The sequence below is a fragment of the Nannobrachium achirus genome (genome assembly GCF_963921795.1).
Source record: "Nannobrachium achirus genome assembly, chromosome: 9".
Taxonomy (NCBI): domain Eukaryota; kingdom Metazoa; phylum Chordata; class Actinopteri; order Myctophiformes; family Myctophidae; genus Nannobrachium; species Nannobrachium achirus.
The window spans coordinates 20,056,034-20,116,981 of NC_137818.1; the positions used below are offsets into that span (position 1 = coordinate 20,056,034).

Consider the following 60,948-nt stretch of genomic DNA (forward strand, 5'->3'; position numbering starts at 1 on the left):
GGACGGCAGAGGATAAAAATGATCGCCTCCAAAGAGTCTCTAAAGTCTCATGGCAACTGGAGGAATGGCAACACGATCCACAACAACAGCTGACACCGAGTTCAGTCCAAAAAGAGAGCTTGCATGGGAGGAGGAGGACTGTGGTGAGAAGGAGTGAGAGAGTTTAAGGCTATACAGTTTAAGTGGAGGGATGGAGGGATGGAGAGAGGAGAGCAGAGTTGGAGAGGCTTCTGAGCTCCAGCCTTTTCCCATTTGGGAACCGAAGCCACAGGAGCGCTGGTGTGCTGCCAGCTTTATTGACAAAAGGGACTTAACGGATCTGAATGTTCCCTTTCTCTCTCTCTCTCTCTCTCTGGGCCTCTGTCTGTCCCTCTCTCTTTGTCTCTGTGTCTGTCTGTCTGTCTGTCTGTCTGTCCGTCTCTATCTCTTTCTATCTCACTCTCAGTCTCTCTCATTCTGTCTCTCATTCTGTCTCTGTCTCTCTCTCTATCTCTCTCTCTTTCCCCTCCCGGTCTCCCCAGGCTGCCTCGATCTCCCACCAGGCTCTCATTCGCTCGGCCCTCTCTTGCTGTTCTGCTTTTCAACAGCTCACTGACTGAACGCTGGAAAAAAAAGAGAAAAGAAACTAAAACAGAATTGAACAATGCGCCATTCTTCTCAGCCGCCTTTCACCCAACCCGGAGCAACACGGCTCTCTGTGACGCAAAATGTGACGCTCACTGCTTACATGACACGACTGACTCTGTGTAGGTGTGTAGGGGGGTCCTTGAGGTGTTTCCAAGGGGTCCCCATCCAAAGGATCGAATTAATATGACAGTCTAGCTCGGGCACAGAACGGGAGCCTTGTCCGTCCATGCAGTGAGCTTGAGTACCCGATAACAATGAATTAACCTAGAAAGTGTCCACCTCTCTTTATAAACGTCCCACATGGAACGTCCCACAGCCAATGAGGGTGTGAATAGAACATGCGCACGTTCAACCAAACTAGTGCGTAACTCAAATATCCAGGTAACACAGTCCCATGCTACACACTTCACAGATATAGTCGCAGAACAATGTGTCACAGGGCTGAACTGCCCAACACAACAGGTCTAATGCAGATCATACTGGGGGTCTCTGAAATTATTTTTTTCCCGAACCACTGGTGTAATCTCTTCAGATTCATCCAAAGGTTAAAATGAAATGTACAGATGCTATGGTTCATTGTTAACAAGGTATCCTATAGTTTCTCGTTTCAGATACTTTTTTGATAGTTTACTCTGATGCTACAGTATCTCCTGGGTTTACCTGGGATCCTAGTTTACCGAGGCACTAAAGAACTGTTTCTCTGCATTTGATGTATGTGTTTCTCTTGCTTATCTTGCTTAAGCTGCCCTGGATGATTTGCAAAACGGACATTCTCCCTTCAGACAGCACATTCCACAAATAAGGGCCTTCGGGTTAAGAGGCAATGAGTGAGACCCTCGTCGCTATCTTTCTATCTATGGATCAAGTTCTCACCGTGTAAGCATCTGTTGTCCAGTATTCCTCTCTGATTTATTACTAATCGTGTAGTTGGAGATAATGCGGAGAGCATTCGTATACAACAAGGCTTCAGGACAGCTGGGCCCGGTAAGTCATTCGTCATGCCTATAAAAGTGTGACACAGTGTGATCTAGGGAAAGGCAAGTGTTTCTGTTTTCACTTTGTTTAGAAAACAGGTTATTCTAAAATGCCCCTTTGTGGGAAAATTTGGAGCGAGACTGATGCAACATGCTTGCAATTCAGATCGACTATGTCTTAAGGTCGGAGCAGACTCCCTGCAGTCACGTCGTCCGGCCCACAGAAAGAGGCGCCACCGCTGCTGCCACTTGGAAAAACAACGATGAGTACAAGCGAAAAATGATGAACCGTACTGCCCGTATGCGGTCCTAATTTACAGGCAGTGCACTTGCTGCGCCGGCTCGCCGGCCCACTGCTCCACGTATAGAGTTACGTTGCTCTCTGGGTCTAAATGGAGAACAGAAAGTCCCCTGCAGACGCTAGAGTTACGCAGGGAGATAGATAAACAGAGAGGTACCGGTAGACAGAGAGACAGAGACAGACAGATATGAGAGAGAGGTCAGAGAGAGAGAGTCATTAATGCTTTGCAATATGAGAATACTTGAGATGCCAATAAAGCATATTTGAATTGAATTAAGAGAGGGAGAGAGTGAAAGAGAGATGGGGGGGGGGGGGGTCAGAAAGACAGAGAGTCAGAGAGATAAAAACAAAGAGAGAGGGGCGCCCGCTGGCCTACTGTTCTGAGCGCTGCAGAGCGCATACCACTTAGCATGGATGCCTGACGGCGACGCCAGTTCGCATGTTACTCCCCGTCTCTCCCCCTATTTCTCCATTTCCTGTCAGACTACTATCCTATCAATAAAGGCATAAAAGCCCCAAAAAACAAATCAGACAGACAGACAGACAGAGAGAGAAAGAGAAGGAAGCAAACAAGAAATGGAATGTAGACTACTGAAAGAAGGAAAGGTATAATGGCTACCTTTAATGGTAGGATGGGTGGGATTGTAGGGTTTACAAGGCAGTGAAAGCACATGCACATGATCTAAATATGTAGCATGCACAACCCACCCACACATGGCATACACACACAAACACATGCATTGCACACGTTTACCCTTCACGCTCTCGCTGGGCGTGTAATCACATGTTATATCTCTCCTTTCAGTATTGTGCATGTCTCCATTCTCCATAATTGTACAGGCTTTTTTTTTCTTCTTTTCTTTTCTTTTTTGCAGACAGCACATTACTGTCTAAGAAACCGCACATCCACATTTAGGCCTATAATACTCCTGGCTGTGCATGCGTACGTGTACACAGGCCATAAAAGCTTGCATGACATGACCAAAGTGCATTGATGTCTTCATAATAAAATTCCCATTTTAATCCAATAGTTAATTTACCCATTTGAAATCAAATTAAAAGAGGAATTTCACGTGTGCTCTGTCTTTTGTGAGCTCAGTTTTTTTTATTGTTTTATTCATTGTTTGCAACCGAAGGTCGCAGTTTACTATGAGAAACGGCACATCATGTCCGTTTCCGTGTACGCTTTTTTTCTTTGCTCAAAGAATTTTTATTGGATCTTCAATTTCAAGATTTACGGTCTATGGGTTTTCCACTCTGACATCACGCTAACTCTCACTGTGATGTCAGGGGAACCAAATCCCTTTTATGCCCATATGGAGATATGGAGTTCCCTGTGATGCCAGGGGAACCAAATCCATGTTATGCCCATATGGAGATCCCTGATGTCATCGATATTAAGCCCATATCTGTGAATATAATATATGGGCACCAGGGATCTCCGTATATGGTTAACTGGTCCTATATACATCACTGACCTGATGGCCAAGACATGGCACAACCTCGCTTTTCGCCCTTAGGGGTCTTACTGGTTACTTATAATATCTGATATTCATTTGATTAGACACCTCTTATATAATCCCATTCAACTTCAAACTGGTGACTGGCTGACTGACTGACTGACTGACTGACTGACTGACTGACTGACTGAATGAATGAATTTTTCCATTAGTTATTTCATGCATGGACTTCTCGATGCAACATAACATTACTGAAAATATTAACATATTGAAATAACTCATGGAAAATGAGGTCTCCCCGTTCATTCGAAGGACAATATCAGTCACCAAAGGTAGGGACGTGTGTTTTCAATGAGGAGTTTGAAGTTCAGGGGCCTTTAATACAGTATAGGAGGGAGGGGCGTGTCAGATCATATCTAAAATATTGAATGAAGCAACTTGTCCCGAGTGCACACAAGAGTCAGAGTGGACGTGAAAACGACCCCCGGAGAAGTGTTTTCAAGTGAAATTCCCCTTTGAGTCCGGGGCTCCGTCCCCCTGTCGGAATAAGTCACTCCGAGCGCTTTCAAGTTTGAACCGTCTTGCCATCGTCTCTCGGCCTCTCATCCATCATCATAACGCATGACGCGACTAAACTGTTAGACCGGCGTATCATCACACCCGATGCAGATGTTTCATGTCACGGCGAGCAGGGGGCCACCCGCGACCCCGTTCGTCAGAGCCCTGACCCCGAGAGAGACAGAGAGAGAGAGACAGAGAGAGAGAGACAAGAGAGAGAAAGAGAGACAGAGAGAGAGAGGGAGAGAGAGGGAGAGAGAGGGAGAGAGACAGAGAAAGAGAGTGGGAGAGAGAGAAAGAGAGAGAGGCGTCACGCTTTTCTTATGCCCCCGTCCACCCAATGTTCTACCCGGCGACAGCAGCTTCCTGTGTTTGTTATTGGAAGGAGGAGGGGAGCCGTGGCTGATAAAATACCCAAAGAAAAAGAGCACCGGTGTGCAAACACACACACACGCACGCACACACACACACACACACACGCACACACACCCCCACAGAGAGAGAGAGAGGGAGAGACAGGGAGAGACGGGCAGCCAACGCATTCCTCCGGGCTGACTCGGGGAGGCCTAACATAGCAAAGTAGAGAAAAGTTGGAATTGAAAGGAGGGAGAAAAAGACGTGAAAGATGGTTGCTGTGGACAGACAGTGTTAAGACGGAGTGGAGAGAGAGCATGTCTCCTCTCTGGCCCGTGGCGTTGGGTTCCAGTGGTAAGGGTCAACTATTTGAGGTCAGGCAGAATGTGCTTACGGCAGTGCATCATCACAAGCAAGCAGCGGGGGCAGTGTGTGTGCGTGCGTGCGTGCGTGCGTGCGTGCGTGCGTGCGTGCGTGCGTGCGTGCGTGCGTGCGTGCGTGCGTGCGTGCGTGTGTGTGAGAGAGAGAGCAGAGGGCGGACCCTGTGGCCATCGGCCTCTCACACGCTCATCCTCCATCAACGTCCTTGTCAGTCCGGCGATAATGAACGTGAAGATGAACCTTTTTTTAAGCGGGGCCGAGAGCCAAATTCAGAAGCACAGAAGAAGCATTCCAAAGTGCAAACGTCCCTGTCTGTCTGCAACGTCCCTCTATGCTTCCAACGGATGCACTAGCTCGCACGTACGAGCACGCAGGCACACACGCATGCATGCATGCACGCACCCACGCTTACATGAGCAGCGAATGGGTATGCTAATCTCCAGAGACGCTCAGTTTAGATTGAACACACACAGGAGGAAAGAGAAGGAGAAAGAAAGAACAAGTTTAATTTGGACGCCAAACCCTCCAGCTACAGACCAACGCCGTAATCAGCCAAACCTCAGAGAGAGAGAGAGAGAGAGAGAGAGAGAGAGAGAGAGAGGAGAAAGAGGAGAAAGAAAAGTGAGGGATGGGGAGGCGGAGGGGTGGGGACAATGGAGAAACTAAATAGAAATTCCATGTACACAATCCTTCAAAAAAATTAAAAAGAATTGGCAAAATGAAAGAGAGAAAGTCGAGGATAAGAGAGCAGCAATGTTATCTCTAAAAAAAATCACCAAGTAGCTTTGTTTTCTGCCAGCTCCCCCAGACATGAGAGCCTTGATCTGGTCTGTGTGCTGGTTAGAACTCTGTACTAATTGAAACACACAGAGAAGTTTATGACTGAATACAGGGCACATGCAAAGCCTCTGGGCACGACAAACGATGATGGTGATGACAACGACGAAGATGATGACAATGAAAAGACAGCTGCGATGAATGATGGATGTGGGTAAACCTTATATGGGGGCACTAAGGATAAAACAAAAGATCATGGCGATTATATGGGATACGACTGCATAATTGTCTTTGTGTTCCAACTTAGCACTGCATGCAGCTATAAATAAATAAATAAATAAAAAGTTGCCCAGATGGTTGAATCATGCCAAGGGGCACTGGCTGGCTTCGACTGCTGCTGCTGCTGCTCTCTCTCTCTCTCTCTCTCTCTCTCTCTCTCTCTCTCTCTCTCTCTCTCTCTCTCTCTCTCTCTCTGTGTGTGACGAGAGGAGGAACTCAAAGAAAAGAACATTGCCATCCACCCAAGACCAAAATGTAATACAAAAAGTCTGTGAGAGGAGACAAAATCATACGTTTTGTAATCACAGCCTCGGCGATGCGTTTTAAAGCAGCCGTTTCCCAAATTTAAACACATCCTAAAGAGTGTTGATTTGTGGGGGCATCCCACTACTCTCAGTGGATAATCAGAGTGCCAAGTGTACAGGGGCGTTGCACCAAAATCTGGGCCCTGGATACAAGGATTCACTCACATTTTGTGTGTTAACCATTGAGAAATAGCAGATACCTGTATACAAGCTCACAATGCAGTGCGAGCTTGTAGATCTTCTATCTAACCCTAACAGTAACCCTAACCCCAACATGATATGTGTTTGGCCACGGTCCCCCATCTCAAAATATTTAGTACCAGGGACCCCCCAGAAGCAAAATTTCAGTTACAAATGTTCGCTTAAAAATACATAATATTCAAACATTTGCACACATTTTCATGACTTTTCAAAAATAGCAGATCTACAAGCTCGCTGTGAGCTTGTATATCTGCTATTTTTCAATAGTTAAAGCAAAAAAATAATTAAGGCCCCTCCACCTTGGGCCCTAGTAACTCAGTCCCACTTTCCCTCCTCTTGTGACGCCCCTGCAAGTGTGCGACAATCCAGCTGGGTTCCTTCCCCCATGGCGTGTCACTGCGGATGAGAGAAAAAGGGTTGAGGGGAGAAAATAACAGAGCTTTATTATCATTGTCTCCAAAGGCGGTAGTACTGTGTCTTTGCTAAAAGCTGCTTTGTTTTCAGGTGCAATCAGGGGCTTTCGAGAAATTGCACTTAAGTGATGTCTGTGATCCTGGCAGACTCTTCAAACGCAAGAAACATAAACACCTTCGGTTCACTGTGTCATCATCTGTTGCAAATAAAATGAACCTTTTTAGACATAGCTGGTAATTAAAGAAAATCAGCATCCTATAAACTGGCCCATACCACAAACCTACGGATGGGAACTTGCTTCTCTGTGGTGAATTGTATCTTCCAATGGCTCTGTCTGCCATGCTACTACTAGACCAAGAGGAAGAGAACACAGAGCGGTTTGCGCCACTGAAGTCTGGTGTAATTTATGCATCCTACATGAATTCCCATAGACATGTGCCTCTGGTAGCCATGGTGGACATTTTTTAACACACCTTTTTAACTAGAAGCTCGGTCTCTTTATAGAATGAGGTTTGATAACCTGATGAAAAATTACACAAGCTTGAAGTGAGCATTGCTATTTATGCGTCCTGCGAAGCTTGGCCAATGTGACCCTGGGCGTACAACAAACTTTGAGTGCTTTGTGCCAAGATGTATAGGCCAAATGTAGGCCAGATCAGATGTAGGAGAACATCCTTCAGAGCCCAGAAGCTTACAGCAAACTTTTAGCGCTTTGTGCCAAGATCTAGGCCAGATGTAGGACAAGCTACAGAGCCCGGACAAAGCCAGATGTTGTAGCTTAGCTCCTTCCAGGAGCACGGCTCCAGAAATATCAACAAAAAGACAACTGGGAAATTGTGAGCGTGGTTGCCGTTTTAGCATTTTCCTTCTTTCGTGTATCATCGTTCTTGATGATTGGTTGACGACGATATTATTTCACATGATTTCTTGTTACTTAGGGGAGGCCATGGGGTTGGCTGTCGTCTTCTCCCCCTTGCTGACGTCGGCTTAGGCATGAAGGGCATATGCACTAACCACTACGCCAACATTACACCCCATTTGTGAAATATAGAAGTCTATGGAGTAAGTTTTAGCCAATGAGAAAGCAGCATAAAGGTGACGTCACGAGAATGCTGCTCCCTCATTGGCTAAAACTACCTCCATAAATTCGGACCAATAACAATAGTATAGTGGGACTATAAGGGTATTTGGGATGGCAACTTTTAAATGGTTGCAGATTGAAAATCTTTTAATGGGAGCTAGGCCTACTTGATTGTTCTGTTTCAGTACTGTAGGTACAGTACTATGACATGCACCACCAGCCAGGGCTTGGAACCACTTACTGTGAGTGATGTCTGCGATGCTGGCAGACGCTTCAAAAAGCAATCGAGGCAATGATCTGTTTTAGCTTGTGTTTTAATTGGCGGTGCTTCCACGCCTTCGCCTTTTTATTTAAATCAAAGTCAGTGTAGAACACGTGCCAATTACAGACCATGGACACTACCCTCAAATGAGGTCAGTTGAGATGTCAAGGTGGATGGCAACACACGTCACTTTATTTATACCTCTCTCTTTCTTTCTCTCTCTCTCTCTCTCTCTCTCTCTCTCTCTCTCTCTCTCTCTCTCTCTCTCTCTCTCTCTCTCTCATGCTCATGCTTTATAAACCTGCTCTGACTGGAAACCCAAAACATCCAGGTTGCAGGCAGCAGTGTGTGACTGGCTTTGAGGAATCTGCCTGCAGCTGCAGCCGCCAGTCAGCATAATGTCCTGGTCGCTCAGGATCAAGCTGTCTCCTCCTACGCAGGCACATGCACCCATAGACCTCAAAAGGGGCTTGAGCCCCAGGCACGTGCACACATAGACATCAAAGGGGGATTGAGCCCTTGCCCTTTTATCTGTCTGTAAAAAAGTGCCCTTTCCAGACCATGAATGCAGTTTTCACTATGCATGGTGAAAGAAATGCAAATGCCCTCTTTCCATGCCATACCTGAGGGCAGCATTCAAGAGAATTGCCTTTTCCAGACTCTCCTGAACTTGAATGCAGCATCTTATGTTAAAAGAATTAACCACTCTGTGTAGAAATCCATGCCGTTACACTGCATCTCCAGTTTTGACTTGATTATGCTCAGTTCAGTGTGGTATCAAGCACCGAATATAGCCGACCTCCAAGCTCACAACGTGTCGCAGTGCGGCGCGTTGTGAGCTTGGAGGTCTGCTATTTTCGATATTTTCACCAAAAGGCCCTTTTAGAAATGTCAGCCCCTGCCTCTCTAACATTCTCTGCACGTCCCTGCTCCTACGAGTCTGTCTGTCACAATTAAACTACACATTATAAGCTGTACATAAAACACAATGTGCAGCAGTTTAATGAGCCACAAGTGAATAATGTCAATAAATGATCAATTTGCATTAATTAGCTCTCAACTCTCTCACTCTCTGCATAATAATGTCCTGCTCGTTCACGTTCAAGGTCTCTGAGCCTGTCTGTCACAATTAAACACACATTAAACACAACGTGAAGACAGTAATGGGTTGTATTAAGTGAATAAATGTCAATAAATGAAATTTATGGAATTTCATTTCCGTTTCAATCAATTTCAAAACTCTCTCTCTCTAGCTCTCTCTCTCTACATAGCTCTCTCTCCCTCTTTATAACTCTTGATCCCTCTCTCTCTCTCTCTCTCTCTCTCTCTCTCTCTCTCTCTCTGCATGTCCTCCTAATTCAAGTCTCTGCAGCCTGTCTATCATAATTAAACACACATTAAACACACAGTGGGCAGACAGTAATGGGTGTATTGGGTTATATTATGTCAATAAATTACATTTATGACATTTAATTTCAATTTAAAAACTCTCTCTCTCACTCTCTAGTCCTCCCTCTCCCTCTCTCTCTCTCTCTAGTCCCCCCTCTCTCTCTCTCTCTCTCTCTCTCTCTCTCTCTCTCTCTCTCTCTCTCCCTCCCTCCCTCCCTCTCTCTCTCTCTCTCTCTCTCTCTCTCTCCCCCCCCTTCATTGCTCCCTCCCTGAGCATCCTAAAAAAGAGGAGAAGGGAAGGAGGGAGGGAGGCTGGCTTCTTGTTAACTTTACGGGCTCTCGACCCCCCCATACTCACTCAGTCATTTCCTCGGTTTTGGACTACAGAGAGCACAGACAGACTGCTCTGACAGTGGCACGCAGGCACACGCACACACATACACACACACACTGGTAAGGGAGCTGCTGCTGCAGTCTGGTCTGGATGTCAGCGGAGCGGAGGGAAACACCACGACCTTTATTACCCTCGAATGTGATCCATATTATCCATACATCTGTACATTTATCACGAGGATAATCCGTGTGAAACCCTCTGGAGGAGAAAAAAAGCACACTTCACTCTGCTGTGGGGGACATTTGGAATTCTATTATTAATTATTTCTACTTGAAAGGTAGGGAAGATACAATTTTCTATTGTTATTCTTGAGCATTTTTTTGTTGACTGAAGTAGCTGTTTTTTGTTTATTTTGGATGATTTGTTGTTGATTTTGCTTATATTTGACGTTTTGAATGTTTCTATCAAGGTTATTTTTAGTCGGTTTTAGACGAAAGACTACGTTCCTAAACTCCTAGTAAAGTTGACCAGCTTGCTTCAATCACATCACCTGTGTAGATTTAACCTGTTGCATCACATGCTGATGCTGACTGCTGTCTAGTTCTAGATTTACCCCTGATCAACAGTAGATGGCGCAAGGGATCACTATCTTAACCTGGCCTTACCTTTTGTATATCCTAAATCTAAACTCTGAATGTTTAGGCCTATAGGATAGGCACTTGTGGTGTGTTCATTTATTTATTTGTTTGTTTGTTTACTTAGCCTCTTTTCATTTACTTTTGGTGAGTAATTAGGCTGGTAATAGGATAGGTGTGCACCAAGGAAGAGTGGGCACCTCTGAGTTAAAATGATCACATTTTTCCAAAATGTAAAAAAAAAAAAAAATTGTCAAATGTTTTTAAGTAAAGTAGGCCCTATACATGATTAGAACATGCTTAAACATCCGACAATCAAGGTCTACTATTTATACATTTGCTACAAATTGATAGAAAACCTGCATATCCAGTCATTTTGGGGCATAAACAGGAAGGATAAATTGAGTCTGATAATGATGTACCGTGCATGTTCACTTCACATCATGTATACTTTATACGAAATTTTGGACAAAATAGCACATTTTACATCGAGGTGCCTAGATGTGAAGTGACCTATCCTGTATCCATTAGGCTATATAGCTATAGAGAAATATGCCATGCCAGTCAACCCAGTTTGTCGTTTAGATTTAAAATCAGTGACTGTGTAATGTGTGTATATTGTTGTTCACATAATGCATTGAAATAATGATTCCATGAAGCATCTTGGCAGTCTTTCTCCCTGCTCCTCCCGCCCCTCCCTTGTTGTGTCCAGGGGCGTCACAAGGGGGGGGGGGAAGTGGGACTGAGTTACTAGGGCCCAAGGTGGAGGGGCCTTAATTGTTTTATACTTTAGCTATTGAAAAATAGAAGGTATATAAGCTCACAATGCGGCACTCTGCAGGCTTGTAGAGCTGCTATTTTTGAAAAGTCGTGAAAATGTGTGCAAATCTTTGAATATGTATTTTTAAGCGAACATTTGTAACTCAAATGTTGCTTCTGGAGGGTCCGTGGAACTAAATATTTTGAGATGGGGGTCTGTGGCCAGATACATATCATTTTGGGGGTCCTTCACAGGAAAAGGTTTGAGGACCACTGACATATAAACATGGGTTTGTCCAAAAACCTTAGAAGGATTTGAAATATTCAAAGACTTTTCATGATTTTTCAAAAATAGCAGATCTACAAGCTCGCAGCGCGGCACCGCCCGTGAGCTTGTATATCTATTTTTCAATAGTTAAAGCACAAAATAATGTGTAATAATGCATCTAAATGGGTTAAACCCCCTCCCTATGAAGAACATTCATGTACCCAGGCCAGGGCCCAGAATTTGGTGCGACACCCCTGGTTATGTGTCCACTGTCCACACAGTCAGACACTTACACATACATACAGTGAGTGAATTACACTGATTTTCTGACTGCTTTCCTCCCCCTGGCCTCATTCTGTCTAGTGTTGGTGACCTCATACAGTATCCAGCAGTGGGTAGCTTACCATGTAAGAGCCACATATAGGAATTAATTCATCCATTTTTGGACCATGCAGTGTGTTTAACTGTGAGTCATCATTTGGTGGACAGAGGACACACTGTACAGTGACCTACTGTAACTGTGTGGACTCAATGAGCTGACATGCTACCACTGTCACTCTCATTCTGTCCCCATACAGCTGCCCAACTTCTTGTCTGTCTCTGCCTGACTACTTTGTCAGACAGGCAGAGACAGCCCAGTGGTTCCCAAGCCTTTTAGTTGGAGATGGTCCGAGACCCAAAAGAGAAACGTGATGTCTCCCTCCCTGGGACCCAAACTAGAGAAAACAGTGTGTTAGCCTGTGGTACTACCAGCCAGGCAGTCTGTCTTCTCTGTGCAGTTCATCTGTACAGGTTTTCTTTACCTCTGACGGTCTTCAAATACATTTGTGGGCTACACTCGGCAAGTTAAATGAACGCAGGACTTTACTGTGTATTTTTCCTTCCACCATGCATACATTCCATCCATTTCCCCTCTGTCATCTACATGTATATGTTTTATTCATGCATCTGTGTCGTTTCTGAAAAAAAATATAATTTTGTTATCCACACACAGGGAAATCATTCTGATCCCAGACGAGATTGTGTCAAAGTCGTTCTGTCATGGTGGTGGGTGATGCAAATCAGTAGCTTTTGTGCAGTGTCTGTCATTAACAGAAAAAAAAAATATATATGGTATATATGTATGGTGCTGGAGTTTGAGATAGAGAGAGAGAGAGGGTTTCCTCACTTGGGCTATGCTGGCGTTACAACAAGTTAATTGTGATAATGTATTAATTATTAGTAATATTATTTATTTAATATGTTTATGAAGTGCTTGAGCGGCAAGAAAAACAAGCGTGTGTTGCAACCCGGAATATAAAACATTAGGGAGTGGCATTAGCACTAATTGCTCCATAACCGCTCTGTGGTGAGTGGAAGCGACGCAGCCAGCCTAGAAGTTCATGGCCTTTTACTCAACTGTTTGAATGAAGGAATTGAATGATGTTGGCCCTACGTTTGGCCAAATACTTGGTGTTACTAGTATATTGAATGAAAGGCTCGTCTTCACACAAGCACAGAACCAGGGCCAGTCATATACTGTATCTCCTGTCAACGGGTTTTCTTTGTCTTTTGTTGTTTCGTCTTCCTCTGTTCTCTCTGGTTTAAGCTCTGGGTCTGTGCAGTGTTGAGAGCAGTGGTGTATAAATAACTGAGTACATTTACCTAGTACATTAACATTTACTCAAGTTCTGTACTAAAGTACACTTTTGAAGGCTAGGTACTAGGCTGCAGTCACCCCAAAAGTACCTATGAGAGTGGACATCCAATTCCGCCAAATGCATTTCAATGGGGATGGAGCGGTTTCATGCCAGTTGAGGATTTCTGCAAAAAAACACTCCATTCTTGTTGACTTTGGTGTGACCACAGCATTCTTCAGTATTTTCACTGCACTAGAATTATTTGACAGCTTTATTTACTAGTTACTTTGTAGATTTTGACTATTATTACAAAACATGCATTAACCACTTCAGCCCTCTAGGCCTATATACATTCGGCCATTTGAAAATAGCCCATCGATGTGACGCATTGTGAGCCTGTAGATCTGCTATTTTCAAAAGATTTTGTATACACCATGAACTTGTGAAATTGGACATTCTGCACAATGAGTACTTTTATTTTTGGTACAGTACTTTGAGTATATGTTGATGCCAATACGTCTACGCTTTTACTCAAGTACATTTTGAATACCGGACTTCCACTTGCAACAGGGTACTTCCGCAACGTAAGCATTGATACTTGTACTTAAGTAGAGCATGTGAGTACTTCTTCCACCACTGGTGTCGAGAGGCCCCAGCAGCCACCACATCCAAGCTTGGCGGCAACAGCGAAAGCTGCCAAACAGTTCCTTTTTTTAGGGACAGCAGTCACCAAATTACAGCCGCGGGAGCAGTTAACTCCACCCGAAACAGTCCCTACTGGACCCGCCTAGCACCAACAGTAACAGTCAGGGAGCCTTGTGGGTATGTGTATACAGTACATGTTGGTGTGGTGCTAGTGTTATGCGGACTTGGGGTTGGGTTTTTATTTATTAGGGAAGTGAGAATTTAGGAGAATGAGCCAAGACAGAGTAGATTTGAGAAGGTTTTAATGAACTGCGTGCGCTGAGCTGTGACGAGAGAGTCCCTTGCAGCAGTTTGTGCATGGGTTTTTCCGATGAGTGCTTTTTTAGTCGGTGTTTGGGGGGCAATTCATTACATAAGCAATGCATTACATAATGTTTCTTTCATGCATAACAAAGCAATATAATGCTTTTTAATTACAGTTAGTTCAGAAATGCTGTTATTGAAGGCAGTAGTTCTCAAACCTTTTCATGTCAAGGACCCCCAAATGGATATGTATTTGGCCACATACATCCATCTGAAAACCTTTTGTGCCAGGGAAACAAAAATCTAAACTATTAACTCATTTAGTGCCCATGAAATTAACGGATTATAAAGTCCACGATGCCAGTCTCAGGTTGGCATCACCCCCGTTATCTTATTTTGAAGGCCAGAAGTCCACAGCGCAAACACTTCCGGTCTGACGTCATCGCGTCCTGCGCCGGAACCGATCGTTGTCCACGTGGAGTTGTGTAATGGCGGACCGGAGCCTTTATACATGTGTAACATAAGCGAGCATCTGCCTCCATCCTAGCTTCTAAAGTGTAGTTTTGAGATAATGGACATTAAAGATGAGATCCCCCGTCCACCTCAATGTTATGGATGGGACTATTTTGTGCTCGCGGAGCCTGATGATGTGAAATCAGTGACGGATTTCGTCTCCGGACCTCCGGCCATTCTAGTCGGTAATGTATCCGCCGTTACAGTAATATATTACTTTTCACTTCATTACTCGGGATTGGCACTCCAGGTACTCGAGTACTTTTCACGAGTCTTCGCGGGATTGGCAAAAGTTTCCAAACACTTTCAATGTTTTTCAAAAATCTTCATGCACTTCTTTTTCACTTGAGCCGAAAACAAGTGCTCCCTTACGTCTCGCCTCCTATGGAAACAATAATATCGTATCGAAGAAGCGGCCATGTTGTCGCCCTTATTGGAGGAGAAGCGGCCATGTTGTCGCCCTCATCGTATGGGGAAACAGGGATTCGGCATGACAAAAAAAAGGAAAAAAAGTAATACACTCTGTTATTTAGGACTACTGGTTTTTAAGCTTCTAATGAGTTCATGCACACTAATGACAATGCAGTTGTGTAATTTAAAATGCAATTTTTCAGCGTCGATGGAGGTGCTGGCGGAGACAACCAACAGCAGCACAATAATGCCAGTCACGATTTGACTTAATCTCTTCAACCTCGCATTGACCCCCGTGGAGTGCTGTGCTCAGTTCCAGGGCCGTGCTCCATGTGATGTTAATCAACTGTGAGTGTTGACGTGGCTGCTGCCAATAAAACCCTGCCAGCTTGTGGTGCCCAGCTGGCAGCGTGACGGAAGCCCTCAACGCCAACCTTGCCCGCCTTGCTGCTCATTCAACTGCTGATGCAAATCACAGTCCACTCTACTAGGACGACAGGTTAATGGGAGAACAGTCAAGTCATCGATAATGAATGGTTATTATACTAAAGGATAACGCCATTGATGAAGGCATTGGTTACGATGTAAATACTGTTTAGAGTCATAAACAGATATAAAATCAGATAGATTAGGTAGACAGGCAGTGCTGGAAGAAGTACTCGCATATTTTCTTTTACTCAAGTAAAAGCATCAATACCGCAACCTAGAAATAGAACAAGTAATAGTCTTGTATTCAAAATGTAGTCTACTTCAAAAGTATTGGCATCAAAATATTCTTAAAGGACAACTTTGTTTTTTTACAACAAGTGTTCATATTTTAGATAGTCATTAGAGAAAAGAAAAGATGAGTGTTAAAATGTTTTCTTTTACTTCTTTCTTTCGTTTAAGTGATTTTAATGATTTTGATTTGCATGTTTGGAGGCATGCATGCAAGTGGATTAAGTGGAGCATGCAAGTGGAGCAAAAGTAAAAGTATAGAAAATTGGAAATACTCCAGTAAAGTAAAGATACCTAATGTTTGTACTTAAGTACAATACTTGAGTGTCATGTACTTAGTTGCTTTACACCACTGACAGATAGACGGATGGATGGATGTATCCAGTGGTCACATTGAGACGGTGTTCTTACAGCTCTGTAATGTTAACATGTTTTCTGCGGCTTTTGCAGGGCTGGTGCTGCAGCCACTTGTTGAGATTCATGGCCATATCTCCTCAGTGTTATTGTGTGTGTGTGCACTGTGACAGAAAACAACAGTAGAACACATTTCCCCAGCGTTGTTGTGTGCGTGTGTGCACCATCACAGAATTACAATAGAACAGAGCTCAACTGTCCATGAAAGAAACAAAAAACAAATCTACAGCCACAGGCAGTTTCAGGGACAAGAGCACACAACAGAATCCTCCATGCAAACTTAGAAGGCCCGTGACAGGTCCATTTCGTAACAGGTCCATTTCGTAACAATTTCAGAGTCAAGGTAACACTGGGGGTTTTCGCTGTGTGCACATACTGTAGCTGATTAAAATATCAAAAGCCCAAAACGTATAGATTCGTAACCAAATCTCCGCAGATGAGAAAAGCTAATCCCCCCAGTATGACACTATAAAGGCAAGGTTATGAATCCGCAAAGCTCCAGGGTTTAAGTTGCATTTGGAACAAAGCTTTCCCCTCTTACGTGCTCGCTGGCATAGCGGCCGGGGGCGCAGTAACCACGACCATATGGCAACAACTCCCAACAAACAGCCGAAGGGGTGGAGGTGCAGAGGTGATATAGCGACTTAATTTATCCAGCGCCGAAAATAGATGATCTACAAAGGCGACAACGTGTCGCGCCCTGGCACGTTGTGGTCTTGTAGATCGGCTATTTTCGAGTAACCTCTCGCTTTGGCTGTGGTCTGGGCCTTGACCAAATATCTCTGACTGCAACCATGCATGTGGATCTCAAGGAAAACAAAGGTTATTGTTAGCGAGGCGACACGGCGGAGGATGTGTGGTGAGTCTGTCTTTGTGTCATCACAAAGTTTCGCAAAAAGGCGAAAGGTCGCCTCGTGGTTGAACCCCATAGCGACATCAACGCAACTGAGGCGTAAGGATAGAAGCTCAGGCTGACATATAAGCACCAGTTGATGGATGGTTCGTATAGGAAATGTAAAGATGATCTCTGTCTGGGAGTGTGGGAAATTTAAACAACCGTACACCAGGCGGGCATATAGGCCAAGTTAAGTCATTATGGTAGCTTTATACATGCCAGGTTCTCTTATTATCTGCCGGCATCCTTGTTTATCTTTCTCTCTCTCTCTCTGTCTCTCTCTCTGTCTCTGTCTCTGTCTCTGTCTCTGTCTCTCTCTCTCTCTCTCTCTCTCTTTCTCATTGTTGTTCTTCTGTCTCACCACTTCGTCTTCCCCTTAATCCCCTCTCCCTTCTCACTACAATTGCAATTTACAATTTGGGGGCAATTTTAAGCAGACGTTCTTATCCACAGCGACTTATACAGAATGAAGTCTCTAATCCAAAGTATTATAACACTGGAATTCACCTCTTCATTAAAAAACTAAAAACATCTGTCTGTTGTCATAGTTACCTGTTTTTACTGCCTCAGACGGAATCGGGTGCTTAGGAGTTCAAATAGTCTGAGAGAGAGAGTGTGTGTGTGTGTGTGTGTGTGTGTGTGTGTGTGTGTGTGTGTGTGTGTGTGTGTGTGTGTGTGTGTGTGTGTGTGTGTGTGTGTGTGTGTGTGTGTGTGTGTGTGTGTGTGTGTGTGTGTGTGTGTGTGAGAGTACGTGTGTGCATGTGTAATTCCCACCCAGGGAAGGAGTTCACGCACCTTTGACACACATAGATGGGGAATTCACCCAGCTCTCACCTCTCATTTGTTTTATTGAAGGAAAGCCGACATGTCGGCTATACGGGCAGGAGAGGGAGCGAGGCAGACATAGAAGTCTTTGTTTTCCTGGAGTGGTTGAAGTAACACTTCATTTGGAAGTGGGCCGCTCGCTCCTGGCCGCTGCCCGGCTGCTGATCGCATGTCTGTCCAACCGTAGCGTGACATAAGCTCGCATGGGCCTCCTTTCACCATGTCATCAGGAGGAAAGCGCTTCATCTCTCACACCCGCACTTGCTCGCATGCACGCACATACACATGCACACACAAGCATTATCTTCCTCCTCTCCCCCCCTTCTTTAATTTCCTTTCCTTTCCTTTCCTTAAAATTTACATTAGCAGACGCTGTTTATCCAGCGTTTTATTAACGACTTAACAGTAGGCAAGGTAAACACATACATCAAATGCAGAGAGACAGTGCCTCAGTAAACTAGGATCAGGTAAACCAAGTTCCTAGCATCAGTCTAGTTTGTTTTCTCAAACTTTCAAATTTCAAAGTTTCCCCTTAACTTTGACAGAAATGGAACCAATCATTTGGTTCCATTTGTACACTGTCATGTTTACAGACTTGTATGGGTCAATTTAGACTTACGTAAAGTCACCCACAGAGTCCCTGGAATCCACTTTGAGAACCACTGGTCTAAACAATATATCCTACTGTCGAAAAAGAATCAGTACATTAAAACGTTTCTCTCCTCTTCTCTCCTCTCCTCTCCTCGTCTCTCCTCCCATGTCATTCTGTACAGTATACTTATCACTTTTCCTTCGTGTTCCCCGTTCCCTAGCTGTGCTCTATATAACCACACACACACACACACACACACACACACACACACACACACACACACACACACACACACACACACACACACACACACACACACACACAGACAACGCCGCGCCTCTAACACAAACATGCGCATGGATCAGGAATAGCCATCCATCCATTATACATCTCTGGGCATTTAGGATGCATGGATGGAGAGAGGGAGGGAGGGAAGGAGGGAGGGAGGGAGGGAGGGGGTGTAAGACGCGGGCGGCTATAACAATTATGATTGGTGCCTTTGGGTTTGTTTTAGTCTCAGGCCGGATGTTTGGTGGTTCCCAGTGCGACTGGAAGGAGAAGAGTGGAATTCATATATACATGCAGCTGAGGCCGATAAGGTGGCCATTACAGCCAGAGGGGCTGATGCTTAGTGCTTGATTGTGGCATGTAGTTTAGTCTTATCGTCACGTTGAGTTTACAGTAGCCTTAGTCCTCATTCCTGGGTGATGATAGGCTGGCCTCTGCTTGTTGTTTCACCTCTTCCTTTCTCATCCATCATAACACACTCAGCCCAATGGTCAGTACGTTGGTCTGACCAATGACCAGTGGCTCCATACGGTTGGTTTTCTGTGCTTAAAATCAGGGCGTGGGTGTACCGTTTTTTAATCTTTATTACATATAGCCACTGGGGGGTGGAAACCTTATTTGTCCAAAACCGTTTATTTACTACAAACTACTAACAGTTATTTACAACTAATAGCTCTGGTTGATTTTCATTTGGTTAAATATTTTATAAAACCCACAAACCACTTTCAATCAAAGTCATCTATTGGGCATGATGACATTATAGGTGGAAATGTTCTACAAACTCACAACATTCCGCATCGAGATACGTTGATGTTATGAGGTTGTATAGATAACTATTTTCGCTACTTCTGCACGACACGTCATAATTATGATAAATTATTAAATAGGAGCTTAATTTATGAAAAAAAAAAGTTTTTGCCCAATGTGGTTGGTATATAAATCTAATATACTAACTGTATAGCTTAGTACACTAATGTCTTTATATATTATTCACTATAGATTGTTTTGGTTTGGGCAATGATTTTCTCTGTAGAAAATTAAGGAGTGCCGTGTACTGTATGTTGCATACTTGGGTTTATGACATATAAATTCCATTCTAATAGCTACTATGGCAGCTCTAACGCCTTTTACGGCAGCCCTATAGCTCGCATGACTGCAATCATATATATGTGTCTCTGTGTTTACATGTTAAAAAACACAGTTGCTTTTGTTTCGAACGCATGAGAGCAACTCGCGGAATTGGATTCGGGCAACTGAACCCATGGGTGTAGCAGTCTCAGCTTTCTATTCTTACATCTACAGCATGACAATGAGTTCAGATGTTATGTACTGTATGGTTTCTAATTTCTATGTATTTATTTTGTCACTGTTGGGCAGAAACCTTGTATCTCCAAGTTTCAATTTTTTTTTTCGTAAAGTGAATCCCTGCATCATACAAGACTGTCGCAACTAGTGAAAATGATAGATCTACCAGCACACAACGCCTCACACCGCGAGGCGTTTTGTGCTGCGAGGCGTTGTGTGCTTGTAGATCGGGTATTTTCACTATAGCCGGGGACCCAGTCACCAAAATGGGAGAGGACCTGTGATGTTCTGCCGTACTTTTTATTTCTGTTTTATCTATTAGTTTGGTCATTAAGGTCCACAGAATGAGAGGCCTGCTCTGCCGGAAACATAGCGAAAAAAAGTTATGGCCATTTGTATATTCACTGTCCCATCGACTCCACTAGAAATATTAAAAAAAGAAAATAAACCTGCTTTAAGTAGCATGTGAGGGGTCAGACTAGGGGTTCTTCATGATTCTGAATCCATTGCAAGCATTTGTTTTGCATGAAGAATATTCCTTGGGCTACTTTTCGGCCCCCCAAAACTGTGAAAAATTATGATCCACAGAGCAGGCCTCTCATTCTGTACTGTGGACCTTAATGACCAAACTAATAGATAAAACAGAAATAAAAAGTATGGCAGAAAATCACAGGTTCAACCCTATTCCTTGAGCTTTTGGGCTTGTGTGTCCCCGACTACTAGTTTTAAATCATTATGGACGTACAAGGTTTCCACCCGACAACAACGATTTATAGGAGTGATCCTGCATGCAGCTTGCCATGTTTTCCGTGTGGGTCTTTCAGTGCACAGGACATGTATATTACATGTGTGATGCAGGCTATTCGCGCCCACTGGCTGGTGGCTGCATTCTTCTGGCCAGGGCTGAAGCCAGCCGGTGTTTTCTCAGCAGTATATGGTATAATTTCCACAACTATTTTTGTGGCAGGGGAGGCAGACGGCGAGGTCTAGCGCTCATTCGTGCCGACCAGGTCCGCTGCACACATTATGCCCAGACACCGTTTCCCCATGGTGTTTATGTTCTCAACCACTCTCAACCAAGTGGCATCCCTATTTTAGAGCATGTCATTATTGTCAAAAAGTGTGATTTTCTTTTAATTTTCCCCCCAAAAAGCTCAGGACATGTCATGTTGTGGTGTGTAAACGCTTTAGATCTTCTATTTTCACACGGCACCGTCGTACAATGAAACATAACTTAGGGCGGTGGTTAAATAATGTTTTTTGTCTAGTTTGTAAGGACAGACTTTTTTTTTTTGGTCTGCAGAAGCAATGTTTGGAGTGCGATGACAGCGGAACGACGGCAGGGCATTCTCCCACACACTTTGCATGTCTGTGGACATTTGTTTGGACATGTCAGATTGTTGCACAAAATGCGTGGGGGGGGCACGCATTCTAATGTGTTTACTTACTCTACTGTACATCTGTTGAAATCTGGAATAGATTCAGGGCTTGTGTGTACAGTACAGCATGCGAGGGCTACACACAGTCAAAGTGTTCGTTTGTGTTCGTTTCATTTAACACTCTGTGGTGCTCTGCGTTCTGTTGAGGTTGGTGGAACAGGCACTGAAGCTAAGTGGGTAGAAAGGCTGTCTGAGAGGGGGTGATCCGGGTGAAGTGTCCTCAACAATGTATAATTTGACCTGGGTCCTGCTCTCTATACTGTTGTCTCTCTAGTCTACACCAAATGTCTCTGCCAACGTATTGAAACATATTCTTGGTTCAGAAACCTTGGTTCAGAAACCTTGTGGACATTCAACATAGCTGCATGGCTCTGCGTGAATAAAATGAGCCGCCGAGAACGTGCATCAGACAAGCACACGACACCGTGTGTGTCCGGGTGCGGGGCATTTTATAACGGGTTATAACGAGAGTCCCAGCAGCTCTATATGTGTTCTCATCTCAGCCATCTGAGCAGCCATCTGCTGGGTAGATGTGGAAAAGTAATTCCCCATCCTCCCCGAGGTACCCTAGCTCCCTTTGTTTCCCTTGAGATTTTAGTAAAGCTTCAGTATGTGTTGTTCCTGACAAAGCATACGTACATTTCATCCTGTTATTGTTTACGTGTTGCAGCCCCATTTTAACTTTCATTTGTCAGATGTTTCATCATCGGTGGTGTTTGGAATTGGTGTTTTATTTAAGGGATCGGGAGGGATCAGTCCCACATTGAAAAGCCGTTCTAGGTCATCCAAGCCGTTCTAGGTCACCCTTTAGTGGTTGTCTCTTTGTTCAAAGTCATGAGAACATCCGGCGCCCGAAAATATGAAGGGACATCGATAGAAAGAGTCTGCCGGATGTTTAATATAATGAGATTAAGAAGACGCATGCTGGAGTCAAACACAGAGACATGGACACACATGCAGACCCATACTCACACACACTTAATAGACGCACATGCACATGCACAGGCTTTATGCTGCATGTGAAAGGTGAGGCCTCTGTGTGTCAAAAGGGAGGCGCTCTGAGGACACGTGGATGTTACCATTGGAAGAGCAGTGTGGAATTGAAAACACAACATCCATCTGATGACCTTATGGACTGCACATACATCTCCCTGTTTGAGACGGGGAGGGTCATGGCAATTTTGCCACCCTCCCCCCTTAATTTAGGGTAGCCAGACAATTATTTGCACGCGGTGGCACCTAATCAAAATTCTACCCAATTTAGTCATTATGCCAATTAACAGCCACCGCTGTTGTACCCTACTGGCTCACCTGCCAGTGAGGAGCCCCCACCGGGAGGACGTAGCACCTCCTCCGTCCTCCGTCCTACTCCATCCCGTTCAATGTTCCCATACGACAGGTGCCGCCTCCTTGTCTTTGTCTCTCTCTGTCTCCTAGTACAGTGGGTCTCTACCTTTTCAGGCCGTGACCCCTAAAATAATCATATTTTAAATGGGGCTCCCCCACCCTACAAGCACTAAAAGCTGAGCACTATTACATTTTGTATAACACGATTCTTTGAGGCGTTGTGTTCATGTAGATGAGCTATTTTCACAATTTCTGCCTCTAATATTTGACAAATTTTGTTTAATTTCAATTTACAGTAGAGGTATTAAAAAGTCCTTAAATTGGCAATTTAGAAATGTGCAGATACCCTCTATAGTCTATACACTTAAAACGTTATGTTGGTTTATTACTGTTGGCTGAGAAAACAATTTTGCACATTAAGTTAATCATCTTGGGACCCACCAAAATCATCTGCCACAACGAGAACCACTGTCCTAGTAAGTACTCTTTCAAAATGACCAGTCAGTCTACACACACTAAATCTCTCTCTTTTTTTCTCTCTCCCAGCTGTTTCTCATTACCGAGGAGGTCGTAGGCCAGAATCACTCTGTTCCATGTTGCCACTAATTAAATCCTGATCGTGTTTCTATTGGATGTATTAACATTTCCCTGAACAATCCCCGATTCACACTTCAGCCCAGCTGTAACAGGAGACTCTGCAGAGCCTTTAGTGTGGGATTAGACTGTTGAAGATCAGACAGGCATTAACACCCCAGCAGGGCCAACAGGTCATAGATCAGGGTCTGATGTCACTGTGTGTGTGTGCTCTGTGTGGGGCACACACACACAGTGGGGCGGCATAGCTCAGGGGTAGAGAAACCGTTATTAGAGCACGAAGGGTTCCCAAAGGGTTCCTAGTTCGAATCCGGGCTCCCCCTGAGTTAATGTCGAAGAGTCCTTGGGCAAGACTCTGAACCCCACATTGCTCCCGGTGAGCAGGTTGGTGCCTTGCATGGTTTCCTCCGCCACCGGTATATGAATGTGTGCGTGAATGGGTGAATGTAATGCACAATCTCTGTAAAGCGCTTTGGTTAAAGCGCTATATAAAATGCACCATTTACCATTTGTGTGTGTGCGTGTGCAGACACATGCACACATAGACATCAAAGGGGGCTTGAACCCCTGCCATTTTATCCATCTGTAAAAAAGTGCCCTCTCCAGACAATGAATGCAAGTTTTACTATGGTGAAAGAAATGAAAATGCCCTCTTTCCATGCCATACCTGAAGGCAGTATTCAAGAGAATTGCCTTGTCCAAACTCTCCTGAACTTGAATGCAGTGTCTTATGTTGAAATAATTGCCCTCTCTGTGTAGAAATCCATGACATACGCCACATCTCCAGTATTGACTTGATTATGCTTAGTTCTGTGTGGTATTAAGCACCGAAAATAGCTGACCTCCAAGCTTGGAGGTCTGCTAAAAGGCCCTTTTAGAAATGTCAGCCCCTGCATCTCTAGCATTCTCTGCACGTCCCTATGTGTGTGTGCGTGTGTGGTGTTGATTTGTTACAGCCTGGTTAAATGGCCAGGTTGGCGGGCGCCGCCCCCTTACACCTGTTTTCTTAAGCTGCTCTGAGAGCAGTATTGACAAAATGCCTTAATAAGAGCAGCAATTTAACATTGGTCTATGCATATCATTCATGCTGCTCTGAGAGCAGCATCGACAAAACAACCCAGAGCAGAAATGTAACATTGTTCTGTGCATATAATGTAACATAAGATAAATCCTTGACTTTGTGGATTTTAAATGTATTTTGACAGGCTGTTTGGGGACTTGGAAGCCAGGAGGGAGTCCATTTATTTCATATTACACCCAGTGACACCTATATGCCTATACTGTAAATACTAAACACGTGCACGCACAAACACGCATACACATGTCATGCACGCACACACACACACGTAGACACCACTGGTGCCTGACCTCAGCTAGCTGGGTGATGACATCATGGAGTCTATCATGTATCATGTCACTTGATGCACACACACTGCAGAGAGACATGATGCAGGCTAAAACACTCGTTGTTTCTCAAGCTCTCTTTCTCATGCAGGCGCATCGCACGCGCACTCTCACTCACACACGTCGCGCGTGCTCACACGCTTTGTTTGTCTGTCTCTTCTACAGCATCTGATTGGCCAATAATAAGATGCCTTTCTCTCTTGAGAATTTAAATTAGTGACCAAGGAAGCGAAGTCTGTAACATTCTGTCCCCAGTTGGTTTAGAAGAAGTGCTTTTCATCCATGATTGGGCTGCTTCATGGCATGCATGGTGTACCAGGGAATGTGAGCACTTTTCTCTGGAGATTTATATTGGCTTTCAAAATAGTCAATGCGTCTTTGCCCTCAATGCCCTCGCTCAATACTCGTATTTCTGACTAAATACCTCCAAAAATTTGCGACACCCGCAGATAGAAAACAGCAGATCTACAAAAAGCTCACACAATTGCTTGTAGATCGGCTATTTTCAAATGGCCAAAATGTACATACTGTAGGGCTGAAGTGGGTAATTATGTTTTATAATAATAATCAATCTACAAAGTAACTAGTAACTAATATTCTCAAATAAAATGTAATGGACTAAAAGTACACATTTGGATGCAAGATGTAGTGGAGAAGAAGTACAAGTTTTGGAAATAGGAAATATTCAAGCAAAGTACAAATACATCAAAAGTGTACTTAAAGGGATATTTCATCAAAAAACTTTTGGTCATTTTATCGTCTAATCAGGCTTTTATGAACAAATATCTAAATATTGAATCAAGGGTTCAGGGAACCCTTGATTCAATATTTAGATATTTGATGTAAATGTTATCATGCCCTCCAGGCCCGGGGCCGCTCCCCATACACATCCATTGTAACTTCAAGCTCCATTTTAACCATGATCGATTCATTAAAAACACCCATTATTTGTTCTGGTGACTCATACTCATACCTAATAGCAGGCCGTGTTTTTTCGATAACTTTTTTCATTTATTTTTAATAATAATTTTTTGTATTTAATTTTTTCCATTTTCCCAAATCATTATTAAAAATAAATGACAAAAAGTTATGGAAAAAACACGGCCTGCTCACGTATTAGGAGGGTAGTATGAATCACCAGAAAAAATAATGGGTGTTTTTAATGAATCTATTATGGTTAAATGGAGTTTGAAGTTACAATGGTGTATGTGGAGAAGCCCATTGGAGAGTTGCCCTGGAAGTGAAATATCCCTAAGAAAATGTGCTTATATTTATGGAAGCATAAACCTGACGTAATTAAAACGAAATGGCAAATGCGAAAATGAAATTGAAATAACAGAATTGCTTTTTAATTTTCAGGAAATGCACGCATTTTTTGAGACAAAAATGAATGTAAAATGCAATGGCGTTTACATTTTCCATGTACAGGTGCTCATTCTATGACTAAATTATAATTATAAATAAAAGATCATTTCAATTTTAATTTTAAAAAGATTACCGCTAATTTGTTGACAATATTAAAATGAAAATGCAATTTTGAAAATGAAAATGAAATAGAGAAATGCTTTTTAATCTTCAGACAATGAAAGCATTCTTTGAGACAAAAATGAATGTAAAATGCAATAGCATTTCCATTTAATAAAAGGTCATTTGATTTAACATTTTCAATAAAGGCCACGCTAAATAATTGACAATATTAAAATGAAAAAGCTACTTTGAAAATGTAATTTAAATAAGGGTAATGCTTTTTATTTTTAAGCTAATAGATGCATCTTTTGAGACACAAATGAATGTATAATTCAATAGCATTTACATTTCATATCCATGTGTGCTCATTCTATGACAGATTGTAAAAGCAAATGCAAATCCCATTTGCGATTTCATTTTCCAATTGTAGCTGCTGAAAACATGACAGAATTCAAATGGTCGTTTGGCTAAAGTGATGGCGCAGGAAAGTGACGTCATAGGAGTAAACCTTCAACACAGTAGGTGGCAGACGCGAGGAAGCTATTCGCAATCTAGTCTATGAAGGGAGCGCTCGTTTTATGGTTAGATACGCCAGCCAGTTACTGTCCACGACATTGCAAGCGGCGCGAAGGCCAGCGGACCTTGGTCCTGCTCTTCGCCCCCGAGCGCCGCAGGCGCGAGTGGCCGCGAAGAGCGGGCCGGCCGCGCGAGTTACGAAGCTGTGGTGAATGCAATCGTTATATTTATGCCCAGGCCGTAAGGCCTGGGCAAGCGCACGATAAACGCAACGTTTGGTGCACCTCGCGCGGTCCAAGTGACTACAACCGAGCGCTCCCTACGTCCGGTTCAGCCAATCACAGGGGGCTTGGGGAGACCGGAACCAGACCGGAACAGGGACAGGCTTGCTTAACGGCCAGACGCGTGGCAGACAGAGACAGTGTAAAAAAAAGAAAAAGGTGGCAGACAGTGTACACACGTGCAGGACTGGCCGAGCTTCACTCAAGCTCACAACGCTCCCCCCCCCCCCCCCCCCCCCCCGCGACAACGACGCCGCGCCCCCCCCCGCGCAAAATGGGGTTAACTGCTCTGCCTCATTGGTGGAAAAAGTAGCCTACTCACATCTTGTACTTAAGTAAAAGTATCAATACTGCAATGTAGATGTACTCCGTTATAAAAGTCTGGAATTCAATGTACTTGAGTAAAAGTATGAAGTATTTGATTATTTGGCATTAAAATGTACTTAAAGTAGCAAAAGTAAAAGTACAAAATGTTTGAAAAAAGCCGATCTACAAGCTCACAACGCGTCGCATCGCGACGCTTTGTGAGCTTGTAGATCATAGAATAGGGCTAAAGTGCATTTATGTAGGCTATGTTTTATAATATAATGATGTAGGCTATATCTGCAAAGTAACTAGTAACTAAAGTTTTCAAATAAATGTAGTGGAGTAAAAGTACAATATTTGGAACCGAGATGAAGTGGAGTAGAAGTAAAAGTATTGAAAACTGGAAATACTCAAGTTAAGTACAAATACCTCATAACTGTACTTAAGTACAGTACTTAAGTAAATGTACTTAGTTACTTTACACCACTGCTCTGCCAAGTTGATATTCCATAGTTGTTGAGCTGGGCAGGGATAAATTAAATCACATGATGTGGAAAAATGTTTGATTCTTACTTGCAATGTATCAGATCAGATCCTTCTACTATGACCATTGGATCTCCACTGGGTGAGTGTCTGTCTGTCAGTGAGTGAGTGCAGTCACGCGCGTCATGCGCCACCTACTGTACGGTTGGGTATGTCAAGGTTATAAGCAGGCAGCGTTGAAGGATTACTCCTGTGACGTCACTTTCCTGCGCCATCACTTTAGCCAAAGGACCATTTGAATTCTGTCAGGTTATGAGCGGCTACAATTTGAAAATGAAATAGCAATGTGGTTTGCGTTTGCTTTTACAATCTGTCATAGATTGAGCACACATGGAGATGAAATGTAAATGCTATTGAATTATACATTCGTTTGTGTCTCAAAAGATGCATCTATTAGCTTAAAAATAAAAAGCATTACCCTTATTTAAATTACATTTTCGAAACAGCCTTTTCATTTTAATATTGTCTATTATTTAGCGTGGCATTTTTTGAAAATGGTAAATCAAATGACCTTTTATATACATTTAATTCTGTCATAGAATAAGCACAACTGTACATTAATTGGAAATGCTATTGCATTATACATTCATTTTTGTCTAAAGAAATGCTTTCATTGTCTGAAGATTAAAAAGCATTTATGTATTTCATTTTCATTTTCAAAATTGCATTTTCATTTTAATATTGTCAACAAATTAGCTGTCATTTTTTCAAAATTCAAATTCAAATGATCTTTTATTTATAATTTTAATTTAGTCATAGAATGAGCTCCTGTATATGGAAAATGTAAACACCATTGCATTTTACATTCATTTTTGTCTCCAAAAATGCGTCCATTTCCTGAACATTAAAAAGCAATTATTTTATTTCAATTTCATTTTCGCATTTGCCATTTCATTTTAAATACGTCAGGTTTTTGCTTCCATATTTATTAGTTACTTTACACCTCTGCTCAATACCAGCACTTAAGGCAGTATATCTATCTGTGTTTCTTTCCCGATACTGGCATCGCTATAGGAACAGCTCTACTACTCTCCCCTCTCAGCCTCCAGCTTCCCAGTCTTAATTCTGTCCGTTTCCCTTTCTTCAAGGTGTGGCGTGCTGCAGGCCAGGGTTCCGTATGAATGGAGACACTGTTTATAGGGTGTTTCTAGTTTCTATTCCAAGGGTTGTGCTACATCACTCCGTATACGTGTCAGACACTTTCTGTCCAAGACAAACCATGTTTTGCCTTGGCGTTGCCCTCATCTGATGAATCTGTGCAAAAGCACGTTGCAGAGTCTGAGATCACCCCCCCCCCCCCCCCCCCCCCCACACACACACACACACCCCTACAGCAAAGATGCAGATACATGGACATGGACATTTGAACCCTTCAGGGGGCATAACGTAAGGCAGGGATATTCTACAGTGGGTCCGGGACCCCTAGGGGGTCCTCAGCGTTATTACAGGAGGGCCACCAAATATTTGTGTGATAAGAACTTTGTTTTTACATTAACCAGTTGAACCCTAGCTTGTCTATTCTGAGGAGAACATTAGCTGAAAATAGCAGATCTACAAGCTCCCAACGCCATAGTCAATCTGTATAATTGTATATGTAGTGGGGGTTCCTGCCTCATCTCTCTCAGCTAGGGGGTCCTTGGCATGAAAAGGTTGAAGACCTTTAAGATATTAAACGTGAAGCAATCCAAGGATCCGCACAATTGCCCCATTTTAGACTTTAGCTATATTATAGCATCATCCGTGTGGCACGAAGCGACACGCTGTGAGCTTGTACATCTGCTATTTTTTGGCGAAAGTGTTTTAACACAAGTCTTCTCTTCTGGGGGTCCCTGGCACAAAAGAAATTCAGATGGGTGCTCCGCAGTCATATGGATTCGGGGGTCCTTGACACGAAAAGGTTTGGGAGCTACTGACTAAGGTCTCCGGTCGTAAAGGGATTGTGTTATCGATTACTCACCCCATGGAGACTTGAATTCATGGGTATCTTTTTGTTTGTCGCATTCCTAAGCTGACCAGCAGTGGTTCCCTATGGAGACACAAAGAGCCTGCTTATGGAGACACAAAGAGTCTCCTCAAATAATTGGCTTAGCAATGCAACAAAAAACAAAAAGATATCCACGAATTCAAGTAGTCTCCATGAGGTGAGTAATCGATAGAAAAAAAGTAATTTTGGGGGTGAACTATCCCTTAATGGGTTAACAGGCTGTCATAATGAAGACTACTACAGGAGGTGGAGGGACCGCCTGCTCTAGAGTCTATAGACGGAACCGTTAGAATTGACATTCATGGCTTAGATTGTGAACACATGAGACTGGAGGGTGAATGAGAACGGGAACCATTCTTGACTTCCGTGCTTGCCTGCACTGTCCTGATGCTTGATTGGTTTTCCAGTCAAAATATCAAGGTCCATCTATACTATAACTTTGCGAATGTCTGAGTGAGTGAGTGAGTGAGTGAGTGAGTGTCTGTCTGTCACAGCGTTTCTCCTCGGTGGCTGGAGCAATTGATCTGAAATCGCATCACTATCAGCATATGAACACACCTGACATAACTGTGAAGGCCGATTGTCACTTTCACAAATCGTATGCTGTATATTAGCATTTTTATGGTGTATCTATATCTATTTAGCCTACAGTACCTTTTGTGACCACACATGTTAAGGGAGGGGCGCTGTTGTTCAGGCCATGCACAATCACACACAAACCCACACACACACACACACACACACACACACACACACACGGGGGGGGTGGGGTGGGTGGGGGGGGGGGGTGTGTGTGTGTGTGCAGGCGGGCGGGCGGGCGAGGGGGGGGGGGGGGTTCTGGCCCTGTTACAGATGTTGTCCAAAAATCATGCAGATCGGTACACAGTATCTCTGTAGCCGTTAAATGGAACGGGTATTTCTTACATTGATGCTCCTACATATTAGCATGCAAGCACCAGTTAAAGTTACTTTCCATCCCTCATATACTGTGTGCACAGTGCACATCCCATAACCCACACACTGCACATCATTTCCGAGCTCATATCTTTGAACGGGTAAGGGCTAGTTTGTATTAATTGCGAAAATAGCCAATCTACAAGCTGATGAAGTGACTCGTTGTGAGCTTGTAGATTGGCTGTCTTTGCAAACGTGCCAAAATAAATAGTTAAATAAATAAATGATAATTAAGAAAGTGTAGCCTATGGCATGCCCAAAATATCGACGCCATGTTGAAAGTGGTTATAATTCTATATCATATGGTACAGTATAGAATTTCCCTCTGTATTGGGAAAAGAGTGCTGATATAGTAAATAAATACATATTGTGTGTTATATACGGTATGCTGCAATAATAGTGTGCAGGGCAACAAAATCCCAATGCACATCTGGAACACTCAGTAGTAATTTCCTTTCATGTTGGCAAGAAAGGGGTGTCATCATTTTGGTCACTGTAGACCTCTTGCTGGAGAATAAAATACAGATATTAAATACATTTCGAGCGTGGTACTGCTGAGTTTGCTGTATATACCGCACCGTTTTTTTTTATGAAAAGAGAGCTGAGCCAGAAGGCAAAGCTCTCGATCTGCTGGTACATTTTCGTTCTTACTCTCACCAATGGTAAAACAGGGGTCATGACCGAAAGAACAAGATTCCGTATACAAGCGGCTGAAATTAGTTTTCTCAGTAGGGTTGCTGACTGGCATTTCCCTTAGGGCCATAGTAGGGATGGGATGAGAAGCTCAGTCATCCGCCAGGGACTAAGCCCCCATGCCGCCCCCCCCCCCCCCTTTTTCTTTTTTTTCATGCCTTTGTATTTGATGTTATGCTTTTGAAACTGATATTATCCTAGATAAAGTACTATGTTCTACCCGTCTGTCTTTCAATGTTATATGAGATACTTAAAGTGTGGTTCCTGTGGAAATAAGCCTTGGCTTTCTAGGATCTCCTTTTAGTTGACCTTGTACCAGTGATTTGTACTGTCATGAAACTGTACTTTTTTCTATTGCAAACTTCTAATAAATTCTTCAATCAATCAATCAGACTCGGATTAGAACCGCTGCTCCTCTTACAATGGAAAGAAGCCAGTTGAGGTGGTTCAGGCCTCTGGTGCGGATGCCTCCTGGGCGTCTCCCTAGGGAAGTCCTCCGTGCGCATCCAGCTGGGTGGAGAGACCGCGCGCCGCGGCAGACCAAGGACCAGATGGGAGGATTATATCTCCACGTTGCCCTGGATATGCCCTCGGGATCTCCAGAGTTTGAATGTGGCCACATGCAGTAGGGAAGTCTTGGATTCTCTGCTGGAACTGTTGCCTACGCTGCAAGGTGTTGTGAGCTTGTAGATTGGCTATTGTTGTCTTTGTTTGAGGTTTGTTGTGGAGAGAAAATGTACAGTTTCATGACTGTACAGTTCACTGGTACAAGGTCTACTAAAAGGAGATCCATGAAAAGACTAAGCTTATTTCAACAGGAAACCATTAATCAATTATCCATGAAATCTATGGAAAAGTTAAATCTGCAAAACAATTTTACACCACATGTAGTTTGGGGTCCCTAGCCTGAAAACCAGACGAATCTGCCATTGCAAAAGATTTAATAAAAAATGCCCTCATTGGATTTCACTCCCTCTGTAGTTGTCAGGGCCCATGTATGGGCGGCTTTTTCACCAGAGGCATTTTATTCCCCCCTTGGAAATGCAGGTTCCATACAGAGATTCATGCCAGGCTAGGGGGTCCCTGCTTCATCTCTCTCTCTCTCTCTCTCTCTCTCTCTCTCTCTCTCTCTCTCTCTCTTTCTCTCTCTCGGCTAAGGGGTCCTTGACCGAAGACACAAGCTGTATACAGAGTCTGTTTTGTGTATATATTTCATGCATGCCATTCTTCCATGTCAACTAGGGATGGGATGATATGAACATTTCATATCACGATGATTGTGACAAAATCCATTATCCTATGTTTGCCAAAACATAGCAGATCTACCAGCTCACAACACATTGCAATGTGTTGTGAGCTTGTAGATCGGCTATTTTTTGGCAAAGAGATTTGGTACAGAGTAAAAAAAGACTGTAACCTATCAAGTACGTATATTATAAGTATGTTTTACCAATAGAGGGTTTAAATGGTACCAGAACCAGATATGCAGCTCAGCAAATAAAAGGTGAATTGATCCCAGTGCATGACGGAGGACGATTTCACGATAAATTAAATCGCAACGATACGATTATCGTGAGTGTGTTTTATCACGATAAACGATAATATTGCTTATTGTCCCATACTTAATGCCACCCCTGCAGGTTGTTGAAGATGCTGCCCCACTGCTGTCTCCTGCTGCTGCTGTGCCTGGCGCGGCTGCCCATCAGCCCGTCCTCGGCGCTGCCCTTCGAGCAGAGAGGCTTCTGGGACTTCGCCATGGACAGCATGGACGCCGACGGCATGGCGATGCCCATGATGAGGGACGAGGAGGAGGGCTCGGGCGTGTCAGAGGAGCTGCTGCCCCGCCCCGGGGCGCCCGTGTGCCCCTTCGGCTGCCACTGCCAGCTCCGGGTGGTCCAGTGCTCTGACCTGGGTGAGTGTTGTGATTTTTGATTTGCACAACGGAATGTATACGTTATGAATAGTATGCTAGTTCTTTCCTGAGAAAGGTGACGGTTAGTTGTTGTGTGGTGGTGAGGTAAGAAACCCTTGGAGGGCTTTGTAAGAGAACCTCACTGTATATCGCGTAAGCAATTTACCCCGAGTGAGAGGACATTATGCTCTGATAATGTCCTGTGTGAGGGGGTGATCGGACGAGGCGAAGCCGAGTCCGATAACACCCTCACACAGGACATTATCAGAGCATAATGTCCGACCCCGAGTGGTAAATAGCTTTTCTACCACTTTTTCCCATATACATGAAAGAAAACACATAGTTGTAACTTGCAAGGATCTTAAGTTACAATCATTATTGCCTATAAAACTTCCGCGAGACAGCAGATAGTTCTACAAACAACATCTTCTACTCACCAACAGATGGCGCCAACTCCATACTAATCCATGCGTCTAGCTTACAGCTAAGCTAACGTCAGTTAGAAGTACCGTTCCGGCCGTAAATAGAGGCTGTTCGCTTCCAGAAAGGCATAGGTTCAGAGAAAAGGGGCTTTAAAGTTGGCGGATTGCATTGGATCCAAATAAATCGGCGACGTCGTACGCACGTTAGTAAACATAGGACCGCTACGACCGTCATATGTTGGTTGGGGGAAAGGTGTTCCGACTACCTCCTGAAGTCCCCGGATGTACACTGAGGCGCATTGATCTCGTCCTCACACAACTGCGGCGGTTGTTCTGCCATAACCTCCGGAATTTAGCCAATCAGAATCCAGTATTTGAACATGTGACTAGAAAAAGTGGTAGAAATACAATTTGAATTTAGCAATATAAAAAGAAAAATAAAGAAATGAAACTGTGTGTGTGTGTGTGTGTGCGTGTGCCTGTGCGCGTGCGTGCGTGCGTGCGTGTGTGTCCACGCGTGCCTGTGTGTCCAGTGATGCCGACAGTCTTTATCCTTCCAGCCTGACAGTGAGGAGAGGAGCTAGAGAGAGAGAGAGAGAGAGAGAAAGAGAGAGAGAGATTTACCAGATAAAATCATTGAGTTTGGTCTACTATGATTGAGGTACAGTAGAGCTGAAAATACTGAAGCTGAGCTTTGCGTGACTTTCGTACAGTAGAGAACTAGGCCCTCTTTGTCCGTTATCTAAAGCTGGAATTCCTCCCAGGATCACACTGGTGTGTATTTTGATAAAGAAAGGCATCTCTTTGAGGGATTTGGCGTTGTTGACTTGGTTTTGTGTGTGGACGGAGGGTGCAACAGGGAGAGAGAGAGAAGGGAAACGAGAGAAAGGGAAGAAAAAGAGACCAAACTAAAGCAATACTCGGAGCACAGGTCTCCGCCAGGTCAGGTAGGCCAATGGTTCTCAACCTGTGGGTCGGGACCCCCAGGGGGGTCCCCAAATTATTTTGGGGGGTTCCCCAGATGATTAACTTAATGTGCCACATTGTTTTCTCACTCAACAGTAAACAAACCAACATAAAGTGTAATTGTATAGAGGGTATCTGCACTTTTCTAACGTGACAATTTAACACCTTGACGTCCGAAATAGAATGGTGGTTGGTAGATTAGCCGTGAAATTTCTATTATTGTATTGTGATCTGAGACATAATATTATGTTTATAAACATGACCCCGCAGCCCCTCCATCTTGAACAGCGCCGCTGTTTTTTCTTTTTTTTTTTTCCCCAGGCCAGTAACTCACCATGATTTTCTCGATTTCCGTTGGGATAGAATGGGGGTTTTGGCCGATCGTCGATGTCCCCGTGCGTTTCGCGTGCGCGATCCTTTCACGTAAATGTCCCCGCAAATAGTCCATGTGTGACTGAAGAACAGAACTGAAAAGTTTCGCTAGCATAGCCCCAAGCATGGCTGCTGTAGGAGCTCGAGTGTGCAGACAGCAAACGGATGGCTGGGAGTAGCCTTGGAGAAGGAGAGGCGCTGACGTCACCTCTGCTTCATGCACGGTCTGCATGAGCTATCAGTGCACGAGTGGTGACTAGGGAAGGTTAGACGATCGCCGATTTTCGGATCAAAAGCTTTTATTCCGGTTTTAAAGACAAAGTCCGGGAATGTACGACGTGGCTGAGAGTCCCTGGGGGGATGTGCGATATAGTACGGTTTTAACATTAAGGGGCTCCCCGTGGCTTAGAAGGTGTTAAGGACTTAATACCTCTAAAATGACAAATTAAACATTGTCCAAATTGTCTAATATTAGAGGAAGAATTTGTGAAAATAGCTGATCTACATGATCACAACGCCTCACAACACCTCAATCTGCTATTTTCACAATAGAACCGTGTTAGACAAAATGTAAGGCCTCAACTCTTAGTGCTCATCAGGGTGGGGGTTCCCCAGTTAAAATATGATTATTTTGGGGGTCACGGCCTGAAAAGGTTGAGAACCACTGAGGTAGGCTATTGTGGGCCAGCAATGTTGATGGAATATGAAGAATCGCACAGATCCAGCTTGATCACATGACTATAGAGATATTGTGTACCGATTTGCGTGATGTTTGGACAAAATCTGTGGTAGTAATATCAAAAAATGTGTTTCGCAAAACTCCTGGTGGAGGTGTAATAGGGAAATATCAAAAGGGTGGCATTTATTCCTCAATGTGCACGAATGTGCTTGTCACCGCAATCGGACGCTGCATTAATTATTTGAGGTGACAAAACGGAGCACTCCTGCAAACTTTGGAAGCCAATCTTAGCCAATCAGGATGGAATATGAAAAATCTGAAAGACCTGTTTCGTTTAATGACTATAGAGACACTGCGTATTGATTTGCATGATGTTCAGACAAAATATGTTGGAGTAATATTTTATTTTCCTTTGCTGCGATGGTGCCGGAGATTAGCTGCTCATAGACAGACGGACACGGACACAGACACACACACACACACACACACACACACACACACACACGGACGGATGGACGGACGGACGGACAGACAGGGTATAAAACAGTGTTTTACACCCTGCCTTTGGCCTAAAAGAGGCAAGTAAGAGAGAGAGAGAGAGAGAGAGAGAGAGAGAGAGAGAGATGGATGAGAGTGGAAGGATAATGGAACTAATGCGAGAAGAGACACTTTGATCTGGTGGAGATGAAAGGTTTGTAATTTCCTCACTGTCCTTAAGGACTTCCTTCTTGCTGTTCTTGGAATGACAACAACGGATGGGAGGATAAAGGGATGGAGGAATGGAGATGAGAAAGCCATGTGTTCTCTGTAGATGTTTAGATATGACGGTCAGGAGTAGGACTGAGGGTCATAAGCAATTTGGGAGGATCGATAAATCACATACAAATTATGGAAGAAATATATAAATTATTAAAGAAAATATCAATCAAAAACCTGCATACAAATGATATTCAATAATATATATTCAATGGTTTAATATCCTGTTGCCAATCAGAGCATTGGAAAAGCTTTGCAGTGAAATCCAAGACTGGAGTGTTTGGAGAGCTAAAGAAAAATTTACGATGTGCATGAAGTTTATCTTGATAGTCATTTATACAAGCAAAGAAACCTGTTATTTTACACAGAGAATTAAGATTAAGATTCCTGCTATGTGTCACATACACAGTACATTGCTGTATGCAAGATTTTTCTCCGCATTTGACCCATCTCTTGTAGTGGTGAGCCGCACCCGTGCCGCGCTCGGGAAATCAGTAGTGGCGGTCTAACACCTCAATCCAACTCTTGAATTCACTGCATCATCGATAATTACCCAGTGATCAAAGTGGTCCCGCAGCCTTGGACAGGAAAATAATTAATTATCGATCAGACTTGATGAGTCTGAATCAAACTAACGGAGCAAAGTAAGTTAGAAATACCACAAACGCTAAGATTGTAGATAGCAAGTCGTTTAGACAGATGCTTTGACGTTTACCTTCGTAACCTAGTTATATTTTGTTGCATTTTATTTGCATTCTATTTACTTGACGGTTTACCCTGTCATTTGTTGACAAGTAAGTTGCTCAAATTATAAATTGTATCAACTCTTCTGCACACTGCAAAGTCAATTAAAGCCTACAGTAGGTTACACTGTCTGTTCCTCTGCACAGTTAGCAGACCTGTGTGTGTGGATTGGTATTTTGAAGATTTTATTGCTTATGTGAAGCGTTCTTTGGCCTTCTGTAATCATGGGTTGATTGTGATCACCCACAAACTGCCTAGTGTGGAATTCTTTTAAAACATGCGTCTTATGCAGGCGTGGCCATCATGTGCGCACGTACACAGATGTGTGCTCGTGCGTAGGATCACACAAAGTCAGACTCCAAAACCTGCAGTTTTTGGTTAAATTATAGAGCTGTTTCTTGACAGTCTGTGTATCAACAGAGCCTAAGTAAGACATTGCTTGTTAACTTGGGCTTGAATATGAACGTTTTTTTTGTTTTTTCTTACTTTCATAGAGTTGGGCTTGTCTTAATGCATTTACACCCATCGCTCTGTTTAATTGCATATGCATCACTTTGCATCTACGGGCACTTGTACAGTTCATATGCAGTATAATGATATATAATGATAGTCTTTGTTTGTAGGTTATAGATCTACAGTACAAGATCTCCTCTTCCTTTTTTAACAGTCTTTTTCCCACTGATCCTAGCAGCACCACATACTTTTTAAAACGCTTGTATCTCCCTTGAGCACCCGGTTGGTCTCTGTTTTTTGAATACATTTTACTGTTGGTAGTTGGTACTTTAAAGTTGTACCATGTAACTTTTTTTATAAAACAAATCTTAAAATTGTCCTAACTGTTAAATCGCTAAAGTTTTAGAACACCCACTCCGTTATTTTCAGCTTCTGAAGCCTTCTCTTTATATGTTTTCTATGATCCTGGCCGTGGACCGGATTTCGCGCCAAAATGACGTAATCTGCATCATCTGTATACGTTGTGTATACGTTGCCCAATCACATCGCCGATCATGCACACATGGTACACTACCGGCCAATCACAGCGCATCTTGAAGTGGGGTCGCCATATTTGTAGTCGCCCGTGTGTCTCTTTACTCAAAAGGTAATCTCGCCTACCAGGCAGGGTGAAGTAGTCCGTTTCTCCGGAATGCCTGAACGCACAGGAACCAGGGACCCCTCTAAAGATAGCTCTCGGCGTTGTGGAGGCAGACGCGGGGGTGTGAAGGTACGAAAAACGGGCGAAAGACGCGAACGCGACCGCGGTTTGCTATAGGGCTACTGACCACTAGTTGAGCATCTTACACAGTATAGCTTTAAGTATATTTTGATGGATTTTAGAACACACACTATGTTACTTGGATTTTTACAATGCTGTATTAATACTTTTACTTAAGTAAAACATTTGAGTATTTTTCTCCACCCCTGTTCACTATAACTAGCATGGCATCCGTATTTTAGCAATGTCATTATAGTGGTTTTCTTTTCTGAAGTTCTCAGAGATTTCTGAAAATATATACAAAATGTGCCGTTAGTGGCTAATAAGCCTGTCTGTGTTTTAGACGTAAAATACTGTAGTTTTGTTGAATCATCATTTTACAAGCTGCTGCTTATATTTCCTCTCCCAGACTTCCATCCATGGCGGGTAAATGTGGAAGCGTGTAATTTGCAGAGATGTCAGTGCTTATTTAGAACAGATGTATTCTGGCTGTGGCGTCTGTCTTACTTCAGTCAGCGTGCATCCCATGATGTCGAGTACTTTGTGTTGAACAGTAGTTAGGGGGCACCGGGGTTTTTGGGGGTGCTAGTTTTGTCAGCTGGCGGTAAGTACGTGGGGATTTGGGGCGGACGTGAGTGAGTCGTTGTGGTATTGGGGTTTACTGGGACGGGGAAAGAGGGGGTGTTTTGGGTTCAGAGGATTCGATTCTCCCAATGCCGGGCATTGGTGAAAGCTTTTGGCCGAGTCTGTGGGTGTTAAGTGTGATGTAGGCGCACAAATGTGAGGGTTCGCTTCTCGCATGATTAAAGACTACAGGTGTGGAATGCAAATATTTCTCGCTGCAGAGACAAACACATTTACCTCCGGGTCACTTGCAACATGTTTTGAATAATCATATCCTTCCTGCTGAAGCGGTATTAGCGCTTTGCATTAATACACCTTTGTTAGACCTCCTCCTTTTTTTCCTCTACACCAAAACGTTGCTGAATGTTCACACCCCAGAATGGGGACACTGGGGTTCATGTGGTTACCCGATTGTAAGACAGAACTGAATCAAAGTCCATTTGAGTCCATTTGATCTTTCACCTCGACCATTTTAATCTTTGCTGTCTGATGAAGGCTACTGGCCATGTCTGACTAAAAGGCTACATTACCAGGGACATCAGAACTTGAGTCAAAGGCGATTGGAGCCTAACATCAGGGCGAGGTGCCGAAGGGTTTGATCCCTGCCTGATGACATGGATGGAAGGGTGTGGGTCAGTGAAGGCACAGTCATACATCTAAACATAACCCACAGATAGACAGCTCTGGCTAGAATCCTTTTTGAGTCAGACGTGGTCAGTGGCAGACACGGATCCCAAGCCTTGGGGCGACTGGCAGGCAGGCAGGCTTGAATCATGGTTGTGGTCCCCGCGGAGGCCTGCCCTGATGGGGGTTCACTTTAACCAGGCCTGTCTGGTTCCTGGCCACATCTTAACACACAGCTCCCTGATGTGGTCTTGTTAATGATCAGTGTTTTTTTTTTTTTTTTTTTTTCGTCCAGTGAGCGTGCTGCTGCTGGTTTTCGTTTTTCCAGACACGCCCCCCTGAACGGGGCTTGAGAGGCAGGTGTACAGTGTGATGCCTTAAACTAAAGTGAGCCACATGGCACATCAGAGCGTTTCTCCATGTGTCTTCATGAATACATTACTTGATGATCAGTGGTTTGTATTGATAGATAGATAGGGCGACAATCTGGCCAGTGATGTATATCGGACCAGTTATATGGAGACCCCTGGTACCCATATATGGAGATCCATGTACTGTATATGGAGATATGCTGTGAGAGCCCAAACATGCTTACTCAGTTATTCGTTATGTGAAAGTCCAATGATGTCTATGACATCTGTCATCATACGTACAATCCCTTTTATGCTCATACATGGAGATCCCTGTCTGTAGAACCATTCACACAGATATGGGCTGTCTTGACCGTATATGGATTCTGTTAGTGTGGTATGTGGCCGATGTGGCCTCCATATATGGGCATTCCCATATGAAGTCCTGTTAGATATGGGCTTAATATTGATGACATCAGGGAACTCCTTATATGGGCATAGAATGGATTCTGTTAGTGTGGTTTCCCTGACATCACAGTGATGTCAGAGCACAGTGATGTTCAAGCTAATATCTCAATGTATTGCTATTGTACTACTGTTTTATCCCTATGGGGTTTTTGCATAGCATTCACATCTCCGAACTTGGAGCCCTTTAACGCCAGGTTTAACTGTATTCCATTTGTTGCAATAAATGGTAAAATCTACTTTGACGTGAGGTTTCCTGACTAAAGTATATTTAACCACTTAAATCTTAACCATAGCCTACTGAATTGTCCAGAGACCATGGTTCTATACCAGCCTCCATAATTTTTTTCCACTCTATACCAAATCTCTTAGCTGAACAAACGCTATTTTTGCCAAATGTACGCTAGGGTTCAAGTGGTTCATTGTTACATTTAGTATAAACCCCTCTTGATTTCCCATAGCATTTGATGTCAATTGGTGATTTGTTAACCCCAGAGTGTATTTCGTGTTAGATGTGAACAACCATAAACCATGCATGGGAATAAGTGACTTCACCGCATATGACATTAACACATAATGCACACATGCGTGTGTCATGGTGTCAGGGTTCCTCCTATGCCCGTTTTATTTGATGTGTGATTCTGTTAATGGCATTTAAGGGACTTCGTTTGGGACTTCAGTCGAATCAAAACCATCTGGGAAACATCTGGTGTCCCCATCTGTTATAGGAGGCAATTGCATGCGCGCGTGTGTGTGTGCGTGCGTGTGTGTGTGTGTGTGTGTGTGTGTGCCTGCGTGTGTGTGTGTGTGTGTGTGTGTGTGTGTGTGTGTGTGTGTGTGTGTGTGTGTGTGTGTGTGTGTGTGTGTGTGCGTGTGTGCGTTTGCAAATGCGTGCGTGCATGTATATGACTCATCAGTAATACCCCATGCACGGCTATTAGACCTCCATGGTCGTGTCTTAGGCATTTTCTATTTCTAGAACAACAAAGCAGGCCAGGCTGTGAGGGTGCTTATTTCCACGTTGCGTGTGGCAACGTGTGATTGGTTTTAATCCCCAGTTCTGATGGAGGGTTAAGAATAATACACAGCTGTTTTGTTTCCCCTTGGTCGAGGGATGACTAAGATGTCCTGACAGTCACAGTGCAACAGTCCCACTGACCCAGAATACCACGGTCGTTATGATGTCCCTTCACAATGAAATATGACAGCGTTTATCTGTAAATAGAAAATGGATTTCTTTCGAAAGCAACGCAAACATCAAAACGGACACAGAATATACAAACACACAAATATAGCTCATTCCGCGCATTCCTAACCCTCCCCCTTTTCCTCCAAACGCACACAAAACAACAACCAAGGAACTGGGGTGACCCGATAGCAAAGTGGTCAGCAGGCACGTGCACACATAGACATCAAAGGGGGCTTGAGTCCCTGCCCTTTTATCCGTCTGTAAAAAAAGTGCCCTCTCCAGACCATGAATGCAGTTTTTACTATGGTGAAAGAAATGCAAATGCCCTCTCTCCATGCCATAGCCTACCTGAAGGCAGCTTTCAAGAGAATTGCCTTGTCCAAACTCTCCCGAACTTGAATGCAGCATCTTACAGAATTACACATTACACACATCTTAGTTCAGTGTGGTATCAAGTACCGAAAATAGCAGACCTCCTAGCTCACAGCGCGTCACACTGCGACATGCTTTGAGTTTGGAGGTGTGCTATTTTTTATATTTTCACCAAAAGGCCCTTTTAGAAATTTCAGCCCCTGCCTCTCTAACATTCTCTGCACGTCCCTGGTGGTCAGCATTCCACATGGGCACCGAAATCCCTTGATCAGCGAGTGGCTGGTTTGTTTCCAGCCCGGCTGGAGCGTTTGATGAAGGTCATTCCCCTACTCTCTCCACATTTCCTGTATCTCTCTCCACTATTGTTGTTAACAAAGGCTTACAAATGCGCGCGAGGTTTTGGCCAGACAGTGACGACCCAAACCAAGGAACTAACAAAGCAAAACTCAAATGCTACAATCATTTGCCAACGTGGCAAAGAAAGTCATGAGTTTTGTGAATGGAATAATGAGGGTTGAGCACAGATTACTCGCTCCAAACAGGATTTTCAGCACACCACATCCTCAAAACATATACAGTAAACTGTACGAAAACATAACTATCCGCTGACCTCAGATCACACTGTTGTCATTGCCACCATCATTCATATTGGTGTAAGTAGTTCATAAAGTCAAATTCTGTATGAACTGGAGGAGGCTTTGGATTAGGGATGGGACGATATGAAAATGTCATGTCACGATTATTGTGACCAAAGAAATTGCGATTTACGCGATAATCAAAATATCCCCAACATCCATTATCCTGGGGCGTAACATTTGTCAAGAAATAGCAGATCTACAAGCTCAAAACGCGCTGTGAGCTTGTAGATCGGCTATTCTCTTGGTAGAGAGTGAAAAAAAGACTGTATCAAGAACGTACAGTATATTATAAGTACGTTTTACCAATTATAATAGAGGGAACTGGATATGCAGCTCGGCAAATAAAAGTGAATTGTTCCCAGTGCATGACGGAGGATAATTTCACAAAAATATGTAAAATCGCCACGATACGATTATCGTGAGTGTTTTTTATCGCAAATAACGATTATTGTCCCATCCCTATTTTGGATAAATGTTTTACTGTGGTTTCACGTTGGTTTTTCAGGTCTGACTGAGGTTCCCAACAACATCCCTGCCGACACCAAGTTCCTGGACCTGCAAAACAACCGCATCACCGAGATCAAAGAGAAGGACTTCAAGGGCCTCACTAACCTATACGTAAGACATGCTCTCCTCTGCCCAATGCTCATTTATATGGAGTCATGCCAAGAAGTAGGCATATAGTATAGACCATACATGGGCAACTGGCAGCCCGGGGGCCACATGCGGCCCCCACCTTCACTTAATGCGGCCCACAGGTTAATATCGGAACACCGATATGTTAATGATTTCAGCTTTTATTAACTCCAACCATGCAAACATGAACCGCTTTGATTACTTCAGTCTATATTAGTAGCTTAACACCTTCTAAGCCTGGCCGTACTCCCTCGGACTTCCTACTGGGTCCCATCAGCCACGCCGTCTATTCCCGGACTTTTGATATAAATTATAATTAAAAAAAAAAAAACATCGGAAATTCTTCTCTGTGTCTTTTTGGAGCGATCTGAAAGGGTTAATATGCTCTGACAGTCATTTTCTGGTGCTGGGTGTGATACTCCTAATATCCAGCAGGCCACGCCGTTGACTCACATTCTGGATGGATGGCTGGCCAGGAGGAGCCTCATCCTCTCCCCAGTGTTGAAACTCAGCAAGAAGCTCAAACAAGATGGCTGGTCTTTGTCTCTGTTCGTGGATCGCGGTTTCAATCACGTTCGGGCGCCGCTTCTCTATCGCTCCTTTCCCTGCTTCGCCGCACGTAAACGAATGGAATTGATCTCCCCTCCGCCTCGCCAAAGTAAGATCGCCGACCTCTGCAGGATGAATATGTACGCTGTGTCGAGCACTCCAGTACGTGTTGTTATCATGTGGGCTTTGTTTTTTTAAAACATGTTTGTAAATAAATGGCTTATTTCTTCGGCGCTACCTCTGTTCAGAGGGTTCTGCCGCGGCTTGCAACGTGTTAATGACTAGTACAGAAAAAAAAATACTTTTCAGGATTCCAATGAAAAAAGAAAACTAAAATTAATTCAGGATTTCCAATTCAAAAATAGCAAAAAAAAGCAGATCTACAAGCTCAAAACGCGTCGCACTGCGACAGAGTTACTACAGGGGGTCCTCCAAATCTTTGTGTGGTAGGAAAACAAATTTACTTTTTTATATTAACCTCTTGAACCCTAGCGTCCATATTCTGAGAACTTTAGCCAAAAATAGCAGATCTACAAGCTCACAACGCCTCGCAGCTTGTAGATCGGCTATTTTCGGCAAAGAATACAGAGTGAAAGGTCAAGTTTATAAAGTAATGACGGTTCAAGTGGTTAAATATCTGAAAACACACATTGACAGGAATCGAAAATACACTGATGATTGTGCTGTCAAACAATTAAAATGTGGAATCTCTGAAAAAGGTTGTGGGGGTCCTTGGCCTGAAAACATTGAAGACCCCTGTACTAGAGTTTCGGCCCTCACATCTACGTAGAGTTCGGGCCGCTATGCAGCCCTCACACCCACTGTGCGTTGCAGGAGCCGCCTCGACGGCGGCCTGCGGTTGTTAGGAAACCGTTTCTATTTGTGTCAGTCCACTGTCCACCGACCGAACCGTGGCATCAGTGCATGTTACGTTTGTGACGTCTGCGGTCCACCGACCGACCGACCGAGGTGCGCTCTAAATCTGTGTTGTTTGGGAATGGTTTATGGCTGACAGTGCAGGGGCCCACCCATTAGGCAATTTTAATATCTAGGATAGGATATGCAGAAACTATATCGTCACATCGCAGAAACCTTGTATCTTCAAGTTTCTAATTTTTACGTTATTTTTTATAGTAAAGCCCTGCTTCATCATACACAAAACTAGTGAAAATAGCTATTTTCCCTAGTTTAAAACATTTTTAAAACAATAAATACAAAACAAACGGTTTTGGACATACAAGGTTTCCACCGGACTACAGCGATATACTAAAGGGATGGAGTACCGAAACTAGCCAGCCCATCTACAAGCTTTTGTTTTCGCTGTCCTTGAGCATCCCTGAAAACCTTCGCTTATGACGGAGTGCCCAAAATAAGGGACGCCACACGGGTTCATCGTGGTTAACACGGCGAGCACAGACTCGGTAGCTAATAGCTATGGTGGACGTGCCACATAAACAGCTCAGCCCTGCTTGTGTTGGCTCGGCCAGGAGTCAAACACCATTACGCCTATTTCCCGACGGCTCGAGAAGTCTCCTCTTTCTGCCCTATTTAATTTCTCTCTACTCTCTCTTTCTCTCTGCCACCCTTCTCTCTGAGGGCCTTAATTGTATTAAGCCATTTAGAACGGGAACGCACATCTGTATCACTATTATGTTGTGCTTTAGCTATTGAAAAATAGCATATATACTGCGCGGCACCGAGTGCCACGCTGCGAGCTTGTATATCTGCTATTTTTTGAAAAATCGTAAACATTTGTGCAAGTCTTTGAATATTTTGGACCCGATACTATTATAAATGTCTTCTAAATCCTACTTCTAAATCAGTGGTTCTCAAACCTTTTCATGCCGAGGACCCCCCAAATTACATGCATTTGGTCGCAGACCCCCGATCTCAAAATATGTTGTTCCAGGGACCCCCGCAGAAGCAAATATTTAAGTTACAAATGTTCGCTTTTAAAAAGATATAGTCAAAGACTTTTTAAAAAAAAATAGCAGATCTACAAGCTCGCAGCGCGGCCCTCGGTGCCGCGCTGTGAGCTTGTATATCTGCTATTTTTCAATAGTTAAAGCATTAAATAATGTTGGCCTAAGCGGCTTAAAGTCTGCGTTGCCCGGAGCCAAAAGCAGGGGAATAGTCAATCCCCACATCCTCTCTCCTCTTCTCTTACCGGAAAGGCCCAGCTCACTGCTGACCTGCCTTCAAGAGCGCCCACCAAGAGCAATATTGAGGCTGGCAGCGTGGGACAGAAACGTTGACATTGTACAATAGCATCTCTATTAGAGAACTTTACCTCCGCCTACCGTCGGTCTGCCTCCACCTGTCAGCACGGCAGGTGGAGACTAATGACCGCTGAGTGACGGCTCCGCCCACTGTCGTCACTTACTGTATACTGCTCTAACACAGCTGGACATGAGGGAGGAGGGGAGGGGGGAGAGAGAGGGGGGGGGCGTTGAGAGAAAGGAAGGGAGAGAGAGAGAGAGAGGGAGAATGAGATATAGTTAAGGTAGAGAGAGAGAGGGTGGGAGAATGAGATATAGTTAAGGAGTAGAGAGAGAGAGAGAGAGAGAGAGAGAGAGAGGGAGAATGAGATATAGTTAAGGTAGAGAGAGAGAGAGAATGAGGGTGAGAGACATAGAGGGAGGGATTGTGTAAGAGAGATCAAGGGAGAGAGAGAGAGAGAGAGAGAGAGAGAGAGAGAGAGAGACTTTTAATACTTTTTAACAACTCATTTGGATCATAAAAGTGTTTGCTTTCTACATTAGTGCTTTCAAACAATCAGTCATAATCTACCATACAATGAATGCCACAACAGATAATTTAGAGAGCAACAAAGGTGATTCCCACATCATTTTACGGAAAGAAATGCACCTTCATAGTCCCATATATTTTAGAAAGAAATTCAAAAGAGAGAGGGAGGGGGGGAGAGATGGAGAATGAGTGAGGTAGGGGCCGCACACACAGGCACACACAGAGAGAGAGAGAGAGAGAGAGAGAGAGAGAGAGAGAGAGAGAGAGAGAGAGAGAGAGAGAGAGAGAGAGAGAGAGAGAGAGAGAGAGAGAGAGAAGAGAGAGAGAGAGAGAGAGAGAGAGAGAGAGAGAGAGAGAGAGAGAGAGAGAGCTCTTGTTGGCTCTGCAATGTATGCAGATTTTTCCAATGTTCCTTCTTTTTACTGCACTCAATTGATTTCTTTCTGATCCAGTAAAGTGGGATTAGGCTCGTCATCCTATGTCTCCATCCTGTGTGTCTGTGGTATTATTGACAAAAATGCATAATGCATAAACACGTACATTTGAACATCAATTCCCGGCCTGTTTCCCTACACATAGGCCCTGTCGCTGGTGAACAACAAGATCTCCAAGGTCCACCCCAGAGCCTTCAGCGACCTGAAGCACGTCCAGAAGTTCTACTTCTCCAGGAACCACATGACCAGCATCCCCAAGAACCTGCCGCCCTCCCTGGTGGAGCTGAGGATCCACGACAACAACATCAAGAAGGTGGCCAGCGGGACCTTCTCTGGACTGGGCAGCATGAACTGCATAGGTGAGACAAATACCTTCTCTGGACTGGGCAGCATGAACTGCATAGGTGAGACAAAAACCTTCTCTGGACTGACTGGGCAGCATGAACTGCATAGGTGAGACAAAAACCTTCTCTGGACTGGGCAGCATGAACTGCATAGGTGAGACAAATACCTTCTCTGGACTGGGCAGCATGAACTGCATAGGTGAGACAAATACCTTCTCTGGACTGACTGGGCAGCATAAACTGCATAGATGAGATAAAAACCTTCTCTGGACTGCTATGGGCAGCATGAACTGCATAGGTGAGACAAATACCTTCTCTGGACTGGGCAGCATGAACTGCATAGGTGAGACAAAAACCTTCTCTGGACTGGGCAACATGAACTGCATAGGTGAGCCAGATGGTGATGGTGATCAACGATCAAGAGCAGAGGAGGAAGGGGGCGTGGTGGCGCAGTCGGTTGCACTGTCGCCTCACAGCTAGAGTGGGTTCGATTTCCGCTGGGGACGCTGTGGGCGCTGGGGCCGTGTTCTCTCCCCCCACGTCATCAGTGCCCATATATACCCTAAGTGGGGTTTGCGAAAGGGCCTTTCTGTGTGGAGTTGACATGTTCTCCCCGTGTCTCCTAGGTTAGGTACCCTCACAAAAAAAAACATGCAGTAATCCTGGTCTCTATACTGCCTCCCCCTGGCCAGTCCGTTGTCTCCCCAGGTTGGCAGAGGGAGTGTAGCGCCCAGGATTACATTAGATAATTGACACCGGGTGAAGAATAGGTTACAAAATCGTGGGGTAAAATTTAGTAAAAAAAAAAAAAACAGTGGTGGAAAATAAACTAAGTACATTTACTCAAGTACTGTACTTAACTTAAAATGTTGAGGTATTTATTTTACTTTACTATAGTTCGATCTTTTTTTACAGGGGTTCAGAGATGACTATTTTACATGTATAATATGTCTATAAACAAATAGCTTAATTCACAATACAGGCACTTTAACTTTTATGTTAATCTCATTAAACGTCGCATGAAGCATGGCCAATGCCCAGCTTTGCGGTACGGACAGACATACAGACAAAGACAGATGTAGGAGCGGTTAGCATCGCAAAAAAAAAGAAAAAAAAAAGAAAATCAACAGGCAAACAACATGCAAACTAAAATCACTTCATGGCATTAAAACTGGTTGTCTTTGGTTGGTTTAATCTCTGTATAAGGCTGTTTAGTTAAGCAATAACGAGAGGGTGTTGGTAAATTACTGTACAGTATGTAGTACAGTCATTTAATTTTTTTTTTTAACATTTTCATATTCTTTTCTATGAAAGCCAAAGGTGTAAGCTATCAAATAGTTTTGGAATTTTGTTTCTAGCTGCTACAGAGGCTGAGTAATACGTTTTCCCGAAAAAGAGTGGGTCATTTTCAAAATGGACTTCGGTCTTTAAGGCTTTTTTCAAATCGGACTTATGGGTTGTCAAGGCGATGCGATGCCGATCTGTATTTTTTTGAAGAGAGACAAGTTCAACAGCACAGCCTTGGTGAAGTTTAAGGTGGATGATAAGGCGTTCCCAGTGAAGACTACACACTGAAACCCTTTTCTCCACTGTGGACACGCTGGTGACTCTTCAGAGAACTTGACCGTGTGAAACCCTTGTCACACTGTTCACACACAAAGGGTTTTTCTCCACTGTGGATACGCTGGTGTTCCTTTAGGTTACTTAACACACTGAAACCCTTGTCACACTGTTGACACACATAGGGCTTTTCTCCACTGTGGACACGCTGGTGATTCTTCAGAGAACTTAACCGTCTGAAACCCTTGTCACACTGTTTACACACAAAGGGGTTTTCCCCACTGTGCATAAGCTGGTGCCTTTCCAGAGAACCCAACTCATTGAAACCTTTGTCACACTGTTTACAGATTAAGTGTTTTTCTCTACTGTGGATACGCAGGTGCCTCTTCAGGTCACTTAACCCTCTGAAACCCTTGAGACACTGTTTGCAGGCAAAGCGTTTTTCTCCGCTGTGGATACTCTGGTGACTCATCAAGTTACCTAACTGACTGAAAGCCTTGTCACAATGTTTACACACATAGGGTTTTTCACCACTGTGGACACGCTGGTGAACTTTCAGATCAGTTGACCCTCTGAAACCCTTGTCACACTGTTTACAGATGAAGGGTTTTTCTCCACTGTGGGTGCGCTGGTGCCTCTTCAGGTTTCTTAACACACTGTAACCCTTGTCGCACTGTTCACAGGGAAAGGGCATTTCTCCACTGTGGATATGCTGGTGCATCCTCAGAGTAGCTAACCGTCTGAAACACTCGTGACACTGTGTACACACAAAGGGTTTTTCCCCACTGTGGATACGCTGGTGCCTCTTCAGAGCACCTAACTCTCTGAAACTTGTGCCACACTGTTGACAGACAAAGGGTCTTTCTCCACTGTGGATGAGCTGGTGTACCTTCAAATGACTTGATTTACTGAAGCCCTTGTCACACTGTTTACACACAAAGGGTTTTTCTCCCGTGTGGACACGCTGGTGTGCCTTCAGGCTGCTTATCTGACTGAAGCTCTTGTCACATTGTTTACAGTGGTAGGGTTTTTCTCCTGTGTGGACACGCAGGTGTACTTTCAGGTGGCCTAACTGAGCGAAACTCTTATGACACTGTTTACACAGGTAAGGGTTTTCTTTAGTGCGGACATGCTGGTGTTTCTTCAGAGTCGATACCTCAACGAAGATTTCATCACATGTGAGGTTTTCTTTCCTTTCTAAGTCATCGAATGTTTCCTTAAATTCCTTACTTCTCCTGGCTGAGATGAAGTCCTCGCAAGATCTTGGTTGGTCTGTGTCACCTTGTTTCTGGCTGGTTACACAGCTGGTGATTTTCCGACAGGAAGATGAGGGCTTCTGTCCATTGCTCATCATTTGACAGTAGAGGTTGTTGTGGCTCCTCTTCTGTGAATTGGCGTTTGTAGTCTGGAAAGATTTGGTTTTGATGTATTCTCCGTCACTCTCTTTCTCCCCCTCTTGTTGTCTATGCTTCTATCCTTGACTCTCCGACACTCATAGTACACTCTTCCTGTAAAAAACTTCTCTGAACCGTACTCAGACAAATTGTGACGTTTAAAATGAACGTCACATCTTATTCAGGTTGACCTGAGCTCTGGTCTGACGCCACTCAACACAAACCGTTGACATCATTCCTTAATAACACCGATTTGCACATCTCACAGTTGCAATTCACCCAGCCGTGTATTAAGTTGATTAATTAAATCGAGTTGATGACCAAACCCGGAAAACATGCTTGGAAAGTGCTATTTATTGCGACAGAAGGTCGCAGTTAACCTGCACATCCCATCAGTAGGTCCGCGACTCCGCGATTCCGTAACACCTCAATGTCTATAGCTGACCTCAATGCCTATGGCTGACCTGCCCATATAGGCTGACCTGCAAATATATAGAGTGATCCCTGATATCATCCTGCCCATATATGGAGGCTGACCTGCCCATATATGGAGATCCCTGATGTCATGGACCTCCATATATCACCTGGATCTCCATATATGGCTATGGCTGTTCATTCTGACATCACCAGGATGACTCTCATATCTGTGAATGCCAATATACAGTATGTACATGTTAGTCTATATGCCCATATCTCCATATACATGGATCTCCATATATGGGTATCAGGTATCTCCATATGGGTAACTGGTCCAATATATATATATTAATGAAGGATAAAATAAAAATAAAAGTGCATATATGGGTATTCCCAGATGATGCCCTGTTAGGGGAACCACACTAACAGAATCCATATATGGCCAAGACAGACCTCGCCCTTTAGGACAGACGTAGGAGCGGTTGCAGTAGCACTGCTCAAAAAATGTGAGTAGTTCTCCCATCACTGCTCAAGAAAAGTATAATTGTCTCTGTTTGTTGTTGTTTTTTGAGCTCCAACATCTGTCTTTGTCTGGGCTCTGAAGCATGGCCTACATCTGGCCTACATATTGGCATAAAGCGCTCAAAGTGTGTTATGCCCCCCAAAATGTCCGGGCTCTGAATCTAGATCATCCATCGAATAAGTACAGATTAGGCCTCTAATAATTATACAAAGAAAAGCCACATTGCAGGGGTAGATTATTTATAACAATATAAACCACTTACAGTATGTCTCAACTCTCAAAACAGTTATAGACCTTGTAATTTTCCACCTTGACTTTAATAGCTTGAAAATGGTTTAGTTTTTGCAATTTTATCGTTCTTTGAAGCTCATTGCAGGCCAAAGGGGCAGACTACTGAAGACGGTATTGTACTGCAGGGTACAATTTTAAATATGAGATAAGATAACATCAGATAAAACTATATTCATCCCTGAGAGGAAATTTGGTCAATCCTGGAGCCAGGAAAATATAAATACACACATAATTCTCCACGGCAATTAACTAAACTAACATCTAACATAGAGAAAGAAAAAAGAAAGAAAGTTAGAAAGAAAGAAAGAAAGAAAGAAAGAAAGACAGAAAGAAAGAAAGAAAGAAAGAAAGAAAGAAAGAAGTAAGTAGAAAATAGAGCAGGCAAAGTCTCAGATTTGAACAAATCATTTATTCTGTCTTCCAGAGATGGGAGGAAATCCCATCACAAACAGTGGTTTCGAGCCTGGGGCCTTCAAGGGACTGAAACTCAACTACCTACGCATATCTGAGGCCAAACTGACTGGCGTACCCAAAGGTAACTCATTCATATGAACACACACAGAGACACAGCACCGCATCTGCCTGGCTGACACACACACACACACACACACACACACACACACACACACACACACACACACACACACACACACACACACACACACACACACACACACACACACACACAGCGGAGCCTTCACATTATCATCCGCGATGGCGTCTAATTAGAGAGCAGGTTGTTGATTACAGAGTGAGCTTCGATACGATTTTTGAAGCTGGTCCATTAGAAGCCATTTATTTACAGATTTACAGCTGATTAAACAGGAAAAGCTGTTTGTGTAATAAGCAGGTGAAGAGAGCACAATGGATTTGGGTCAGGATTGTAACCTTATGCGGCGGAGCCTTACAGTCTAGTTCTCGCGTCTCTCTCTCATCTCTCTCTCTTCCTAGACCTCCCAGACAGTCTCCATGAACTCCATTTGGACCACAACCAGATTCAGGCTGTGGAACTGGAGGATTTGAGTCGGTACAAACACCTGTACAGGTAATGCCACACCTCCAACCTCACACACAACTGCTTTCAAAACTGCTCCTCCCTCCTAGCCTGGCCCTTTTTAATTGCATTCCTGGAGAGAATAATAATGACAAATAATATATTTCCAGCCTGCAGTGACACCTAAGGGTAATGCTAAGAACTACAACTGAATGCCACCATATAACAGTAGTACTGTATGCCAGATATTTGGGTCCGATTGAGGAGTCCTAGACCACTGATTAGTGAAACAGTATAACGTGCTGTAATCAATTTGAAAAACCTGATTTGATTACATTTTCTATTTGAGAGCAATTCACTTTTACACAAATAAATAAAAATACAATAAAATAAACACAAATAACTTTAAGCCAGGTTGAAAGTGGTAAAAAAAAGAGAAAAAAAAAGAAAAAAAAAGAAAAAGGTTAAGGTGTATCAGCCCGATCAATGTATTGGTGGTTTGGCTCTAAAAAGTAGTAGAGAATACTATTATAAACTTTTAACCAACCCTCTTTCTACCCCGGTGAAGCATCTTTTCATTTCATTCCATTCCTTCAGATTTTTACACATTAACTCTTATTATGATAATAATAACTTTATTGTATTTTGTATATGGTAAAGATGACACATACACAGTAGAACACCAATACATTACATCCTTTCTATAGGATTTTGTGCCCTTTACTTTAGTTTCTTGCCGGTCTGAAGCCATTTTGAGGTTACATTGTCGTTATCTGTTTCCATAATGAGTCATATTTTCTAATATGTGTGTGTGTGTGTGTGTGTGTGTGTGTGTGTGTGTGCGCGTGCGTGTGCGTGGTTGCCAGGTTGGGTCTGGGCTACAACCACATCCGTCACATAGAGAACGGCAGCCTGGAGTACCTGCCCAGACTGAGGGAGCTGCACCTGGAGAACAACCGTCTCACTCTCGTCCCCAAGGGCTTGCCGGATATGAAATACTTACAAGTGAGCTTTCAATATTCATTTCATATTAATTTGCACCAATGCGTTTATCAGTTTAAAGTAGAAAACAAATCATGTTTATAGAGTATGTGTTCATATTGTTTGCACTCTATACTGTAGGCTACATGAGATTTTCTATGTTACCATGAGTGACATTTTTTGAAACATGTCACCTGTTAAAGGTCTACTATATCAACGCTATAGCGATCAATAACAGAGGTCTCCCCGTCTTTCGATCAAATCAGGAGAGGCATTCATCAGTTTCAATTTGATTGTGCTCCACTTTCAATTCTGTCTGCTCGTTTTATTTCATCGCTTCCAGTTTCAGTTGTTTATCCTGTATCTTGTATCTCTCGATTGGATAAAATTGGTAGCCTGACCAGAAAATGTATTTTCTGAGACAGGGAGAGCCCCTGTTACTGAACAAACACTCAACAGCAATGATTAGGCTACTATCAGAATATAGAGCCACCGTATTTAACACTTATTTTGACCCAAATAACAGCACTTACACCCCTCCTCACCAGCACGTTCTGCTATACCCCTTCCCGTCCCCTAGGTGGTGTACCTCCACTCCAACAGCATCAGTCAGGTGGGCGTGGACGACTTCTGTCCCCGGGGCTTCGGGATGAAGAGGACGTTCTATAACGGCATCAGCCTCTTCTCCAACCCCGTCAAGTACTGGGAGGTGCAGCCCGCCGCCTTCCGCTGCGTCAGCGACCGGCTGGCCATCCAGTTTGGAAACTACAAGAAGTAGTGTGGGGCAAGCCAGAGACTAGGGATGGGACGATATGAACATGTCATATCACGATTATTGTGACCAAAGAAATCACAGTTTACGATATTATCGTGATAATCAAAATATCCCCAACATCCTGGGGCGGAACGTTTGCCAAAAATAGCAGATCTACAAGCTCACACAACGTGTCACAAAGTGATGCGTTGTGAGCTTGTAGATCGGCTATTTTTTGGCAAAGAGATTTGGTAGATGGTGACAAAAAAGACTGTATTAAGTACGTATATTATAAGTACGTTTTACCAATAGAGGGTTTAAATGGTACCGGATATGCAGCTTGGCGAATAAAAGGCGAATTGATCCCACTGCATGATGGAGGACAATTTCACGATGAATTAAATCTCCACGATATGATTATCGTGAGTGTTTTTATCACAATAAACGATAATATTGCTTATCGTCCCATCCCTTGCAAAGACAGGGAGAGATGTGGGGAGGTAGAGGGGGAAGGATGGAGCCAGTGGTTGAAAAAAGTTTTATTTAAGTGAAAGTTTCAATGCTGCAGTGTAGAAATACTCTGTTACAAGTAAAAGTCCGGAATTTAAAATGTACTTAAGTAAAAGTAAAAAAAAAGGTATTGGTATCAACATTAGTGTCAAAAGAGTGAAAAGTAGAAAGTACTTATTATGCAGAATGCCACATTTCACAAGTTTTCAAATGCTTGAAAATCTTTTGAAAATAGCAGATCTACAGTACAAGCTCGAGCTTGCAGATCGGCTGTTTTCAAATGGCCGAAATGCATACAAGGCTGAAGTGTACAGTGTATGTTTTGTAATAATAATCAAATTCTACAAATTAATTAGTTGTCAAATAATTGTAGCTGTGTAAAAGTACAATATTTGCCTCTGGGATGTAGTGGAGTACAAGTAAAAATACTGAAAATTGGAAATACTCCACTACAGTAAAAAAAAAAAAAGAAAACTCAAAATTGTACTTAATTACAGTACCTGAGTAAATGTACTTAGTTTCTTTCCACCACTGGACGGAGCTACAGGAATTGAGATGAGGAAGTTAAGTAATAAGTAAAGCAAAGTTATTATAAATGAATAGAACAATTTTTTTTTTTTTTTTTTTTCATTTTTTTTTTTTTTTTTTTTTTTTTTGAGAGGGGGAGAGAAATGGAGATCGTGAGCGAATTAGCCATACTTAGTTGACCGGAGTCCCCCAGAGCTCAACACTAGGTCCGCTCCTTTTGTCTCTACAGCAAAATCTCGTTGGGGAAAATAGCCAATCTACGAGATCGCAATTTTGTGCGAAGTGGTTAACAGAACGACTAAATGCAAAGAGAAATGAAAACTATTTTTTACAAAGAACTTGAAGAGACTGGAAAGCCATGTGCCTACTTTTCACACTAAAATATAAAATGTCACCAAAATGCTAAGCAGAATTTATGTTTTTTTGCCACACTGGGCATAGATTGTTTGTGGAGCCTTTTTGAAAGGAATGTATTGTTATTTTTTTCCCCAGCCAAAAGTATGGAACAATAAGTATTGAAAACCTGTGAAGCATCGTTTCATTTCATTCCTTTTTATTTTTCCATGATAGCTCTTATTGTGATAATAGTTATTTTAGTATGTATTATGATTTGGTAAAGATGAGATACAGTAGAAAATCAATTCAATACATGTTGTGTATGTATAGTTACGGTGCTCTTTCTATGGGATGTTGTGTCTTCTGGTTCTGGAGTCGCGTTCTAAACTTTTACTTTTGTTTCTTGCTGGTCTGAAGCCATTTGGAGGTTGCATTGTGTTATCAAAGTGTACTGTATGTCCATTATTGGGTAATTTTCACACCATGTACGGTCATAGCACAAAATAAAATTAAAGCCACAATTCCAGTGCATCAGTCCAACAGGTTTTGTAACTGAATGTCAGGGGAACAAACGGAATAGACGCTAAATCAGGTTCAAGATTAGAATTACATTGTGTCTTTAAAGGTGCTTTGACTGAATATTTTATTAGCAGTTTACAACAGAAGAAGAACAAAAAAAGCACAGGAGAGTACAAATACACGGTCTGAGGATTTTAAACCCAAGAAAGCCTATGGCTTGTTTCCATTGGGGTCTTTGTACTCAATTGATATATAAATGACATTTAAAGTTAAAGCTCTAATTGCTATAGTACTTGTTCAGTACCTCCCCATCTCTCCAGCTATTTAGAAAGCAGAATTGTATATTTTCAGCTGGGTCACTCACTAATTGTATTCAATTTCAGGAGAGAGAGAAGCCATTTATCAGCTTCAATTTGATAGCGTTCTGGTGCCAATTTTTGGATGCTCATTCAGTTGTTTCATCACTGCCAATTTTCACTTGTTTATCCTGTTTCCCGCATATGCGTCCACTCTCCTGATTGGGTGAAATTGGTGTCCCGACATGAAAATGTATTTTCTGTTTACAGAAGAGCTGGAGAGAGATGGGTGAGACCCCTGTTACTGAACAAACACTCAATAGCAATGATTAATATGGGAAAACAGAGATACTCAACATGATTTTGAACCAAACAATCTACTCCACCTTATTACAAATGTCTGTTAAACTGCAGGAAACAGTTTTAACACAACCAATCTGAATAAATAATAGCCTAATTTTTCACATTTCCCCCCCTGTTGTCCTGATTTAACAGCACCAACCTGCCAGTGTTGTATACAGTGATGAGTATGAGTATCCTGTGCCTGTACAAACTATTATGCTTGTCTGTATTATAATTTAGTAGAGCATCCCTTGAGGGGATACTGGGTCTGGGTGTAGAAGGGGGGGCCTTGTCCCATATAGAAAGAACACACACAATAGCTTTGGCCTGAACCACAGAGTGCAGTGTGCCCTAAAGTAGGGCCCCAACAATCCCAGTGTCTGGTGCATTTGTTTTACACAGCTTTTTCATTTTTCTTTCTTTCTTTTATGCTTTATTCGCCTGGGTGGGGGTGGGGTATTAGGAGGGTCAAATGGGAGTTAGCCTGTTGTTTAGGTTGGTCTCTACGGTATATATGGCCCCTATTACTTTAGCCATGCGTATTCTGCCTTTTGTAATGTCCTTGTAATCTGACAAGCTACTTTGCTGCATGTGAATAAAAGACATTTTTAGCCTGCCCAGCCCTGCCGCATCGAGACAAGAGGGGAGAAAGGAAGAGATGACCTTGGTTTGCAATGTTTGTGTGTGCGAAATAAAGGAGACATTCAATTCACAACAGTTGATGAGTGAATGTGGTGACGCATAACAACATAGGATGAGCGGAGGAAAGGGGAGAGGAAACATACCCATGCACAAGCACACACTGGATGAATGGATGGATGGTGGCACTTGGTAGATAAGATAAATATTGTATAGATAGATACTGTAGATACTGTAGATAGATACTGTAGATAGATAGTGAGTGAGTGAGTGAGTGAGTGAGTGAGTGAGAGAGTGGAGAGCTGGAGATCTAGGGAGAAGAGTAGCCCTTGAATGGCTGTGATAGTATGCATTCATGTGATAGTACATGCATTCATGTGATAGTACATGCATTCATGTGATAGTACATGCATTCATGTAGTCCTATTCCAGATACTGTATGAAATGTATACAACATCAGCCAATCTATAGGGCTGTCAATCAATAAGGCTACAGCTGGTCTAGTATCATTCAAGCACACACAGGTGTGGCCCACTCTCTCTTTTTTAAACTTAAGTAAAAGTATCAAAAAGTATCAATACTGCAGAGTAAAAGTAAAAGTCCTGAATTCAAAGTTTACTTAAGTAAAAGTACAACAATATTGATATCATAATGTACTTTAAAGTACAAAAAGGAAAAGTAGGATGTGCAGAATGTCCTATTTCAAGTTTTCAAAATATCTTTTGAAAATAGCAGATCTACAATCTCACAATGCATTGTATCCCACACATTGTGTTGATCTGCTATTTTCAAATGGCTGAAATGTATAAAGGGCTGAAGTGGTTAATGTAGGCCTATTGTTTTCGTAATAATAATCAAAATACCAGGGGGTACCCAGCAAAATGTATGATAGTCAGGAGGACTCGGGAACCAAATTGACAAATGCCAGGGCAGGAAGGCCATCAAATAAAACAAGATTTTAGTCAAATTAAAATAATTTGTTGAATTTAAGGGTTAGGGATGATAACCTAATCTGCAGTGAAATACATGATGGTATTTACAATAGTATGATCCATGCTCAGCCCTGCACCAATCAAAGTCACTGGATTGGTTTAAATGGGGATGGGGACTACATGGGGACTATTGTCTACATAACAAGAAAGAGACACCGGTGTCTAATGTCTACATATTGACAAGAAAGAGACCAAGGAGAAGGTGGTAGGCTACAGTCAGCTTGGGCATTCAGGCCACTGTGGCCTCAGGTCATATCATTTCTCTGAGGGGCACAAGGCCAAACTGAGGGGCATGGCCTTCATGCCCTCCATGAAATTCCTGCCCTGGTATCTGCACACTTCTAAAGTGACAGGACTTTTTAATTCCTCTAAAATGTCAAATTAAACAGTGGCCAAATTGTCAAATATCAGTGGTAGAGATTGTGAAAATAGCAGATCTACATGCTCACAATGCCTTGCGTTGCGAGGCGTTGTGAGCACGTATAGCATAATATCTGCTATTTTCACAGCAGTAGATCTGCTATTTTCACAATAGAACTGTGTTATAGAAAATGTAATGCCTCAACTCTTAGTGCTCTTCAGGTTGGAGGGGTCCCCAGTTAAAATATGATTATTTTGGGGGTCACAGCCTGAAAAGGTTGAGTTGTTAAACCACTGGTGTGCACAGTCAGGGGCGTCACAAGAGGGGGGAGGGGGGGGAGGGGGGGGGGAGACTGTTACTAGGGCCCAAGGTGGAGGGGCCTTGGCTTAATTATTTAATACTTTAGCTATTGAAAAATAGCAGATCTACAAGCTCAAAGCGAGGCACCGAGTGCCGGCGCTGCGAGCTTGTAGATCTGCTATTTTTGAAGTCTTTGATAGGCTATGTATTTTTTAAGCGAACATTTGTAACTCAAATTTTGCTTCTGGGGGGTCCCTGGAACAAATATTTTGAGATGGGGTATTTTGAGATGGGGGACTTACCCCAGATAGCAAAAAATGTAGATTCAACGTTGACATATAGTGGGTAGTGTTGAATTTTGGTTACGATTGAAGACTGATGGTTTTTCTACATTGATTCACTGTTGTATTGCAGCGCAACATTCAAGGCTTGAAATGCCAGCATTGAATCTGCGTTGAATCTATGGTCCAAATTCAACATTAAAATGTCAACATCTTTTTTCTTGATGGGGGGAGGGGGGAGGCACACCCCTCCTCACACCCCCCCCTCCCCCCATATAATGATTGAAATGACAACATTGATTCAACGTTTTATCCATGCAGTTTGCCATTTTCTTTTATTTTTTTCTTGTTGGGGGGAGGGGGGCAACCCACTCCTCCTCCTCCCCCCTCCTCCCTCCCCCCTCCTCCTCCTACCAACATTGATTCAATGTTTATCTATGACATTTGCCTTATTCTTTTTTGACGGGTGAGAGAGGGGGGATGCCTTCGCCTCCCCTCCCCTCCTCCCCCTACCTTCGCTAACCCTAACCTTAGCTGCCCTTGGGTTAGGGTTAGCCTTCTGGAGCCCATGGAGTGAATCTAAAATCAGATTCTCGATCAGTGCGTCGCTCCGATTCGCCCAATATAAGTTTCCTTCCACACAGACCTACGGTTTACAACTATAGGCTCTTAAAGGACAACTCCGCCCTAAATCACTTCTAGGCTGTGTTTCTTACTTGTTTTGATCCAAAATGACTGTCCATGGGGTCTATTAGGCATAAATGCTCCTGTTGTCTGATTTCCACAGCCAAAGCCAGCAGTCCGCAAAGCATAAAGTGGAACCCATAAGCCTCTTGCTTTTACACTCTTTATTTCTAGTCAAAAGTAATTTTCTTTTTCATGAATGTGTTACTAGTTGTCATTACAAACACATCCATGCCTTTGTTATCCCATACAAGCCACCACAGTCTCTAAAATCATGTTTTGAGGTCAGCACTCTGCTGAACTGTCAATCAAAGTGAACGTACTGGCCAATCACAGTGCGTCTTTTCCGGGACTTGGCAAAAAGCATAACAGCCTAACATCTGTTTAGCAGTGTGTGGTGTCTTTTTTTGAGACATCCAAGGCATGGATGTGTTTGTAATGACAACTAGTAACACATTCATGAAAAAGAAAAATCACTTTTGACCACAATAAATAGTGTACAAGCAATATGCTTATGGGCTCCAGTCTATGCTCTGAGGGCTGCTGGCTTCGGCTGTGGAAATCGGACAACAGGAGCATTTCTGCCTAATAGACCCCATGGACAGTAATTTTGGATCAACACAAGTAAGAAACACAGCCTAGAAGTGATTTAGGCGGAGTTGTCCTTCAATTTCCAAGTGCAGCGGTTCTCAAACTATGGGTCGCGACCCAAAGTGGAAGGAAAAAAAGACGATGTCCCTCACTCGGATATTACACCAGGCAGTCGTCTCGTGCATCAACTGACGACGATAGGCC

At 43.3% G+C, this 60,948-nt stretch overlaps 1 protein-coding gene across 1 annotated transcript; it reads left to right on the top strand.

The window, feature by feature from the left end:
- The first annotated feature begins 9,762 nt into the window (after nucleotides 1–9,762).
- On the top strand, nucleotides 9,763–57,590 carry bgnb (biglycan b). The gene is made up of 8 exons (XM_080733088.1): nucleotides 9,763–10,034; nucleotides 33,055–33,326; nucleotides 43,246–43,358; nucleotides 47,253–47,466; nucleotides 52,061–52,171; nucleotides 52,588–52,681; nucleotides 53,497–53,635; nucleotides 54,192–57,590. The coding sequence occupies exons 2-8, from the start codon at nucleotides 33,065–33,067 to the stop codon at nucleotides 54,387–54,389; spliced, it is 1,131 nt and encodes a 376-aa protein (XP_080589214.1). The 5' UTR covers nucleotides 9,763–10,034; nucleotides 33,055–33,064; the 3' UTR covers nucleotides 54,390–57,590.
- Nucleotides 57,591–60,948: the final 3,358 nt, after the last annotated feature.

What these genes read in the sequence shown, in the direction of transcription:
- bgnb (XM_080733088.1), top strand. Translation starts at nt 33,065, where the DNA reads ATGCTGCCCCACTGCTGTCTCCTGCTGCTGCTGTGCCTGGCGCGGCTG. An exon ending in GGGCAGCATGAACTGCATAG is followed by an intron (nt 47,467 to 52,060) that starts GTGAGACAAATA and finishes TCTGTCTTCCAG; the next exon opens with AGATGGGAGGAAATCCCATC. An exon ending in ACTGACTGGCGTACCCAAAG is followed by an intron (nt 52,172 to 52,587) that starts GTAACTCATTCA and finishes CTCTCTTCCTAG; the next exon opens with ACCTCCCAGACAGTCTCCAT.